General features: G+C 28.7%; 3 protein-coding genes across 4 annotated transcripts; all 3 read right to left on the bottom strand.

The window, feature by feature from the left end:
* Window positions 1-7,786: 7,786 nt before the first annotated feature.
* On the bottom strand, window positions 7,787-9,470 carry LOC111037000. The gene is made up of 2 exons (XM_022319345.1): window positions 8,136-9,470; window positions 7,787-7,831 (listed from the first exon to the last, which is right to left on the bottom strand). Exons 1-2 carry the CDS (start codon window positions 9,468-9,470, stop codon window positions 7,787-7,789), a joined length of 1,380 nt encoding a protein of 459 aa, XP_022175037.1.
* A 5,073-nt stretch (window positions 9,471-14,543) lies between these two features.
* On the bottom strand, window positions 14,544-25,325 carry LOC111036995 (14-3-3 protein epsilon). Its single transcript, XM_022319336.1, has 6 exons — window positions 24,826-25,325; window positions 17,299-17,498; window positions 17,076-17,182; window positions 16,832-16,969; window positions 16,516-16,721; window positions 14,544-16,443 (listed from the first exon to the last, which is right to left on the bottom strand). The coding sequence occupies exons 1-6, from the start codon at window positions 24,887-24,889 to the stop codon at window positions 16,385-16,387; spliced, it is 774 nt and encodes a 257-aa protein (XP_022175028.1). The 5' UTR covers window positions 24,890-25,325; the 3' UTR covers window positions 14,544-16,384.
* Window positions 25,326-45,225: 19,900 nt separating this feature from the next.
* LOC111036996 (phosphatidylinositol transfer protein alpha isoform) lies at window positions 45,226-53,851 on the bottom strand. Of its 2 annotated transcripts, none has more exons than XM_022319338.1 (10): window positions 53,545-53,851; window positions 53,107-53,452; window positions 51,540-51,570; window positions 51,227-51,390; window positions 49,167-49,266; window positions 48,022-48,099; window positions 47,136-47,300; window positions 46,916-47,037; window positions 46,695-46,785; window positions 45,226-46,635 (listed from the first exon to the last, which is right to left on the bottom strand). In XM_022319338.1, exons 2-10 carry the CDS (start codon window positions 53,121-53,123, stop codon window positions 46,588-46,590), a joined length of 816 nt encoding a protein of 271 aa, XP_022175030.1. In that variant the 5' UTR covers window positions 53,124-53,452; window positions 53,545-53,851; the 3' UTR covers window positions 45,226-46,587. The 2 variants fall into 2 exon arrangements, with proteins under 2 accessions (XP_022175030.1, XP_022175029.1); XM_022319337.1 differs by lacking the exon at window positions 48,022-48,099 and adding an exon at window positions 48,371-48,448 and having other exon boundaries at window positions 53,545-53,845.
* Between the last annotated feature and the right edge of the window lie 7,716 nt (window positions 53,852-61,567).

The following is a 61,567-nucleotide window of genomic DNA, read 5'->3' as shown; positions in this document are numbered from 1 at the left end:
TTATACGTATTTAGTTAAATACGTAAATATTACAATTAGTTGCTTCTAACCTTGTAACACCATTTCTATAGGGCCTAACCACAGTTTTTCTCTGATCTCAACAAATTACTATAGGGCTAGTTATTTAATTTAATTTCTTAGAGTAATGTATAAATAGAATGTTATCATTCATCTCAGTTAAACAATGTGCTGTGATTAATTTATTATAAGGTATCTAAAATCTTTTACCTTTTATTAAACATGTTACATGTTTATCGAACATATTTTGATATTATTTGTTATATATCATTATTTTTTATCTCTGACAAACGTTGTTTTAATAAAATATCATTTCAATATACTATTTTTGTCTAATTTCTATTGAAAAGTCAAATTTACAAAAATTATTACAAGGGTAAAAATTGCCTAATTATTATGAATAAAGTGTAACTAGTGTCACAAAATGAAAAAAATTGTTGTTAAAGTTATTTTATATGGCGTGATGAATTGAATGTAAGACAATATCATTGTTACATTATTATTTTTTTTTTATATTCTAAAGCAAAATATTCTTTGGAATACTTATGGAGATTATAGTAATCAAATTTCGGACAAGTAGTTCATCTTTTGTTATACGATGGTATTTAAAATTATATGAACGGAGTAGAGGAAAAACATTTTCCCATTAGCAGTACACCCCCTCATAAAAACTAAAAATGCATATAAGAAATATTTTACTATTACTTTCTATCATACTTCCGTATTTAATACTTCAATCACAGTTCATGTCAACTGTCAAAATTCTACAGATTTTCGACTTGATAACTTTAGACTTTCGACTTGATTTTTAATTTTATATTTTAGAATTATTATAAATTATAATATGTTGTAGTTTATACATTTTTAATATTATTAGTAACAACATACTACATTGGGTTGGTTCTGACGCGAGGGTAAAAGAGATCAAAAAACGATGGTTTGACATAGAAATACGTCTTTTATGACGTCTTTTCTTAATTTTTTGTTCAACTTGATGACACTATTGAGAGGATGTCTACGCACCATTTGTTTGCTTTTTATGTCCCACGCGCAACAAAGCAAATTTATGTTTAGCAGAACCAACCATTATTAAAGTAACAATATATGGTTGGTTCTGATACATTAATTGCTTTGTTGTGCGTGGGATACAGGAAGCAAACAAATAGTGCTCTGACATCCTCTACCAATCTTTTTATTCTATCCCATAAGTCAAGGTTTTCAACCTATCACTAGGTAGTTTTTCAGCTGATTGGTCTAGTCGCCTTTGCAATTCAAGAACCTTTCCTAAGTATTCGACATTGTTAACCTAACTATTCTACCTCCACACTTCCTATTCTCCCTCCCTACAAGTCTCACTCTCTCTCCCTTCTCCTCCCTCCCCATCCACCTTTTCTCCCTCAGTCTTTCTCCTTCACCTTACTCTCTTTCTCTCTCTCTCAACTCTCCCCTTTTTTCCATCTCATTACCTCTCTTTATCTCTCATACACACAGTCTCTATAGTGCCTACAGGTCATCGTACCTGATAATCGGTGAAAATATTTAAATATTACAAAAAAAAAATTTAAAACAAAAAATAAAATAAATTTCATACCTGATCAATTTCATAATTTTTATCATAGTTTTATTGATAGCCGGAATAGCGTTATACCAGTAGTTACAATACAATTAAATTGAAAAGTTGGGGGCAATACAAACTCTGATCATTTAACAATATTAAATAAATCTACTGATAAATAAAAAGTACATACCACATGTTTTCTGCTATACAACTAAGTCTTTGAAACACTCACGTCAACACATTTCACACTGCATAATATGACATTGTATTCAAAATTAGCAAATTTTCACTGACGAATACCATCTCTGAAAAAAACGCAGCCTAAATAGTAAAATGTTCAACAATACGTATGTATGAGCTATTTGTTATTAGAAATTACAGATATTATATAGCTAAAATAATCTCTTTAAGTTGTAGCTTTTATCTTACCTATACGTAGTTATTATATGTTAATTTGTGTTTTAACTATTTTATTCAATAACGTATAACTTTTATACCTTACGAAAGTCATATTTCTTCACTATAGGCACGGCAAGTTAATTATCTACTAGAACTCTGCTATTGGTTCATTTTTATTTTAATAATAGTATAATACACAGGGACTAGTTAACATTACTGATTAGCAAGTGTGTTTATTTTATTTCAATATTTTATAAATATCGTTCAAATCAATTATTTTTATTATTAATTAATTTATAATATATTAATTCCTGAAATATTGTGTTTAAAAAAATAAATAATTATTGCAATAAATTAGAGTTAGATAATATGTTATGTGAGTACCTATATGTAAAAAATAATTTAGTATAATAATAACTGCAAGCCTGGGCTAGTTAATGAAAATTTTTAACTGAGTTAAGTTAAGTCGATATGAAACATTTCAAAAAGTTTTAAGTTAATATATAGTTCTCCTAATTTTATTTTTAATTCAGTTAAGTTAAAATTGATTTGGAAACTTACAACTAACTTATTTTTTTTTTTTATGTACATTAATAGCCAGTTTTCTGGTTTTAAAATAATAAAATGTAAATTTTGATGTAATACATTATACATATATGTAGCATCATCAATAATAATAATTTTTACTATATTTATTATTTTATATTTTATAAACAAACTACGCAACTAGGACTTGATTAAAAGTATCTCATTATTTAATAAATGTTGAGCAATAAAAATCAGTTAAGTTAAAAATGTTAGGGTATTGAAAATTATATTTAAAAAAAGCTGGTATGTGGAGGTCGCTCTGCTGTACATTAGGTTACAATTGGGTCACTGAAATGGATGGTGTTAAGTTTGAATTCAACGGTAAAAGATCATTGTATACGAAAAATGATTCTGGGCGAAGACGGTCTGTCAGTCTATAATATTACTTAATAATTTAGTATATTCCATGATATTATTGTGATTAAAGTAATTTATTTTACTAGTAAGTATTAGTACGCTACACGCAGTAAATTAAATTCATTAACAAAAAAGTACATTTAAAAAGTCATTGTGGGTATAAAATATAATAATATACTTTAAAAGTTTCAAGTACCCACGAATAATATTTTTAATTTATATTTTAATTTATAACCAAATAACATAAATCATTATTCTTGGCAATTGAATCTTTAATTTAGTTCACATTTGAACATAAAAAATCTGTGATAATATTTTTTTGATTTTTTAACAACAGAATAACTTACTTGCTTATAGAACTTTGTTTTGAATACCAACCCTAACCTACAAAAATTGAATATTTCAAAAATCTTAAATTATAAAATTATTTGTACATTTTAAATGAAGTGAATTTTGTTAAAATTTAAACTTTAAATTAGTTTAAATGCTCGTTACAAAAATCGTACCTATATGTATTTTAAATATTTTTAAATTAATATTGTAAATATATATCAGGAGAATTTAATTGAATTTTCAAGCTTTTTTTCCCAACAAATGAAATTTTATGAACAATTAATATTTTATTAACATTTTATTAACATCCTGAAAAAAAACAAAACAAACTGAAAAAATTCAAAATTCAAATTGTTTGTAAACAGCAAAATTGTATTAAGTATATGAATTAAAAATATAAACAAATTATGTGAATTTAAAATATCTGCAATTATTGGTTTTTTATTATAAAAAAATAAGTGAAAATCACTACATAAGAAATGGAGTGAATATCCAATGTTGTCAAAATTTAAATATCAAATGCATATACAATTTTAATTCGACTTTCCGGTAGAATTCTTTTTGTTTTTTGGTAAAGGCAGACAAACTTATAAGGAATCTTGTATTAAGTTTTAAAAACTTAGATATAAAAGGAAACATTTTAATGAATTTCTAACTCAAAATATTGTGCACATTTTCGTGACTTTTACTTATTTTGTCAAAATTCAATAATTCAAAGTTCAAACTCTAAAAAAAATGTGTTGTCAAAATTGTATGGTTTATAGAAATCGCCGTTATAAATATTCAGAAAAAATTTCATGTATACCTACGGGTTTTTTTTTCTTTAGAAAGTTACATCAAAAACCAAAATCGATTTTGTCGAAAACCGGGTTTCCGTAAAAATTCGCTTTTTTCCTTAATTTCTTTGTTTGTTTTTCCTGCCACTTTTGAAAACTATTGAGAATTTTTTACTTTTGACCCCTCGAAGTACCGATACTATTCACATTTCTACCAGAAAAGATTCTTGTTTTAGAATATCTAAGCACTTTTACTCTCCCAAATTAACGTGATGACAGAAACAAAATTAATAAATTGTAAAATCAATACATTCATCGCTCCGCTCGGAATCTAAAAGAAGTTAAAAAGTTAAAATTTACATAACTTTAATTTTTAACTCGTATACACCCAGGTTTGAATAACTACAAAATTTTAGAATATATGAACGCCTGTGTCCATTTATTTCATTACTATTTATTATATTATATCAAGATCCCTGTACTAGTATAAAAGTATATTTTTCATAATCACTCGTACGGGGTGATTACTTTTTACTTTTTAGGATAGTGAGTTTACCACTCTGTGAACATTTTTTTTTTTGGATACAACTATAATATAATGTAATATTAATATATTATAATAGAACAATGAAATATATATAATACTAAATTAATAGTGTCCTGTAACAGCTAACTTTGAATTTAAAAAAAATTATAGGTTATAAATTAAAATTGTGTCTTATTATGAGTAATTACTTATAATGGGTATTTCTAAATTAAACCGTATAATGGATGTCTATTTCAAGTACTTAAAAATAGGTTAAAATTATAAAATTACCCTACGATCAGGGAGCCGAAAAACGACGACGACGAGCGGCGTTTGTGTATTAAGTATTTGATCTCTCGTATTTTATGCATTTGCTCTCAGAAATAAAATAATATGTGTGTACATAGGGGTAGTATATTTTTCATGAAATTAAATTCTTCTTTAAAAAATAAATTTAAGCACCAAAAAAGTATGAAACCAAAATTAATTACTTTAAACATCGACGCTTTCGGCCGGCTTTGGCAGAATTCCTGGAATTGTGTGTGCACTGCGGAATAAATCAGATATACGACTGAACTTAAGTCTGAAGATATTGAGATTTATTATGAAAAAAAAAACCGTACGGATCGCTTCATGTTTCTTGTTCATGTCTGCAGCTTTGCTAACTGAAATTTTAGATCGATTGCGTCTTTGCAACTACTTCCACAATCGCCACGGATTGCATTATAATTTATACTACGTCAATATGATAAAACCATAGATATATAGTATATTACAAAATTGTACATCAAGGAGGTCCGTGCTTGAGATTTGAACATTAAGATAATGAAATGGGGTATAACAATAACCAAAATAGTTTATAATTTTAAAATTTAAATTACAACAATGTATAAAGTACCTATTATTTTAATTTTTAATTTAATAATTAATTAAGGTGGTGTTTAAATATTTGAATCACAAGCATATTTTTTTATGAGTTATTAAATAAAAATCTTATTGTAAATAAATGTGGTTACTACTTTTTAGATTTGACATAAAGTTATTCAGTGCCCAATGCATCACATTTACCGTACATCGACTATAGCAACTAATTCCAAGTTAAATCTTTTCTCTGAATGCTGTCGAGCACGAAATTAATAATTAATATTTTATGTATTAATTTTGAATGCATTGGTTAGGTACATTTTAAGCTATTCGAGAATATTTAAAAATTAAAATTTCCTTATTTAATTTCCGATGGATATTCAATAATCAGCAGAGCGACTTTCCAGCTTTATAAAATAATTTGATGTTTGATGTACGACGGCGTCACTTTGATTCGCGGTTCGACCACAAGCAGGCGGCATAGTAACATTCATATATTTCTCAACATTTATGTAAACTAAAAATAAAAATTGTTGAATTTTGCGGGACATAAGAAAATGTACTGTACTACTGTAGTATGACTAGTATTGTACACTATTTATATCTATTTAATTGTATAAATATGTTATTATTCTGCGACCTGGATATGCCGTCGTCGTTTGTGCTATAAGCGTATTTTGATGCGCGCTCGGGAACAAAAAATATGCCCCTACTTTACCCGGGTAGCAAATTGTCTGCAGACAATAAATTTTAATTTTGAGACCAAAAAGTAAAATATGTAAGCCCCAAAAGAATAGGTAATCAAACTTACGTATGCTCTTCGTATATCGACTGTTCGGAGAATATATAGCTGCAAGGACATATCTGGAGTCCAGACGCCATATCGAGGAACTTCTTTCTTCATCTAAATCCGAACTAAAAAAATCGAGATTTTTTATAAAAATTACTTGAGTAGAATGAAATATGTGAGCAAATGTTTATTGTTGCCTTTCACATTTCTCTTTTGTTCAATGAAATTATTAGAATTGTGAATCGTCTCCGACGAGTGACGACGATCGGCTTTTGTCATAGATGCGATTGATGATGGATATTGTAATATAATATGTTGTTATCAGTTTTCGAGTTTTTTAATTCTTTGGATGACACGATACATTTTTTATTTCAGATCCCGAAACATAATATTATTCGGAGTGTTTAAATCTAAACAATTCAGGACAAGGAACTCTGCGTTTAGATACACTACTGTCGCGAGTCCATTTTTTTGTCCGGCATCTCACAATATTGTTTTTAGTCTTAACGGTTAAACTATAACTTAATATAAAACTCTAGAAGTGTCGAGACATGAAAAAAATTCAAAATTAAGCTTTGAAATTTACAGAAGTAATAAAAAAATAGATTCTTTAATCGGAAATATTTATCGGCATTAATATGTTATCAAACAATATTATTCTATAATAGTGTACAGTATTTGCTAAAAAATTGTGTGATTATATTATACTACTACACTATAGTGTAATAAATAATGTAATATATATACAGCCGTGTAGGTATCTAACTAAAACTCTCACATAAAGGTAAGTGACGGGAGAAAAAACTTCATAACCAAGGTTCGGGACTTGTAGCATTTGCATACTTTTTTTATTTATTGTAAAATGTCGCAGAGTGCGAAAAAAATTCATACCAAATCTAAAATTTGAATATGCATATTTTGCATAGTTCATACATTTTGCCGGAAACCACATATTTTTACGTTATTGTGCTTAATTTGTATATTTTGGAAAAATTTTCGACATTTCAACTTCACAAATTTCCCCCGATCTAAAAAAAAAATAGTAATGCAGCTTACTCGCAGTCTTATGTATCTACTTGCTATATACAACTCACAACTCCTTATAATTTTCGTGGTTTGAAAGTGTGCCATCCGCTGTTGATACTTTTTCTGAAATTAGTATCAGGTTTTCCAATTTCATCGTTAAGTATTTCTAGAATATAATCAAACTTGTCGGTACTCATTCGTGTACAATTTCTAAATTTACATTCATCATTTCGAAGTTCATGAATAAAACATTTAATTGTATTATTTTCAGTTCGTTTCAAGTTCAAAGGATAAACCGAAAGTTTTTTTTTATTTTCTTCCAGTTCAATTTCTCTTAAAAGAAACCATAAAATAGGAATAGCAATATCCTCCTCGTCGGACGACATTTTGATGACTACTTGATATATTTTTATTTGACTAACTATGTTTTATCTAGTGAGCGACAACAATGCTTTATTATGACTAAAGCAAAATGACTAAATATGACTTACATTTCTTCAGTCAATTTTGCTTTACCAGTGTGCGGTCACCCTAACTATTACCTGCCGACTTTAGACATTTGGCATTTTTTTTTGAGATAAAAGATTGGACACATACTAGTTGCGGACAAATTATTTTAGGTCAATATTATAACATAACAATTGCGGACACGCGTTTCGTTGTCATAATACTAATTGCGTACAGAGATTATTTTTAATAAAAACCACGTGAGTTGCGGACACAAATATTTCCCTTCACTACTTTTCAGGACTTAGGACAAGCTACCAAAAAATTGGTAGGTGAGGTTAAAAATATGTGTGTCTTGCAAAAATGCAATCGTTATTTTTAAAATTATTTAAAGTTACTATATTATATTATTATTTAAAGATTTAAATTTTGTAGCAAAAATTTTTTTGATACATCCTGTATAAATGCTATTCTATTTATTTCACCACTTGAATATTGCAACATTTTCTTGCTAATAAATTCCTCCTTGTCTACAGTTTGTTTTGCTCGTTTTAAATTTCGTACAGCAGTACAATTCATTTTAGTATAACTACTAGTCTGTACTTCATTTAAGGCCTCGATCAATTGGTATATATTAGGGTGACTACGATAAAACATACCATTAAGTTTAGCATGAAAACTTTCACATGCGTTTGTGGTTCGTGAAATAGAAGAAGAAAATTCTGCCCATATTTCTGGAGGAAACATTGCAGAATCAGTATTTATATAGTTCAAAAAAACATAATCTACAAAATCGTTTATAGCAGTACAGTCAGCCGGCATCGTAGACATTAAGTCATCTGTAAAGCAGTCATCCACTTCGTTTGGTGACAAAAACAGTAGACCAAAAAATGTTTTTAAAAAGTTCCCCTTTTCACCTTCAGTACTATATACTTTAGCTAGACCTAATGACTGCATTTTTCGGTACCAAGCTTGTCCGAGATGGAACCGACACCCTTTTATTTTGCTCATTGGCCATACTAGACGAACAGCTGAGTGGATAGATTGTTCAAAATCAATATGAAAAGTGGTTGGTAGTAGTGGTGAACGCTGTTTCAAAAACTCGAGTGCTGTACAATAATCAGTAACTGATTTTCCCATCAATAAACAAAAAAATAATGGTACGTAAATATTATTTTTTACGCCATGAACCACGAACAATTGATTAAACAGAGATGGACAGCTTGAAAAAGTACCATCCATCAAAACAGCATCACACTTTTTAAAAAAATTTAAATTTTTAATTGTAGAGAAGCACACAACACCTTTATTATTGTCAATGTCAATAATCCATTTTTCACCTCCATTGGTGTGTAATTTATCTACTACGTCGGGAACCATCGCATAAAATTCCAAAAGTGTTTTAGGTAATATTGGATACTTACTCATACGAGCAGTGTGAATATTTTTTCGGATTAAATTTATATCCTTTGAGTCTAATATATTTAAATCATCTGATGTAATCTCAGAATGTATAATTTTGCTGGGACGTTCACATAGCTGCTCTACCGCTTTACGTTTGACACTGTTACTTAATTTCTGCCGCACAAGTGATCGTTTCTCATCGGCCGCGTGATTATTATGTTCAAGATTATTGTCTATTTCAACACCATGTGTATCAAATTTTAAAAATGCATTACACCTTTTATTTGTACACGCCCACCGTTGAATTTCATTTTTCATTATGCGATGAAAACGGAACTTAAAACCGTCAACCACACGTAACTCTTTAAGTTTTTCACTATACATTTTTATACAAAAAAATTGGAAATAAACGAACAGAAAGACGACACTACGACAGATAAGCAAGCGAGTAAGGTTGTCGATAAATTGATTAAACATATTTTTTGACAGTCGTTTCAAAAGCGCCTGCACAATCTTATATGCTGATAAATAATATATATATATATATATACATCGTTAATATTGAACAGTAATTTCCCAACGTCCACAATCGTTAATATCAAAAATAAAAATTGGACATTTGTCCGCAATTCGTATCTTATATTTGTGTCCGCAATTCGTATGTTACCTACCTTTTTAGATTTTGTCCGCAACTCACATGGTTTTTGTCACTTTGTCCGCAATTCGGAAACACCGAAAAGATTAAAAATTTTTTTCGTTTTTTTTTCTTAATAAATTTAAAATGGCCATTTTTTTTTTGTTCAAAAATGACCAAATTGTGTCGAAAATTATTATGCTAAATTATATAAAAAAAATTTTTTTTCAAAATGTACACTTTGTGTCATGTTACATATTTTCGGCTATAAAATAAAAATATTGTTACTAAACAAGATATTGTTTTTTTTTTCGTACTAAGAGGGAAGCATTTGTATTTGTATTTATTTTAACAAAATAATGGGCTTCGATGAATACTTATATGCTTGTCAGAATGTCAGCTCGTGTGAAGATGTAGGAAAATTATAATTTATATACTTGCAAGTACCCACTGATAATATTTTTAAATTACATCAAAATAACTAAAATTAATATTTTTCATTCAAATACATCAAATTTCGTTCAAATGCCTATGAACTTGAAATATCTATCAAAATAAAAACTGCAGGGTTCGGGAATTTTTTAGTTACACCATGAATTACTTATGAAAAACCTAGTTTTTTAAATTGAACATTGCTACATTTTGAACCACAAAATGTTTTTCAAATTTTCGTGATTTTCATAAATATTGTCAAAATTTTAGTTTTTTATATGCTTCAAAGAAAAAAAAACCTTGTAGCGTAAGTACAGTTCTCCCACTCTCGACATTCTAAATTTCTTCGCCAAATTGTATTTCAGAAACCACAATGTATGTTGAAGATTAAAGTATAATTTCATTTTTTAACATCATTGTAAAACCAATATTATGTATTCCTTGATCTGCGAATGTACATCTCAACAATGTAGCCGAGCCTAATCCAACCAACCTATTTTAGTTTTGCGGAAATGAGTAGAGGAAGTATTATGTAGGTACTTGATACAGAATGTTTATGTTTGCGTTTTTGTGGATTGTATTATGATTATTATGAATAGTTGTTTGCATCATACTAATGTCTGTTGGACCGGTCGCTTTTTATTTATAATAAATAACGATCATTTGAATGTTGACGCACAGCCAAGGGCGACTTTTGTTATAAAAATATTTTATCGTATATACTTTGTGTGACTGGATAAAATTTAATGATTTAGTTACCTTAGTGTTTTGCTTATTTTGTGGTAGAAAACTTAAAACCATAAATCATAATCCTTGTAACCTTAAGACATGTGGTAGTGTTAGTGTAACATAACACAAATAGCAATATGTATACTTTATTCCAAAAACTGTATAATACAGCCGGTGGAGCACATGAGGCCCGCTTTGAAAAATATTGGGCCACTATACTCGTTCACGGTCCACTCAACTAAAGTTTTAAATAGGTACATAATGTCATAATTATAAATTATGATAAAAATATATTTTTTTTAAATGCATACTTTTGGAGATGAGGAGTCATGACTCATGAGTGATATTCAAATACTTATGCTCGAATGAATTGCCGATTTCCCATTGCCCAGTGGCCAGTATGAACCTATATATTATAGGCATTATAATAAATTATGAATGTGTCAAAAACACAAAACCGATAAAATTTAAGTTACGAAGTGTCGCCAACGGGAGACTTCTTTCTATATCATGTCTCACCAATCTCCACGTCTATAATATGAATGGTACCTAATAATATTATTTACCACTTAAAATTCAAACGTTTTTATTGCAAAACAAAAACAATAGATAAAATAATTAAACAAACGGAAAATAACGTATGTAACATGCACCAGACAATTGCTTAGTGCATAAAGATCCTACTCCATACGATATGTTGACATGTTGTATGTAAGTCCATATGTGGCATGAGTATTTACATATTGTGTACATACTACATCGACGATTTGTCACACTTATATTACACGTGTACAGTCGTTTCGCGTCTATAGGAAACACGTGATGAAGATACCGTATACAAGATGATTTGTAGGTCATGTTCACTTCCATTTTTTTTCGTCTAGTTTACTCACAAATTATGATTGAATTTTGCAAAATTGATAAGAGGATAATTTTTTTGAACATTCTAACGCACGTACATCGAAATTCTAGAGTAGTTTTTGAGTTGTTACATTTTATGTACTTACAGAACATAATAAGCCCAAACGCACGATCAAAAATAATTATAATATTAAAAGTTTTGAGTACCTACTATATATAGTTATAAAATAGATTTATAGACTTATAGTATCTAATATCTACACACAAAAGACACCGACTTAGGAATTAGGATACCTGCATGTGTTTAATAAATAGTAACTTGGAAAGTAGGTAAGTAGGCGATTCAAAGTTCCTTTTCAAAAAAAAAATCAACTCCTTATTATATTAGTTATCTAATAATAAAAAATATTGGTCTAGTATAAGAAGTTTTTATCACCCAAGACAGTTCTAAGGGTACATAATATGTAGGTATTTTTTCCAAAAAATATATGTACCTAATTATACCTATTTAAAAAAATTAATTAAAATACATACATTTATTGAGCAAACAACTTCCATTTGTTACCTATCTTCATCATCAGTTATTATATTTGTGACAAAGTAATTAATATTAATTAATAAATGTATTAATTACCCATTTGGTACTTAAAGGTACCCACTAATAGTTTTATTTTTTTAATTCAAGACTCAAGTATTCTGCATCGAAAATGTAGGTCATTAATTTAAATATGATAAGGTTTAATTTTTAATTTTTCAAACAGGCATTACTGCATTAAGAATGTACTTATAGAAATGTATCAAAAATTACCATTTAAAATTTTACGTATATATATTTTAAGTACAATAGGTACATGCTATAGGCACGCGTGGCTAAATGCGAGAACACCTACAAATGTACCCATAATAATAGTGATGAAGTGGTCTATATTAAGTGCAAATGTGCAATTAACTGCAACTGTGAAATATATTTGTATTGTTGTACATTATACATATATGTATGTATAATAAATTATAAGCAGCCGACGTCTTTTTACATATTTTATGTGCGTGGAGCGTAGGTACTTAAAAAGTGTAGGTAGACAGAAGCGGAAAAGCACACTCACGCATCATACACATTTTTATAATTTATTGCTGTTGTGCTTGAAGAATATAAATGAACAAAAATTGTGAGCACTAAACAGCGATCGTCTGTCGCTATACCACTCACTTAAAACAATTTTTTCATGAAATAAAACCTAATGATATATAGTGTGACTTACTATATTCTAAAAATATACATTTAGTACGAACAGGTAAGTAGTATTCATAAGCCAAGATGGGTCGGTCCTTCATCTGGAAAAGAATCGATTTACCATCTAAATGCTTCGATATAACACCTAACCGTCGACAGAATTACGAGTTAAGGTAAATGTAGCTGCCTTATTTTAATAACTGACGAGTAGGTGCCTATCAATGCCACTGCCTAAGTGGCCAAGTACCATGTACGACTACGTATGCACGTCTACGATTTTTAGCTGATCAATACATTTTTCGGGCAGTTCCTTATATGAAATCATTTTCCTCCCTCCCACAGAAAGTGCTGAATTCAATTTTAATTTACAAATCAACCCAAAATCAGTTGACAATCAACTGCCTCAAAGAGTATAATTATACCGTCTAGATGAAACATCAAATGTCTTAAGCCCTATCGCTAAATCCCCGTGCAACCTTCGTTATTTAATAATTACGTCGTCTCCCTGATTCTCTCCTGATGCAAATAAAAATATCATCGTCTACATAATCAATTGTAGTTAAACAATACACAAACTAGGTACACATAGGTATCTGCAACAAAGCCTGGGTTTGAATGAATCTCAGTGTGCGCTTGGTAAATATTTTAGGGAATAATATGTGGTCGACCTTCCACTCCACACCGATCATAATATATAATACATATACCACAATCTGATGTTTTATATTTTTAATAGGTACCTAACATTATGTTGTTGAGTCGTCTACAAACAGTCACTCATCCAGTGTAGATGCGCGTCATAATCTCAATGATCTAAGAACGCATATTATGAGTCTTTAAAATATAAACATTAGGTAGAATCGATGAGACGACCTCGTGTCCAAACCGCACACAACAAAAATATTTTTCATATAGGTAATACATATTAGGTACTTACAAGTTATAACTTGTAATAATATGCATATTATCTACAAGTAGGTAACCACTTTTTTTTACAAAACGAATAATTCATAATTATCTCTGCTTAAACGGTAACAAACACCCGTAGACAGACTATAGATTTTGTGGCTGTTTGCTGTCTGTGAACGATTGGCAGCTATTTACCCACGGCTACGTTTCCCGTGAAAAATAAACATAATAAAAATAACAAAAATTTGAAAGATGTAAAAATTTAATGCAATGGCGCATATATTATAATAGTTTTAATGTTATTAATTATATTAATATTATTATCGTTTAAAGAGACAAATAAATAATAATATACATCTTAAAATTGTACGTAAAAAAGTTACTGACATGTCTACTAAAAGTTACGTTAGGCGGGTCATCGTCTTCGTATGCAGAAGGGGGTGGTGGGACATAGGAGTATAAAGTACAGAGGTTCCCTGACCGACATACACACGAGCGAGATCACACACGCACACACACACACGCACACACACACACACACACTAGTTAAACTATAGTCGTATTGTTGTTCAAGTGTTGAATACATATAATTAAAAGATTATTTAAATTCCTGTTAGCTGGCGGGGCGGTAGAGGAAACGCGCTCCGGTAACACTGTCAAATAAGTTTCTTCAAATATTTATTATAATTTTTCAATAATCACGTATACTGAGAAGTAGAAAAAAAATCTACACAATAAATAAGACTAAATAATCGATAGGTGGCTAAGAACTACGTAAGTTTTTCATTTTTTTTTCAAGTGTTTAACTGTAAACATTTTGGTCCGTATTCGTTGTGATCGACACACACGATAAAAAAAATACACACAAGTATTGTCAGTACATGTAGTTAAATGATTACAGCGCAAGAAAAAAATATCACAAAAAAAAAAAAGTCGAAATGCTATCAATAAAGACTCGTGCGATACGATAAATAAACAGAATAGAGCGTAATAAACGGATATAATATAGTTATTATCGTTTAAATGTTATTATTATTCGCACAGTATACGCTATCGACCTTGGTTTTTTTTTTATTTAATAGTTATAATATCTAGTTTATGAAACAAAAAAAAAATCAAACTTTTTGGGAAAAACTTGATGAGAAAGCATTACGATTTTTTTTTCTTCGTTTAACAAAATTTGTATATAGTTAATTATCATATATTATAATAAACCCTATAATAATTCTATAATAAACACATAACCTACAATTTTTTTTTTTTAATCTAAGAAAACGGAATGACGAAAACATTCAAAATGTTGCACTTGTTTTCTTTGCGTTACAGGTGTTAAAAAATCATTAAAGATAGTACTACAATTAATTATTGCTGAAATTATATTCGAGGCGTCGAGACTATTGTTTCGTTATGAATTAGTTGATTAAATAATGGTATCATAAGAGGCAGGGGTTAAATTTTAAAAAATGTATGATGAAATTAATTATATATAACGATCCTGAAATACTTCATGCTCTACGTTAAATACTTGTTATAAAAGTAAAAACTAATTGACACAAAAGCATACATATTTATATATATTACATGTATATATAAATGTGTATGGTATTTTAATTTAGTATGTTAAGGTGAGAATTTGGCAAAAATCAAAATAATAGTAAATAAATGTATAAAATAAAAATGTATACTAAATAAGAATACTACGGTACACTTTGATTCCATTTTTCTTTGTACAATTTTCATAAATTATATTATATGTAAATGTTTTTTTTTTAACTTTATTTTGTTTCCATTGAAAATTTAAGTGCAACAATAACCAAAAAGTAATAAAATATAATAATTGGTCATGCTAGGTTTTGTATCGACTACTAATATTAAAGTTAACAAAAGTAATAAACGAATAACAAAAAAAACACTGGTTTAATTACAGGAACTGACTTTGGTGGCAGCACACCCAATGTGCCAATTAATTCTGAATTCTAAATGAGATTTTTGAGGGATAGTTTTGTATAAATATATATTCTTTAGTATAAAATAGAAAGAAAATGTTACTCTCTTTAGTAATCAACACAAATAATTGAGGTAAACTACGATTTGCTTAATCGTTTTTTCTTTCTAGAAAAAAAAACAAAAAAATAATTAAAAAAATAATAAAAAGCCTTATAATTTAAATACAAAAATAAAACTTTTAACACATAATACTGAACAGAAAGACACAAAATTTGATTTTTTTATTGAATTATTAATTTTTGGGAATTGAATAAGATTAAACCAAAATTGCTGTCGCATGTTCCCCTGCCAATGAGATGATAAAAGTAAAATCAAAGTGTACGAAAAAAAAAAATTTGACAGTCTTGGAGTGAGTCGCTTTACTTTACTTTTAGGGCTGTAACTATTGAATGCATATTTTTATGTTTTCATATTTGATATTATTTGTACACAGACACTGTTTTTTTTTCGATGACAATTATAGTTATTTTATTATAGAGCAGTCACAGAAGGCATTTATGAGACATCTTGATCTTCAACATCTTGAAGCTGCTCTTTAGGTTCAGCTTCTGTACCTAAAAAAAATTAATTAATTTTGATTGAGTAAAACAGAACCAAAGGTTTATTTATTTTGTATTTGTTCATACCATCTCCTTGCATATCTGAAGTCCACAAGGTTAGGTTGTCCCTTAACAACTGCATTATAAGTGTGGAATCTTTATAGCTCTCTTCGGATAACGTGTCCAATTCAGCAATTGCTTCATCAAAAGCTTTTTTAGCTAAATGACAAGCTCTATCAGGGGTGTTGAGAATCTCATAGTAGAATACAGAAAAATTCAATGCCAAACCCAACCTGTTAGGAATAATGTTATTTATTATAATTATTTACAGATATATAATTGTAAATATTAATAGTATCAACATTATTTATATATATATATTTCATATGATAAATGATAATACCTTATTGGGTGAGTAGGAGGTAAGTCTTGATTAGCGATATCGCTAGCGGCTTTATAGGCAACCAGAGAATGTTCAGCGGCTTCTTTTCTGTCATCTCCAGTAGCGAATTCGGCCAGGTATCTGTGGTAGTCACCTTTCCTGTGAAACAATTTATAAAACATTAATAACTATATCAGGATAGCATATTATAAGCCTTTTAAATTTTATAATTTTAGTTTTTACATAGATCAATTAGATAACTTACATCTTATAATAGAAAACTTTAGATTCTCCAGAAGCAGCACATGCTATTAAATGTTTATCAAGTACATTTAGAATGTCTGAACAAATATCCCGTAATTCTTTCTCAACCTATAAATCAATTTAAATTATTTTTTATAGGTACATTTTAATTAAAACTGATAAATATGAACTAATTCTGAATAAATTTCATAGAACTATTTGTTATATGTCTGAGTAGTACATACCTGCGATCTATATTGGCGGATCATCTCTAGCTTTTCTTCAGCACCTTTATTCTCTTCTTTCTGTTCAATACTTGAAATTATGCGCCAACTTGCACGCCGAGCTCCAATCACATTTTTATATGCTACAGATAACAGGTTTCGTTCTTCTACAGATAATTCAACATCTAACGATGCTACTTTTTTCATGGACTCTACCATTTCTATAAATCAAAAATAATATTCAATTAGTAACAATATAAGTAAATATAGACTCAACTAATATAATATTTTATATTTTCCAGCACTCAATTAGTATATGTAGGTAGAACAACCCAGAACTTAATTAGTACGTAAGTTCTATGTAGTAAGCTAGCCAGTTTCACTATATAGTAAAACAACCCAGGACTTATTTGTTCTAAAAGGTTTGTATGTGGTCATTTTTTAAGGAGTCATCAAATTTAAAGGTAAGGATATATTATTATCACGGAAACTATGGAAATTGTTTTGATATTTTAATTTAGAAGCAATTTATTGGTATTTTAAAACTGTACATTTTTGTCTAAGTAAATATGCTCAAAACTTACCTACATTAAAATATCAAAAAGACTACTGGATAATATCTTAACTGTTAAATTTCATAATTCGTCAATTCGCTCTAATATTATTCATATAAGTTATTTTTTAAAAAAAAACAGAGTAAGATGGATTTATCCTGAATTCGTCTTAGTATAATATATGTTTATTATTTTATGCATTAGGACGGTGGAGAATACGTTACTTCAAGTGAATACAACTATACTCTTAAAGGTAGATGGTAATACAACAAAAATAATACCTGAGTATAATGTGCAGTAATATTTAATTTAATTAAACGAAAAATATAACATTCAAAAATCGGGAGATAAAACTTTAAACCAGATGCAAAGGTTTTATTCGTACAAAATATAAGAAGGTTTAATTGAATGGCTCATAAAAAATAGGACTAATTTTTAAATAAATCTAAAGTATTAGGTTTAAAACCAATAGTATCAGGTAAAACTACACTATTTTTGGGGACTAAATAATATACCATTGTACACAGGGATAAAACGAAAATTACATTCGCATTTATGTGTCGTGTGTAAGTATTACGTACTGCAGGATTTAGCAAAATGTTTTCACTTCAATACACATACACGACACACTCGTCGCATACTAATATTGTTATCTAGTAATCTGCACTCAGCGGAGTATTTTAGAGACAAAGGTCAAAAACACGTAGGTATAGGCTTGTAATTAGGGTTTTCGCTTTTTTTTTTACCTAACCTTGAGGATTTCGAGTTTAAAATAAATTTTATTTTACGACATCGGGACACGAAACACATACACATCGTGTAATTGCGTAAACGAAATAAAGAAATGCACACCACGAATGGCAAGATAGTCGTTTTTCAACAAGCCTAAACGAACTGTAGGCAAGGTTTATCATGTTTCAACCCTAAATATTCAGTCACTCACGCCCACCGTAGTTATCGCGGTTAAACGATGGCGCAACAATCGATTTGTTATATATTCATTATATATTGTGTAACACACATGATTTCGTAGGTGGTTGCGACAATTTTTTTATCAGCGACAATGTCTGGGCTAAAAGTTTAACTTGCAGATCAATAGACCATCGGGACGTACATGAGGTGTACACGACGAAGCCTGGGTATGGAACATTGGAACGTTAGTAAAGTTGACATGAAGGGGAGACCGCCATCGCCATAGCAACGTTATACGTTGTAGACTGGTACGGACCCCGCCACACCCCACCACAATCCATCCAATCTACCACGCCCGCGCTAGCTAAATTAAATACATTGGCTTAGTGACAGAAAAATTACTCTTCAAAAGACGATGGTATGTATTTACATAGAGTACCCACATATATAATATTATTATGTTGACCGATGGCCATAACGATTTGCGAAAATCGAACATCACAAGAAAATATTAACGATTTAAAAATGGTCTAATCAAGTTGGAGTACAATTACTTTTAAGTAAACTTAACTAATACATTACATGAATTTATCATTTGGGTAGTGAACTTGGGCAAACACGGAGTAAGTACTTCCCCATAACACGAATGGGGAGGAGGGAAGTCGATTAAATTTATATGAATAAAAAGATACATTACAAATATGGGTAATAATTTGTTGTTGTATTATATTTATGTATATACTACAATAAGATTGATATTGAATACCTATTATTTAGGAATTCCATAATTTGATCACCTATATAAGATATTTTTTAAACGGAGATACCTGTATGATGACGATGAGTCCTCCTCTAAAAGTTAGATAAATTAAAAAACTTTAAATAGCGAAGTAAATACTGAACAGTGAAGCATGTAAAATTAGATTTTATTTAAGGCAAAATATTGATTTTTTACTTCCAGGTCACTGAAATATGTATTTATATTTTATGACTAACACATTATAATACGATTATAGTCTTTAACAGTTTAGAAATAATATTTTTATTTTAAGATCACAAATCTATATTTTGTACATAATTGTAATGGTTGAATAAATTAGAGTTTAGAAAGTGTTTTTCATCCTACAATTATCAATTAAAAATCCTGTATTTTTTTTTAATGAAAAATATTCTAATTGCTGCGCTGATCGTTAATAATTCATGAAATTATAATCAAAAAGACTAGATGCACTTAAAATAGAACAAGATTAAGAACTATTATTCAACTGTCTTAAACATCATTAATTATTGGGTTTTTGTGTTTAAAGTATAAGAGATCAGGTACTTTAGACTATAACTGAAATATATTTTATCAGGGATTGGAAAAATGTTTTTTCCATCTTAAACAAAAAAACTGTTTTTTATTAATTGATTTTGTTATTATAGTTTAACAAAATATTTTTAAAGTATGTTTAAAACAACAAAAAAAAATTTGTTTTTATCATATTTTAGATGAATAAGTACTAAAAAGTCAATACTAAGAATTCAACAATATGATTTACTCGAGGATTTACTTAAAAATATATCCCATATTCAAATCCTATCATTTAATCATTCATTATGGTTTTGTTTTAAAATTAATTACCTAAGCAGAAATATTTTATGTATAAAGTAAAATTAGAATATCAGATATGCAATTCATTTAGCTATTATCAGCTATTCGTAAGTGTCCATTTTTAATATTTTAAAAATATATGAGTACTAATTACTAATTGGTTAATTTTCATTAAGTATTTAAATTATTACGATGATTTATTATCCGAGTTATCAGTTAGGTACTACTATCATCAAAAAATTAAAATAATTAGTTGATATTACTGAAAAATGTTTTTAAACAAAAATTATTATAGGTGGGGATTGATTGAACTTATCCACAATACCCTCAACAATAATATGACTAAATAGTAAATAGCATAGAGTTTCTGGTCGGGATCTTATGGCAATTTGATTAATTAGTATAGTAATGATAGGTAATTATGTAAATTAAATTCATCAATCTTAAGTGAAGCAAGATTTAAAACAGAGAAAACAAATGTATAATAACTAAGTACACTCAAATTTCTATGCACCCATCATCTCATAATTTATATTGTATTGATGTTATTTAACTCATGTAAATCCACAAACACAAGGAGTAAAAAATATATTTTTTTTTTAACAGAATATAGGTACCTAACTATTTTGTATTACATTATTTTGCACTAAAATATAAATTAGAAATAGAAATATTCTACATTTGTCATTTATTAAATGAACAGGTAACATAACTAATAACATAACTCAATCATAATATAAAAACACCTATTTTAAAATTATGAAAATAATAACTTTTTTATTGGTAAATAAAAATAAGTAAACAATATTGTTATAGTGATTAATAATTACCTATGTAATCCTGTAAATAACAAAATTCAATAGGTACCTACTACCTATGTACTAATAGAATGCATTATAAATACTTGTTTTTTTCTGTAACACCAACTGTATGTTAGTATAGTACTACTAATAATATTTTGATTTTTGATAGTTTGCTTTAGTAATTTTTTCATTAACTTGTTGATTAAACTTTGAAGAAGTATGACACTACCTATGATATTTTTTAAAAAGTCTTGATTATAATATTTTGTTATACCTACCAATGCAATGTATTTTAAAATATAAAACAGTCAACGAGGAAAAGTGGTAAGAATACAGTAAACAAGGAATTAACTAAATATAGTAGTTTCATAAAATTGAAATGCTCTGAGCGTGCAATACAAAAAATCACACTGATTTTTGTGTCTTGTTTTTTTTAAAAACATAAAAATGATAATTAAGTATACCTAGGAAACAATTGTTGTAAGACAAAACGAAAAACTTAACTTAAAGTATAATAGGCAGTATAATAACAGTGTAATTAATATAACTATTAGGTACCTATTATTTTAAAACACAGTAACATAGATATTGTTAATGTGATGCACTTAAAATACAATTTTGTTCAGGTACATAGCTAAGAACTCATACTTATAAACAAGAATTACTAAAAGGTTAATAAGAGTTCTGTAATAAAAGTAAGTGTTATTATTAAAATTATGGATATAGGTACCACCATAAATATGCTTTAAAAGTTTTAAGTAAATATAAAGCAATGAATCGTTAATATTGACTTCAACATAAGTACTGTTATAAATTAAAATTGTAGTTATTACCACCTATCTAAATGAAATAATGATACTAAATAAGTAAATACATACCAATGTTTATATGCATTTATCCGAGTATTTACTTATTAAGTTGTCTATCTTTAACAAAAACTGGACATAACATTAAAAATTAATTGGAAAAATTTTACTACGTCGTTTAAAATTAGTAACTTAAGATACTTCTTACATAATAATATATTTTATACACTAAACACTTGGTGACTTGTATAGTCATATGTATACAAATTTTAAAATTTTAACTATTCTTGTTCTTTTATTTTTATGAATAGGTATTTAAATTCATACAAACGGTAGTTATTTATACTGCTCAGTATAATCTTTTTTTTAAACAATAATTGTATGCTGTCACTGTTTTTAAATTTAACACTACCTACTATTCTTCAGACAATTAAAATAAAATTCTTCATGCAAAATTAAGTAGTAGTAGGTATCTACATTTTGATTATTATTTTCCTGTAGCTATTTAGTTTTAAGTCATATGGATAAAATATAAATTCCCAGTACCACTATTGTAGGTTTTTTTAACAGCACCTATAAGCGTTACATTTTATAAAGAAAACATGATGTTGATATAATTAAAATATACTACTTTGTGAGTACTTGTACATTAACACATACCTATCTACAACTACATAGGTATTCTGATAAGTTTTAAGATATTCAATAATTAGTACTGAGTTTGTAAATTTTAAATGTTTATGGTAAAAAATCTAGCATAGCAATAAATCGAGCAATAAATGTAAAAAGCAGAAAACAAATTTGTTTTTAATTAGGTATCATAAACAATTCAAGCCATTAATAAAACATTATATTTACTGTAAACCTAGCCAAAAACTTTCTAATACAAACTATTGGTAGGTTATCTTAGAAGCCAACCAAATAGTTCAACCTAGGTACCTAAATTTAAAAAAATTATCCCAATTTGTACATGTATCTAAATATGAATGTATCTATATAAAATAAATTGTCAATGGCATTACAATTTAATTTAATATTTTATCATACATAGGTACCTACCTATTTCTACTTATTTCTTATAAATTTTATTTGATTTACTATAGGTAGGTAAAAAAGGGTACTTTTTTTTATATTGGTTGATCTTTTTAAGTTTAAGGAAAATTGGTAACACTAAGTTAAAAATTAAAGCATAAAATAAATTTATAGATTTTTAATATAAAATTTAGTATGGTATCTAATTTACTACTTATCGAACATTGATTTATAATTATACAGATAAGCCGTCCTATTGTTGATATTGGAAGTGGTTGAATGCAATGGTTAGTCTGTATATTATAAAATCAATGCAACCAAGTGACGACTATAGGAAGTAGTACCTATATTAACTTAGAATTTGCAAAAATAGGCAAGTAGGTGTAATTTAACGATTGTATTACATTAATTCAGAAATGTTTAATTAAGAACATGCTCGATTAAAATTCTGAAAATAATTAGGTATAAAAAAAGCATGGTAGATATATTCATTTGCATTCTACATTTGATTAGATATAGTATAATATATATACATATATATATATATATGTATTATATTGATTTAATTCCGTTTAAATAACATGTTCACAAACTTCCATTAGTTCACAGTAAAGAATCACAGAAAAAAAAAGTACTTTGAGATGTTATGATATCAAACTAATAAATATTCTACTTTGAGTCAATTTTATGATTTATTCTGTTAAGGATATTATAATATAGGTAGGTATTAAACTTAATTTTTTTTTTACATAAAAATAAAAAGTACCTTTAACACAGTTTATTAGATCGATACCTATTGCATTTAAACGATATCATCATAGTTCAATAAGTTTGCACACATCAGTTATGTTTATACATCATTAGTCTTTTTCTTATGTATTTTATGAGAACTGCTAAAATATTGTATGTCTAATAGTCATACAGTGAGAGTACAGGACGACAGACAACAAGCCGACCCAATACCAACGGGGACAGAGATACAAAGTAACAATATCGTTGGGGAAAAACACAGACATACTGCTAGCCCAAAAAAAAACCAAAATTCGGGGAGACTGCACACGATTGGAAAAAATTTGTGTACTCGGAAATAACTGGAAACCCATGATAACCAACACCACCGACGGCACCCAACGGTCATAAAAATCTAATAATTTCGGTGATAGACGATGAGGGGTGAGGGGTGGTGGGTGGTGGGGATGCGGGTAGCGGAGGCGTCTGGCCGCGGCGGTCAGAACGGACGAGCGATATACAACGGGTGAAATTCCACCGTGTGGGAAGAAGATTAACGGTCGGCCGAGGTGGCGTCACCACGACGCGCGAAGCGATATCATATCGCATTCGGGCTACGGTGACGACCAATAGGTGGTGCACGATTTTTGCACGCGATAGAAATCTCGGACGTCTAACGGTACAAACCTTCGCCGAGCATTATTTTAATAATAATAAAATATTTTACTACTGTGCCCACACACGCACGTACCGTTATAGGTGCGCGATGCGGCTAACCTAGAAAATAAAAAAATATAATAACAGTAGGAAATAATAGTAATAATAAATATTTTGTATTATTGTATTGTATATAGTGCACCCGATTATTATCCTACGTATTGATTATTTGGGCGCAAGGCGTAGAAGGCGGCGGCGGCGTCGGGCGGTCGTAACGAACGAGTAACGTGGGGCGGCCTTTGGCGGTGGAGGGGGAGGCCGAAAACGGCGAAATTTCGATGAAAAAACTCGCAAACGTCGGCGAGAAATCAATTAGGTCGTCGGTACCGAAATTTAAAAAATATCATTATCATATTATTACATATGACGTTGCACGTTTACACGCGTCCATGTGCACTCACCATCGTATCTTTCCGCCTGTTCGGCGAGTTTCGCCTTGTACACGTTTTCTTCTCTTTCGGACATAGTGAAGGCTGTGAGGTGGTTCCTTCGGCTGCTGCTGATGCGGCGGCGGGCGAAATGAGACGGTTTAACGTCGGACTAAAGCACTTGTGTGGACACGCACCGGAAGACGGAACGAGTCGAGATTCGACGGCGGCCGACGCGCAAGAGATCGTTGGCGGGACGACGACGGCGAACGACAATAACGCGTGTGCGATATCACTCTGCCACTGCGTTGAACACGACTAACGGATAATACGATACAATATTATGACGTGTAACCAACAAAATATAATAGTTGCGAAATTTAATAATAAAATATTATATTAAAAATCCCGGGGATACGGAGGCGACGTATTCGTGGTTCGCGCGGTTGGGTTGCGGCGACGGCAGCGGTGGATGCGGTTTGTGAGCGGACGTTACGTCGTTTCCCGTCGCCGACTCGCGAATGGTCTCTCTGGAAATATGGCCGCACCCGTCAGGCCGCCAACGTGACGCTCATGGAAAAATAACTCGATATAATCGATCTGGCGCGCGCGCGTCTCTCTGGCGGGCGGCGTACGACGACTATAATAATTATACAAGCTTTACACACTGTCTGTGCACCGACTACCACAACTGCGTTTTAACGATTTTTTTTTCATTTTTTCTCCTTTCCTTTTCGAGTTTCGTCCGACCGACGGCGACGGCGAGCGAGTGAGCGACTAGCGCGGCCGTCGTAGTTGTATGCACGCGGCCGGCGGGCACGCAACCGAGGTTTGTTTGTTCGGATTGTTGTAACTTGTTATAATGAAATTATACAGATACCCATACCTCAATACCTGTCCCAATATTATAATACTATATTTAAAATATAATATTATGGGGGGCCACGCACAGTTTGAATATTGAACCGGTCGTATTTTATTTTATTTTATATCCGTGATAATCATAGTATCATAGTATAATATTAAACTCATACGTACAATTTTCCGTCTAACAAGACCTTATATGCACGTGATCGCAAACACAAAGGTCGTACCTACCTATACTTATGTGTACATTGACAGTGTTTATAATATAATATACCTATATATTATATTTTGTATGCATGCGGCATGCCACCTGTACGGCTATACCTTATTAATACTTAAACGAATACAATAATATTATTATTACTAGTTTTTCTTTTCTTTGAAATAATATGCAGTCGGATGTATATAGGTAATTAATTTTATACAAAAAATTATGTTTTGTGTACTCGTAACTACTACAGACTGTTGCAGTAACATTTCGCCTTGCTCTGCAGTTTGCGTTTACTTTTTGAGCGATAATTCTAAATTTATATACCCTGTGAGCCTGTAGCAATTGACCACAAAGCTATAAACGAATATTAAGAATTAAAATAAATATTAAGAAAATTATTTTTAAAAAATGCACAGAGCAAAAACATTCACCAACATATTCACATGTATAACCAAGGTGCAGAAATCCAGATACGGGACCCATAAAATAAAGATCATAGCTGAGTCTCAACCTTAGTTTGTTATAAATAATCCTTGAAGAATAAGATTATAATTGGTTATATTACAAATGTTAAAATGTTTATTACCAAAAATATTGAACCCAATTACCGACCCATCGTTTGACGCATCATTTTATAGTTGTATACATACCTACTAGGTTAGGTTAGTTTACCTATTGTAAACAAATTAAACTATAATGATTATTTCATTACACTATTACAAATGTTGAAATGTATTTGGATATAATCCTGTAGTCTGGATATATAAGCCCAAAGGATGTATCAGGATATATATAGGCGCGTGCTGGAGATTGCAATACAACAACATACATAACCACATGGGTGTTTCATCCGACACTCCTACATAACGTCTTATTTACTCCGTTACAACTTACACGTAAAAATATAAAATAAGTATTCGTAACCAAATACGGTTAACAAATAAAATAGTAACTGATTATATTACAGAATATTTACACAATGGCAGTGTTTTAAAAAAAATAAAATTATAGATATAATCAATTAAAATGCGTCAACTGTTTAAAATTAATAATTTACAACAAATTTTGGATATTTTCTATACATATCCCATTAGGCAGAAAGCCACATTTATGTTGCAATTTGCAAATACTGACTGATGTACCATAAAATTATATTATTATGTATTTAATATTTATTCCGTGCTTGAACTTATGATTTATTAAAATAACAACTCTATAGGTCGTAACTCGTAAGTACGCTTGAGCTCCAATATTGAATTACTTACTAGTTACTGGCAACTACCTACCCGTTTACACAGCTATGTAAGGACATACAAATGCGAAATTTCCAAAAACATGGAATATAGGTAAGTAGGTACCTATATAATAATTTTACCAAAGCAAGCATATTGGTGGAAACGGGAATCGAACTATCAAACTTTTTAAAAATTAGTGAAACGATAATTCTAAAAGTCGGCGAAAACTGTACATGTCTCCAAACTATATCTACTATGCTATATTAGCAATGTTATAAAAAAAAGTTTAATAAATGCAATTATATTAATACAATTATGCTCCCCGGACCCCGGACCAAAGTCAATCCAGCAAATACTTGAAATCACGTGATGTATTACGTATATATAATATATATTTACCTATTATATTATGTTAGATGTAAATCATTTATATATATAACAACGTTAAAACATTTTTCGATATATTTCCGGTAAAAATATTGAGATAAATAAAAACAATAAAATATTTTTAATTCATATATAGTTTTGTGGTCCTTGATATAAAAATAATATACCTAACATAATATAATATGAGTACCTATATGCCATTAATTCAACGCATTGTATTGTTAATTATTATTGTTGGGCACTTTGAAAATGTGTTCCCCCGTTCGCGTGAGTAGGTAGGTATCTATACATAATAATATATTACATGTACTATACCAGCTACAGCAAACACTAAAACAAACAATGTAAGAAAACATTGCAAAACCAATACTACAGTCTACAGATGAAACATTTTGGTAGAAATGACGTACCTATAATATTTTATTATTATGACCCATAAATCGATTTGTTCTGACGAACCGTTCAAATTACACACATATATATTATAGTACAACGCTAAATCCTATAACATGTAGGCGTATTGCGTACAAGCGTACGGCGTACCTATATTGCAACTTATAAGTATATAACTATTGTTGAATCTATATATCTGCAACACTGCAACACTGCTTAGGTATAAATGTATAATATACTTAGTTAGGTATACAAAGTTCCTCTATTTGTCTTTGTATGTAATTATTATCTGATCATATTATGTTAGTATATGTGATTATAATTATTATTTTGATTACAAACAGAAAAAAGTGTGCTTTTTATAATTGTTATAACTTATATGATTATCATTTAAAATATAATTTTAGTGAGGGTAGGAAAATAATATTTTTGTTTGGTAGGTACTTAGCTTATGTTGGTGCTCATTTTAATGTTGTTAGTTAAAATTTGTAAATTAAATTTTCTCAGTGTATAATATAATAATAAATAAATAATGTCTGTATACATATAATACACATCTAAGGGCAAATTAGAGGGAGCTGGAGTGTGCACTGCGCCCTCAACAATTTTAAAATTTTAACCCTTATGATTTATTATGTTTGATGTGTGTTTAGTCATTTAGATATTATTTTATATTAATAAATAATTAACTACAAATTCTAAGCTATTATTAAATATGCGATTATTGGATGGAGAGGTGTGGGAAGTGAAGTTTCTCATCATGTATAATCCTTGACCATACTTTACTAACTGAAAAATGGATTCAACACCTTACACCACCAGATTTGCTTTTAAATTTCTCCCAGCGAATACTATATAGTACCTAGGTATTTGAAGAGTATAGCACTATAGCCTGTTGATATTTTATTACAAATCTATTACTACCTATTGATATGTATTAAACCACACCGGATTATCGTCCCCAGACCCCAGTAATAATATATAATACATAGATATAATTAAACATTCCAAATATTTTTGGTTCACAGTACGCTAAGTATTTTTTATCGTACACAAAACACAGTCAAGACGGAGATAAATACATCCTATATACCGGTCAACACTTATTGGAGTTAAATTCTGCTCAAAACGTGAACATACATCCGTTTATTGTAAAGTACCTTCATCAGATTGACGTCACAGGCTATCACGTGGTAGCTGCACAGTGCACATGGTGCCCATAATAATAATGTAGGTAGCCATATTATAAATACATATATTATATGTTATACCTAAGAGTACACGATGAGTTACAACTTAAGATCAAAATGGAGATTATTGGTTAGGTACCTACTCATTTTAATTTTGATCGTAATTCTCTATACCAAGTAAAAACTAGGTTATCTTTTACCGTTTACAAAATATGTACTTATTTACGAAGTACGTAAAAACATGTAAAATAATAATTAAGGTTTATTTCAATCGGAATGTTCTAAAACACGTACATTTTCTATTAGAACAAAATTATATTTTTACAAAAGAAATCCGTTCCCTAGTCATTACCTCCCTAATACTTTCTGCAGACACAACATTATTATAAAAGTAATACACATAATTACTAAATATAGTATAAATTAATGTAATGTGTATTCATTATGATTTCATTAAATTAACACATAATTTATATAGTAACATACTGACATAGTGTATTAGTATTACTGCATTAGTGTGCATAAGTTTCAAAATGTACCTATGCAGTAATCAGTATTAGTACCTACAACCTACATACGTGGCACATCTTACCTCTATATGTATAATGGTTTTTACAATGTCTCTCTATTCAAAACGTGTTCCTTCCAAAAACCACTATTTTCAGGAATAGTGATTATCTGTTGCAACGATCCAGACAATTGAGAAAGGTTAAGAAATAAGTGTATAACTTTTAAAAATCAAAATTTTATCTATTATAAATAAGCAAAATTTACAAGGCCGTCACCCGTAGTATCGAAAACAATGTTGATGAAATCAATTAATATTGCTATATGGTAGGTTTACTCGATGGAATGCAGTCAACCCCGCCGTAAATATGGCCAATGGCTGTATACATTTTATGTAGAGGGTAAAACAGATTGAACTGACAGGTGTAATTAACCAAACTGAATATTACGAATATGCAATTTATATTATCATATATATATATTTTTTTAATGTTACTGTTAGTTATGTATTAAAATAATAATAATATATAATATCGTATAATAATAAGTACAAAAGTTCTAAATCTAAATAGTTAATTTATTGCATTTGACAGATATTTCTGTTACACCTTGTACCTATACGTACTATACACCAACCTCTAAAACGAGTGCAAATGTGGATGATTTATTTTTGTGTGTCACACAACAGCTGTGCTACAGCCTACAGCAATAATCTATAAACCACATAATCAAAATAATTATCTAACATCATATTTTATATCGGGACTCGCGGGATAGGCTTACAGAATCTTGGAAATGCATCCAAACTTGGATGAGTGAGGTTATTAAATTATCAGTATAATGACGGCCGCTCTAAAGTCTAAACCAAACATATTATCAATAACACTCTGCAGACTCAATGCACTTGGTTATTAATATTTTATAGTATTATTGTACTATTTTGAGAACCGGAAACACTTAGGTTATAAATCACATTATAGGCGTTATCTTCATTAACATTATGTGCGCGAAAGAAAAACAGTGTACACAAAAATACGTAGGTATTGAATACATAACAATATTTGTACAGTTTTAAATTAAAACTCAATGACCTATACCTAACCGAAGTGACGACGGATAATATTGTCAGCACTCAATGGTATAAACACCTCTAGACAATATAAATTTCATAATTACTGCTCGTAATTCACCCATTCCGACAACACATTTAGTGTAACAGTCACACGGGCTGTTATATTGAAAAGTATCTTTAAAACATAAAATTATAAAACGATCTTTCATGCGTACTGTGGTCACCTGGGGGTATATATTTTCCCCGTCTACCCACTACAAACGCGTGTTTTAAATGTTAAATTGTTGTCCAGTAGAATCGATTCAGTGTTTTTAATGTTTTTATCTTTAATCTTTAAGTAAACTGACCTGCTAGTTAGGTTATTATTGATATTTACATTTCCGAACAAACTAAGAACATTTTAAAATTGCAATATTTTATATTCTGTTCTATTTCTATATAGGTACTATAAATTTCACATTCTACTATTATTTTAAATTATTCTTAAATTTAAGTTTGCCAATAAATTCCATGACATTTTCATAAAATCGGTTCTGCTGAACTCAAATTCATTATATTATACGATTGTAAGACAAAACAACACACCTACCTACGTAGGTATACCTAACCTCCAAACGCCAAAATTGTTCGTCCCGTTTTTATACATCATATTATTATAATATTATGATTATCTCCTACCAATATTACCATAAATTTACCTAATAAAATGACTGCAGATATAATATAGCGTTAAAATATTAGCTCTGTATAATGTTTATTATACAACGTTCAACAAGTCGATGTTCAACGTTAACATTATTATTATTATTAGTACAACGTATTCTGTTTATTCAGTGTATAATGCATAATTGTATACTATACGTCTTAAATATACATATTAAATATTATATAGGATGGGAGTGGATAAACAATACAAATAGCTTTAATGTCGTGTATATCATCGTCCGCTCGTCGTATATGTGTTTTATGTAAATAATTATGAACAATATGTTATTATATAGGTACATCAATTATTTATAATAAAGACACTCGATTTCCTGATGCGTATAATACATTTTAAATTGCATTTTTTAGTTTCAACTCGCGATATATATACCAATATACCATAACCAAATTTTTAGAGAACGAATAATTGAACAACTTATTTTTTTTAGAAAATGTTGATGCATCTAAATCAAAATTTGATTTTTGGTTTCTTCGTTATATCACACGATGTACAAATAATAATAATTAATAATCCTCAGTAATGGTTTACATTTACATAAAAATTAGTCTAGTATACAGAAATACTCTTTATATACTCAGATAATTTTTCTAATTATAAACTTTTATTAATGCCAATATTAATTTCTAGGTATAAATGTATAACTATTTAAACATCATCGTATCTGTAAACCTATACATTATTATGGACTGTTATCCTTTCTCCTTAGTTCATAAAACATTAAAACTACTAAGTTTAATAATTCAGAAATCATACTAGTTTGAGTTTCGATTTGTTGGTCAATATTTAAAAAGAAATTATCTGCTTATCAAATTACTTTTTGCTAATTATTTAGAAAAATACATTTGTATCTCCACAGGATAGGTAGTAGGTACTATACTTAAATAGTTAAATTATATACAAAATATAAGAGTATTACCTATTTCAAAATATAGTCATGGAGTAGGTACACTTAAAAATTCCAAAAATTAGAATTTAAACTATTTAATTTTTGAAGAAAACGAAAACACCTCGATTCAATCTTGTTTCGAATATTATGGCTGAGACACTCACAAACCTTGATTTGCACACGTGCGTCCCAAAAATATTTGGCAGTTTTTACTTTTCGCCAATCTTTAAGTACTAAAAGGCCCCCAAAAAATAGTGACAGAGTCTCTGTTTTTTTTTAAATCAGGCTCTAGTGTCCATATATGATAGTAATAATAATATTATGTAGTCGCGTACCTACTCTTTTATTTAGTTATTAGTTATACATAATACAACAAACTTTTATACAGTATTTAAATTATTCTTGAAAAATTATACTTATAATTTATATAATATAGTAACAGTATAGTAATAGTCAATATACCTATAAAGCCTATAGGTAAATAAATAAGACATAACATACACCTCGTTGAAAGGACCTATATATGACTTTAGGTATAATTATTGATTTATGTATATGGCTCGCGAATCGAGGGTGAAGCTTGAAATTATTTGTTCACATACTATTCAGTTAGATGCAGTGTTGTTCCAAGATAACAAAAATAATATCTAGATAAGAAAAAGATAATTTTCAATCCCTTCCCTCGAAATTGTGTATGTCAATATGTCTTGATAATATTATACCCCCAGAATGTNCAAAAAAAAAAAAATTAATTTCCAGTTACGGCCTATACTTTCGACTATTATGCATCACTATTGTTATATTTAAATTTCAAATAGTGCCCGGTACACAAATAGCAACTTTATAGCAGCTTTTGAATTGAATTTTATTTTATTTTTCGTAGCAGGTATTTAAATTAAGATTTTGAATATCAATAACATGAGCTATCATCATAACCTAACCATAAACTTATTTTCAATGTTTGTAATGATATAATTTAATAAATAACTTTTATTAGTAATTTAATTACAATATTGTTATTAATATTTACTTAATATTAAGTATCTTTTTTAGTTTTATTTTAAATTAATAAATTGATTTTATGTCCTTTTAAATTATGTTTTAATTTTTTACGATGAAATTACACTACCTACCTATTATGTTAAAAATATGAGCCTTGTTCGCAGCACAATAAAATACCACCACTGGTATGCATTATTTGTGCAGAAGCCTAGGTACCAAAATTACAGTAATTTTATAATGTAATTTTATATATATATATTATATATATGTGTGTGTACCCACTCGTATAAAATATAAATGAATTATAATTTATACGTATAATGATATGATGCTTAAAACATTGTTTTCCTTGTTATATTTCACATATGTATGCCAACTCATAACGTTATAATAGGAAATAATATATGAGTCATTTAATTCGTAGTGAGTAAAGCGGAATAGCGGTGTTAGCTTATTAGGTATGATTTTGTATGATACATCAGCTGCTATATAATATAATTAATATAATAATATGCATAGAGGTGGTTTGAAAGTATTGTATATTTAATAATGTAAGACACTGCACGAACACTCACCAGCCCCACTCTATCACTCAGTATATAATACCACAGTATTACAGACTACAGTTCAGAGTTCTGTTTGTCTAAAGACTATAGTTTAAGAAAAGTAACTGAATGCATTTAAATCGCAATTTTCATTGAATATAGTTTATTGAAAATTCAATGACATTATGTAGGCGCAATTCGTTCTGCAAATAACTACTTAGTTTTAATCTAAATAGCACAAAAATTAACTAGAAAATCCAAAAAGTCGTTATTTACTCGACACAATTTTGTGGTACCTATATGAACCTCGTGATTAAATTTCAAATCAACGTGTCAATCGATTGAAAATTGAAAATTTTTATTTATTAATTATTACTTATAAATTATAAGTTATAATACTTATTACAGTCACAGGATTACAGGTGAGACAGGACAACAACCATAGTCCATAATCGAAAAAGTTTAAACTAAAAGAACTCGCGATAACGTAAATATGCAGCGATTAAAATAATAGAAATAGAGATTATTTACAAGGGATTGTACATAATAATATTCAAATGCAAATTTAATTATGCATTTTTTTTACCAATAAAATATGATTTTAAATTCTGAGCGTAGCGATGAATGTATTGATTTTACAATGATGTGTGTTTTTATATTTTTTTTTTTTTGTGTGTCTGTCATCATGGTTTCGAGCATTAAAAGTGCTTGGATTTTCTTCAACAGCAACTTTTCTGGTAGAAAAATGAATCTAGTTTGTGCGCTTGGGAGGTCAAAATTTAAAATTCCCAATAGTTTTCAAAAGCGACAGGAAAAACAAACAAATAATTAAAGAAAACCGGGAATTTTTACTCAAAATAAGTTTTCGAAAAATCGATTTTGGTTTTTAGTACCAATTCTAAATTCACTTATTACAAAACACTAAACAGAATATTTTTGGACTACTTCGATACATAAAAATCAAATTTTAGACAAGTAATTTGATCCAGAGTTTAGAGTCTAAACTTTGGACAGAAATAGATTTAGTGAATCAACGTTTTGAGGAATTCAAAATGTTGGTCCATTTGTCAGAAATTTGATTTTTTAAATCAAACAGGTAAGTATTCGAATAATATTTTGGTTTGGAATATATGAAAATATAGATATATTGTTACTCAAAGGAGTGAAATTTAATTAACTTAAACATTTATAGGTTATAAAGGTTATAACGATAAAACATAGAAAAAATACAATATTTTTAAAAAAAATGTTGGTTTGTATAGTATCGATGACTTAAAATTATGTAAAAATGTAGAATAAATATTTTCAAAAACGTTCGTATTTTTCTGAAATAATGAGTGTTCGCCCCATGCAATATATCATCATAATTTTGCATGGAAAATTATTGATTTAAAAAACAAAATGTATTTGTTGCATCGAAAACCATCGCAGTATTTAAAATGATTAAAACAATTTTAATAATTCAATAACTAACTTATGCGGGTATTATAAGTATTTACACGTACCAATATAATATAGTCCTTATATTTATGTCTATTCGTATAGAAATAATACTTTTGTTACCTATTGTACATTTGTACGCCACCAGTGTCGTAAGCTGGTGAAATATATTTTAAAAAAACATTCCAAATATTATGTAGGTAGCAGGAGGTTCATACTCTTAAGAAAAATTATTTCAGATGTTATTCTAAAACTAGTCAGTTTCGAATATATGTATTTGAGTATTTATACAGTTTTTGTATACACCTAATACGTTAATATTTTCAGATAATTTGAAAATAAAAAATATTACTTTATCTAATAAATATCATCAATGTGCGATGTGCCCGTGACTCGCGGTACTAACATTTTCAGTGGAGCATTACCTAGTCTAATAGTCTATAGCCAATAGGGAAATGTACAGATTTTACTTATTTTTTTATAAACGTGACGTGTTTAAAACGTTCGTAATAATCCAACAGTTTCACCACATTGGCATTTGACGACAACGTCACAACGACGGTCTGCAATTTATAGAACGTGATGGTAATATATTATACATACATAATTGCATATTGTTTGTATACATTTATGTACAATAATTTTTGTAAGGAATAAGAACAAATTGGTTTAAATCAGTGTTTCCCAACCTTTTTACCACCACGGACCACTTCCACAATATTTTATAGGTCGCGGACCACCTCAATTTTACACAAACTAGGAAGACCTTTTTTTTTTTTTTGCTCATTAACAAGAATACACAAAATTTATTAAAAATTTTTTATTATTTTACTGTACTATTATACATAATTATTTAATTATTAAACTTTACTAATAATTTACTTAGTGTGATTTTTGTGGCTGCATTTCTTTGACCAGTTTTTCAATTCTAGGATGAATGTTGCTAATGGCTAAACGCATGTCGTCACTTACGTCCAAGCGATTTCTCTGTTTATTTTTGATCACAAGTAGACTGGAAAATCCTTGTTCACACAAATACGTAGTTGAAAATACTACTAAATAACGTAAGGCAATTTCCCGTAGTTGAATATGTAATGTTGCCCTTCTGCACCAAAATTCCTCAAGGTTCATACCAGAATCAAACATATTTTTGCAGTCAGAGTCATTTTGCAGTTTTAATAGAAAACTAAGAAAGGTACCGCGGACCACCTATGACTGGCCCACGGACCACCGGTGGTCCGCGGACCACCGGTTGGGAAACACTGGTTTAAATCAAAATATAGTGTTCAATAATTGATGCCTATGTAGACAGTTGTATTTAAATGATACTTCATTTAATGATTAAGATTAAAAAAATATAAACACTTACCTACTGAGTATGCAATCAAATACCGGAAATCAAATACTTAACAAGTTATATAGGTATTAAATTTATAATTGACGGGGTGCTGGGTGATTCTTGCTCATCTAAATTAAAAGTCCTAACACTCATTATCTCGAAAATTAGAATTATTGTTTTTGGGAATATTTTTTTTTCCCAACTTTAAACTTGTACAAAACGTCTTGAAAAAATGATTTCAATTATATGCACACATTTTTAATTTTATATTCCAAAATAAAATATTCTTCTGAGAGTTCTTTACGGACATAAAAATCCAATTTCCTAACGAGTCATTATTTAATTATAATGTGTATAGTATTTAAAGTTAATATAATATATTAGCCGAATGAAGTGCATTTGAGCTATTGAGGTACGTCACAAAATGTCGGCCCACCATTAATATAATTTTTTCTCAACTATTTCGTTCTGTGAAAATAATATATTTCTAAAGACGTTATGATACTTTTCGATAAAATGGGCAGTGATTACCTTTAAAAGAGTCGATTTTGTACATAGGCAGGTGTACTTTTAAGTAGGTACCTTTATAATGTAATGCATTATTTTTATGCTTTTATAACCGGCGCACAGTATTTGATAATATTTCTTCGTGTGGAAAACCGAGTGGATTATAATATCATATAAACTGTGAACAATTTACTGTACGGTGGTGCGGCGTAATATTGATCTGGATAGTTTTTGTGTCAACACCCAGTACTTCGAGGCTACTACCTATATGTGCAGTATATATAGCAGCCGTGTGCTGTATATCTAGTTAACCGCAAAACATCCTCATTCCGGTTCGTATTATTACATCAACGGAAAATAAAGTGATAGAATTTCCTGCAGGTACCTTTATTACAAAAAAACAAAATGTTATATGACGCGAACGCATACACATTGGTATTATAATAATTTATTTACAGGTAGGCGTATCACTATAGATTTTATATGTACGCCTTTATAAGTAATGCTTTAATAAAAAAGAAAATATATACTGACCACCTGATTAGTATTGATAATAAGTAATAACTAATAACTAATATTATAGGAGTACATATTAGACACACTTATAATAAACCATCACGGACTGAGCTGAGGAATATAGATCTGAGATATAAAATCAATATAATTTTTATCATAACATTAAAATAATTACCTAATAACATTATATGATTATCATAACAATATAAGACACAATGAAGTATGAAATAAGATTCCACAGTAAAAATAACTTAAATTGTAATTATAATGTAGTTGACCAAACACAAAAATATCACATACAACAAATTTAGTACACATTTAAGTTTATCCATATTATAAATACTACTTCTATTATTATTATTAGGATAATTATCATAGTATTTAATATTGTTATTTGTTATTACTTATTAGTGCAGTAAAATAAACACAGCCAAAAATGTACATAGTATTTAAATATTTAACATTTTTATTCATAATTTGATGTCCGGAAATTGATAATAAAAATTAAAAACGTAATTTTCCTGAAGGAACTGAAAATGTTTGCATAGAAATTATAGTATTTCATGAAAAAAATACATATATACATGAACCTAAAATTAATAAATTGAACATTTTTTTTTTTCAAAATGAAATAATGGCTGTCATTCATTCAATTTTGAACTTAGAGCCAAGTATTAAGAGTCAAATTGACATGGAAAAATGAGGTCAATCTAAATAATGTGCTGAAAATAGGTGTTACCTTTAAGAAAAATACATTTTGCACTGTGCATACGCTCGCCGTGAGTATAAAAAATTTGAAAATCTCACCAAATATGTATTTTAGTACCTCTAAGCCCCTCCCCAAATTAATATCAGGCCGAAATATTTAGAGTTACCTTAAATCGTGATCACACTGCGTATCTTGGTGTCCACCTCTCTAGTTACCTCATTTCTCTTTGGTACAAACAATTTACTCTCACAAGTAACAAGTTTACTCTTACAGTCTTGGGTGGTATAGTCGGCGGATATATTTGGAGAAGAAGTGAGGAACCTTTAATAATCGTTTTTCTAGACTTGTTGTTATATATTATTATAAATTGTATTATTAAATAGGTATTTATTAAATCTACTCATGGATATCCATATATCGAGTACAGTTCTTAGGCACTTAGTAGGTACTACCTTATAGACTTATTCATAAACAATTTAATGTGAATGATTTTAAATTGATTTGCATTAATAATTGAACTTTTAGTATAAACGTTTATTGTTTCTTTATAGGCTTTAATAGACCATGAGCATAACACAAGATACAAACAAAATATAAACACACGCATGCCAAATTATAAAAAAGTATTTTATAAAAGGTATAAGTTTATATCAAATATTAAGTATTAAAATTAATAATTTTCATAATTTAAGATCCTTCAAACATTGTTATGTTAGATATTTTTACTTACCTATTTTAGATTCCGAGCAAAGCGATGAATGTATTTTAATTCATATCTGTTATTTGATACCTTATAGACTTATAGTTTATATTCATATGATGTTGAAATTTAGAAAGGATTGCTCCACCTGTATACAAGATTAACTTGTAGGGGGTGCCGCAATATTGATAATCCAAAAATATCATGTTATTAAATGTGCCATCTGTGGCTACTGTTGCAATTAAATTCAAATAATATTATTTAAAAAAATATATAGATGGTAAATCGCATTTTAACTGTTTAATCGTTTGAAAACAATTATAATACAGCATACTTAACATTTGACTCGGATGTGTTTAAATATTTTGAAGTTATTATGTGTTACTAAAATACTTTTCGGTGGTCGCAGCCAAATAAATACTCACGATTCCTTCTTTTAAAAATGTGTCCATCATAACTCTTAAGCTTGAAAGATTTTCTACAAAATAATATTTACATTTGTAGTATGATCGCCAATTATTTTATAGTATAATATGATCGTTAACAATATAATATTTAAATATAAAGTTAAGCGTTTTCCAACTACTATGTGTATAATATAAACTCTACAGTCAGAAACTCAGAAAACAACATACAATAATAAACAGTGGCTTGGTGTAGCTTGGTGTTTAGCTTCAGTCACAAAAGTGTTCTGAGTGCCAACGCCAGCCGGTATCACTAGTTCCCAGATGGGTGACCACCCCGGTTCTAGTGCCAAATCCTTGCCACACATAAACGTCTTCCGAAGTAACTGTGCCCTCCCCCACAGTAAAAACCAGCTAATAACTATGCAGTTGGTGCAGAAAAATTATATGAAATAAAATAAATGATACAACATTCAATCATCTGTTAAGTGCTTAGTAGGATGTACTCTGACTTGCTAAGGAAGAACACATTAAGTTTCCTTCGTGTAATTTTGAGTAAAATTAATTTTTATATTTCGTAATTATTGGTAGTTATTTTTTCATAAATATAATATTTTTCTAAGTAAAATACATAATTTAGTTTTGGAATATATAAGTACCTGATAAATGCCACGGAACTGTTCAATTTTATTTCACCGAGATATTCTGATTTTGAGATCTTATTAAGTATGTATGCTATTGATTATTTACAATTGTTTAGTTAGCAAAAATGCCGTAATAATGAAGTAGGTACCTATCATTATTATGAAGTTTATTTCGTAAGCGAGTAGTGTAGGTACTCATTTTCAAAATTAGCAAAAATTAAAACTAAAACTTCATATTATATTCGCAATAAAATATTATGAAGAACTGAACCAAATATATTATGCATGTAGGGTAGCAGTGTATGACAGCGAATTCCCAAACAGTATCAGTAATTTAAAATTAAATTATGAGATATAGGCGATACGGCATAGGTAATGTCGATCAGTTTCCTAAGCAACAATGTAAATATAGCAAATCATAGCAAATATAGATTATGAGTACCTAACTGCAGAGAACCTAAGTGAAACCGCAGTATATGAATTTTGACATGCGACAATTTTTCTTAGCAAACTGTGACTACGACGTTTTTGCTAGTTTAAGCGATTGCGGCAATATTGCAGTTTTATTACAAGGACAATTAATGTCTGGATAAATAACCACAGAGACGGTATTTTCACTTAAGAAAAATGTGTAAAATATATTGTATAGTATTATTTAATTTTAATTTTTTTTTTAGAATTTAGGCATTTTTTCTTAGCGGGGCAGTACATTTAAAATACGGTATTTACTACTATTTAGTGACTACTAAACCATAATTTTATGACAATTATTATAAGATGGATTTCGTCCAAGAAAAAAACCGATTAATTATAATATGCGTAGTTATAATATATTGTGTCAACGATCCAATATAATATATTGCTATGTAGTGTATTATACAAAGTAGTATTGCATGTGTAACTTTCTGAAAAAAAAAATCGTTCAAATATACCTAATATAATATATTTTTAAAAACATCAACGATTAATATGATACGGTAGGTAGGTAAATTTTGTTAAAATTTTTAAATAGATAATAAAACAAATTTGGGCAAGTGGGCATTTACCGCTTTGGGGTTTCATTGATTTCGCCAGACCTTTTTTTATTAGGGAATAATGTACATCGATTCCGCCACTGAGAAATAATCTTCCCTTACAAAAATTTTGGTTTGGTTTTACTTTCATAGCTATATTATAAATATTATATTAAATGAAAACACTATATAAAAATTATAGTTTTATAGATATCTGAAATATTGACTTGTTATTTGCTAACTGATGATTTAATGTAACGTGTAGATGCGTAATGCCGTGCGTAGACGACTCATAAATCATAATATTGTGATTTGCACAAATTCATTAATCTATTAGGTCTCGACTTGTACTGGTGTCGTTTAAAAAAAACCTCTTTTAAAATCAACTCAAAAGAGAACTTACTGATTTCACCCAAAGCTCTTCAAAAATTATTAACTGAAAATATCATTGAAAATGACTACCTATGTTGACAATTTTAAACAACGTATTTAGACATCGAAAAAGTAAAAACATGTACCCCTTCACTTCCAAAAAATCTAGTCGAAGTGTCTGAAGCTATGAATAATGTTGTTTTTGAATAGTGTGTTTTTCTACAAATAATAATCTGAAGGCTCTAATCTTGTCCAATATGATATTTGTTAATAGTACAATTTCTTCATGTTTTTTTTACCAACTTTTTACAATCCATATAAATATAAGTGAATGAGCATTATGTTCCATTATTTTTTTTTATTAACTAACAAAACAATAAATACATATGTATTAGCATTTACTTTTTTAAAAACAAAGATACATTTAAATTGTGACCGATTTTGAAGAATCTATTCGTTCTGGTGCAAAACTAATTTGGCAATTTATACAAGTAATTCGATTGTATTTTTTTTACATTGATTATTTATTTTATTTAAATTATTTAAATGATCAGTAAAACTGTTGAATTACTTTGTAGATATTTTATTATTATTTTAACATTTACATTTTGAGGTAAAAATTGGTAGTAGGTGGAATCGATAGGTCCCCTGTCACTCTACTGTACAGTTTAGGTGGCGGTAGGGTCACTGTAGTCTGTAATGCACATGTTCAATTTGAATTCAATCCTATGTGGGCATGTGGTTATGTGATACAACATTGTAAGCGAAAAACGATACAGAACCTTGTCTGACGCCAGGGAATTGGGCCACAATTAACCTTTTTTAAAAAATGTCAAGATAATTGGACCACTATTTTCAACGATTTGTTATTATGGTATCCGGTAATTGCGGGCCACTATTAAATTAATATGCCATGTTTAAGTAACTAGAATACCTGCAGTGCATACGAAATCCTACATGAAATGTACAGAGTGCTATATCAAAAGGTAATGAAACGGTATAGAATTAGCAAGGGCTGACCATCAAATGAAATGGATAAAAATATCTAAAAGCGTAATTTACAAATATTATAGAACACTGCGATCGTTGATTGCAAACTATACGATCCACATTTAGTATTATATTATGTGGTTCGGTATTCGGTAATATATATATATTATATATATAACAACTTTATTAGTCAGGTTGCCAAAAGGGACAATATACATATTCAATATTAATACACATAAGATTGTGATAAAATTATACCAGTAAGGCAGTAAATGATATAAATTTTAAAAATAATTAGTTATTATAAAAAGATAAAATATTGAGGTACTAGGTAGGTAAAATTGATGAAGATAAAAAAAAGAATTTATATGTATACCTATTAGAAAAAAATAAGAATAGGTAATTAGTTGATAAACGTTGTATATTTGTACATTTTTGTGTTATACATGTAGGTATGGCCCAATCTCCGGACCCACTTTAAAAATATCGATTTATTTTCTGGCCCAATATCCGGTAGGTTTATTGATTTTACGGCACCTAATGTTAGTTCATTTTTTTTGTATGGAGACACCTATTATTATAGAAAAATGCTTAGATGTTTGATTTCAGAATCTTTTCAGGTACTATAGGGTATTCTTGTTGGTACTTCAGGGTGTAAAAATAAATTCCCAGAACTTAAATTAATAAATGAAAAATCGATTTTCTTATTTTGTTGCATATCAAAAACTAATAATTGAAGATGCTGGATATTTTAATTTAAATGTTTGTAGGTATTATTGGTATTAATAATTTCTGTGAATGGTATACTTTTCAAAATATTTTTAACTATTTATACGAGTAGGCATCATTAATTGTTTTTCTATACCTTAATGTCGGTATAACTTTTTTTGACGCGGTCAAAAACTCAACGCTTACATGAATCATTAAAAGGGTTTATTTCATAATTTAGTTTTTTTTGCAAATTAATGTCAGATATTAATTAGTAACATTTGTTAGATATACATCAAGAATGCCAATATGAAATTAAAATCAGTACATTTTCTGAAAAATATAAATGTTTCATTAAATTAAGAATGGTTAAATGGATAAAAAATTTAGTCATGGAAATTTCAAAACCTATAATCGTTTTTTGAAAAATTGGCCTAGTTCAAATTTCAACCTACCGCGTTCGCGTATTACTATAATATCAATAGGTAAGAATAAATCACAAATTAAGATATACTACCTTAAAAGTTATAATGTATATCTTAATTCGTGGTACAAATATAATGCATAGGTATATCATAAAATATACCTACTTACTACTTAGTCGCATTATAGTCAGTCACACTGTCTACGTTTAGAATCGTTTTTCGTATGGAATCATTAATCATTGAAATAAAATTTAAAAGCTACAAGAACAAGATACAAAAAAATAAATTATTCACACTTACAATGCAAAATGTTTAGTAAAAAACAACGAACTCCCAATAACTATAATGCAAAGGGTTATTTTCTTGAAGCCCGAAACAAAATTCAACAATGTTTGAATTAGGTATGCTACTACAGTTATACAGGTTTATATATAATAATTTTTGATCTTGTATTTAAACTAACACAGCACAGTTTAAATATTTAAATAACCAATTTTTATTGCCTATAACACTGTAACGAGTTATCTAATAATGTCTAACAAATATAACCGTAGAACACACTTTTAAGTTATAATAAACGTTAAGTATATTATCCTAACTTAAAATATTATAATAATTGTAGTTCATTCTTTTTTGATCAAAATATTAGTAATAATAACATTATATTTTATGCAATCAATACAAAATTTATAATAGTTATTAGTTGTTAACAATTTAACTGGTTTTTAAAAATGATCTCTTATATATGCCGTTCATTATTAATCAAGGAACTAAATCAATACACTGCATAAATATATAATATCAACTTTCACACAAGAAAACCTTCAATGTGCCAAATTTACGATTATGTAGTTTTGGTGTCAAAAAATTCAGAAAAAAATTAGCTATAAGTTAATAATACTTTCTATTCACCTATCTTCATTGTACCCATTTAATAAAAAATAATAAACAAAACTTCCTAAGTGTTACCTATTATCACATACATTATACATGTCTGTGCCTATAACTAATTGTTTATGATATACCTTCTATGATTAAACACATTTATAATATGGCATCAATTATCATTCAAAAAGCCTCCTATGTAAGAACCTAAGAAAAACATCTAATGCAGCAAAATATTGACAATTTTATGATTCCAAAAATATTCAATTTTTTTTTCAACATAAGATTTGATATATCCAGCTTTAACATTTGTTTCTGGAGATCATAGACAGTTTTTTTTAATGTGTTTATTGAATTTTCTCATGAGTCCTCAAAAATGGGATTTTAGCACATCGGAGGTTTTTTGTGTCAACGATGACATATTATTATTATATAATAGTTTGTCTGACAAATTAATTTTTAATTTAAAGTTTTAAAAATATAAGCTATTACAATGTATATATAACATGTTATCTATATATGTAATGAAATGTAAAACACTTTAAAAACATATTATAATGTAATAATAAGGTAATCAATGTATAAATTATTAATGTGTGTGTTTCTGTGTGTATATATATTTAAATTGAAAACTTTTGATTTAATATAATATTTGTATGTTTAATATTCATATAATTATTCAAGATATAATATATATTTTACATTTTCACAGATTTCAAATAGAAATTTGAACAAATTTAGACTTTAAAACGATCAACAACAGTGTTTAATAATAATATATTGAATGAACTACACAGTCCTATAGAAAATGGTCATAGAAATAATTTTTTGTTTCCAAATTTACTATCAATAAAATGTGTCATAACTCATAAGCAACTCACATTTTATTAATGGCTATTTACATTTATAATTTATGAGATACGGTTACTTTGCAAGAAAAACAAATTAATATATTATATGCAAACTTCACGTCTATCAAAATTGTGAATACAAAGACATATAAATGCAACTTAAACGGTAATATTACAATATAGAGAAACTATTATGAATAATTATACAATATACAACTGAAATTTACTTGTAATACATTTTGGTAATACTTGGTGAAATAAATAACGTGTCAAAATAATGTATTACGAGTATTCTCAGATAAAAAATTTTAACGATTTTTATTTTACACTAGTTACTAAAGTTAATTTCCAATTGGGGAAAAGACTATTCATTACATACTATTGCCAACGAATAGTAAAATATGTACAAATCCAGTTTGCACTATCAATAAAATCAGTACCTATACACGCTACATCACTGCAATATGTACTTCAATGACATGGAAATTCACTAGTCTAACTAATGTTCAACAATTATTATTTAATACATTTTCAAATTAACGCATTTATGTAATGCTATTATTGTCAACTTTTCTAAACATTTTAGTGAATTAACTATTAATATTGAAAATTTTAAATATCGAAATGGGTATTACAATATTGTTTGTACACAGACATGTGTATTGCTTAAATATATTTTTAAACATGGTAACCATAAAATTAAAACCTAATTTAAATTTAAATCACCGAATTTTGCAACATTTTTTTTAAAAAAACAAATGTACATTTGTTAAGATGATTAATATTCATTTTGATAACTAAAAAACCGATTTTGACTATGATTACTTGTATACAATCACCATGAATACTCATAAACATTGTGAATCCATATACCAATTATTAAGTAAAAACACAAGAGGAAGAACAGATAACAAAATAAATAGAAAGTGGAATGACTTGGCTTTCTATAAATCAATAAATTATCAAATGTAATAATCAATTTTAAAAATAAATGTTGGTAAGTACCTATTACAGCAGTATTTTTAAAACGAACTAATTTCCCTAAGAAATACTGACAATTTTTGAATATATTTATAGTAAGAACGTTGTTTTAGAATAAAATGTATAATATAATTTGTAAAATTTGAGTTAAAATTAGACTAAGTGATAAAAATTCTAGATCTGGTATTATATTGTTTTTATTCAATTTGGTTGGTGTTAGAATAAATATGGCTTCATTTTCAAGACAATTTCAGGCATTTGGATTGGATTATTTAGCTTTCAAAAATGTTTAATCAGCATCTGCTTTCATCCCTCTAACAGTTCCTTCATTCCGTTGCTGCAATTAAAATGTCAAATTAATAATGTTTTTAACTATTTACTTGTAAGTGACCGTACCTTGTCTAATACTTCTCGAGTTTTTTCTTCAATTTCACGAATATCTTGCAACGTTAGTCCATGCCAACGATCCATCCAACAAAATACTTGTCTGTAAAGTAAAATTGTTTAAAGTTTATTAAAACCGTTGATTAAAATTGAATAAGGTACATTACTACATTAGTATAGCAAACATTTATAATATTTGAAAATTATTAAGTAACATATTGTAGTCAACATACCTATGGAAGTTAGTGAACAGACGACGTTCTGACTTTTGAATTAAGTTTTCTACTCGGTTCTGCAGCCCAAACCATTTGAAGTCTGCAGATACCAATTTATAGCAAGTCATAACTGGGCTTGCCTAAAACAGTAAACAACAGAAGTTGAGTAGAGTACATTGTATTTAAGTTTGGTTATAAAAAAAGCTCATAATGCAACAATAACAATAAATAATCATACTGTTTCAATCCAATTTCCTTGGAGAGGACCTCGTCCACATTTTTGACTTTTAAATTTTTTAGGATCTTCATCTTCTTTGTAATCTGAAGATGAAATTGAATCATTACCAATATCAATTATTTGTACCTCTCTCTGTTTTAGTTTTTCAGGAGATAATTCATGAACCTATTTTAATAATAAATTAGTGTTAGAAATAATAATTAATTAAAATGGCAAATGAGAAATGCAATTAACTATCTAATAAGCTGAATAGCATAAAAACTAATAACAACGAACAACATGTATAACGCTATAGTATTATAATGTTAGGATTGAGAATGTCACATCATGCAAATTAGTAATTATTAATTAAATAGTCTCGAAAATTAATTATTATGAAAAACTAGAAGTAATAGTGTTAATGTATTAGTATAATCTAATACACCTTTATGATTAGATAACATTAATACTCAAGCAATTTATAGTCAGGAAATTTTTATTTTATACTAAGTGTTCATATTATTTATTCAAACTAGTGATCAGGTAAAATAGTTTTAAGGTTTATAAAAAGTAAAATGTGCTGTAGTAAAAAATTGTTTGTGTATATTATACATAGTATTAGTGTTTTAAAATTGAGACTTTAACCAAATTTTGTTAAATCAAGCATAATAATAAAATTTAAAACATAAAATAAAAATGTATTATATGTTAAACAGAGCTATAGATAAGTGATATGCATTAGCAGAAATATAAATAATAATTGCTGAATGACAATACAAGATCCAATTTCAAATTAAAATAATAAAACAGTGTTTAAGCATTTTACAACAGTGTAGATTTCTGGGGTCGTAAATATAACAGTATTTTGTATTATGTGTCAATACATTTTAAGGACCACATCACTTACGTTTTCTTGTGTACCTCTATCAGCAATATGATACGACTCAATGACTATACTGAAATTTTCTTTCATATAATTTGGATTCTGAACGTACAAGCAAAACCACCAAACAAAAAGCAATTATAATACATTTTAATTAAACATATATATTACGGCAAATGTTATGTATATTAATTGGATTATTATCAAACATTGGAAAATTATGTAATGGATTATTTTGGTCAGTAATAATGTTTCCAAGCAAGAAGAAAAGAAATCAGCACCCATAAGTTGACATGTAAAACAAAAATCCCTTTGCATATATTATAGCGAGCATTATAGCTATAATCTCAGCAACCTCATTTCTTTCACTTACATTATTTTGGGTTCCTCGATCAGCATAATGAAATGATTCTATAGTTATCATAAATTTTTCTTTCATATAGTTTGGGTTCTATAAAAATAATATTACTTTTAAATTACACATTGGATATTCAACAAATGCTGAAATGGACGGTTGAACGAGAAATATCAAAAAGATCCCATACATACAGAAAACTAACAATTAACTTTTTTACTATAAGTTATTGTGCACATAAAAACAACAACTATAATTTAAAAAATTCTAATAATAAAATGTAAACATTTTATAAGACCATTTTCAATGTGGTATACAGATAACAACTAATTTAGACATAATATAAAATAGTTTACAGTTCACTATAATCAATATTAATTAAGTAATTTGTAGTATAGAAATTGAAATATCCATACATCTAATATGATATATAGACCTAAACTAAATAAATCAATTAATTGATATAAAATATTATTTATTAACTGCCTAACTCTTGAGAATTCTTGAATAAGCACACCATGTTATGTTACAAAGAAGTAGCATAACAAATTAATCTTTGTTAATAACTTAACAAAAGTGTACATAACAATTTATTAATAGTACCTATTGGATATAATATGCTGCCACCAAAATAATCATAGAATTTCATAATTTTTGTCTGACTTTGTTTTTAAGGAAACAGACAATAGTATAAATAATTAAAAATTATAAACGGAAATTAACAGATTTTAACTATCCAATATAATATATTTACTGAACAATTAATAAAGATATTATGCATGTAAGTTAGTTAATAGTTATAACAGTTACTTACTGTAATTACGGTTCGGCAGTAAGGGTAAGCATTCCATGCTTCTTCGTGAACTTCTAATGCTCCTTTAGGGGCCAAAAGTTTTATCATTCCAGGTACTTTGCTGAAACATAATAAAATATTGAGCAAAATTGGAAATATCTTGATATTAATTTAACTTATTTTAAATTTAGAAATTAACAACCATTATTATGTAAAATTATAAAGTAAAATTGGTAATCTTAAAGATTTATAAGACATAAATAATATAAATATGCACTTATTTTTACAAATTTTAAAATCATATACAACTAATTATTCTACTTAAAAATATTGAGCAAAATATGTTTCCTTGTTTATAATTATAATACATACATATAGTATAGGTAGAGTGGTAGACTTATTGTTAATTCAAACTTAATTTACTTTTTAATTTAATTTGATTAACATTTGAAAATTCATAATTTTATGTATTTTAGTTAATCTGGCCTTCTAAAAATTGACAATTTCATAAAATTACATTTTAAGTTACTGAACTTAAAAGTTATAAATATATTCACATAATTCATTTAATGTTTAGTTATATTTTATTAGTTAGGTTTAATGACTAATATTTTATGATTATTTAGTGGTAGAATAGGTATTTTTATGTTAGATATTAAAACTCAAAACGGTATTTAGGAACCAGGAAGAAAAAGTTTTCTATAATAGTCATCAATAAAATATTTGTAGAAAATGACCTTCTTCAAAACCTGTTGGGCATGTTATTAATTGATAGTAAGTAGTACAGCCCCAAAATTGGACAGCCAAGTAAAATTAATATAATTTTACAACAAGATAATAATGCACCAAATTACAACATTTTTATTATTAGTAATAATTAAATATTTAATTGTTATGAAATGTTATTATTAATTAATCGTATATCAAGAACATGAAAAAGATACAACGAACCAGAAATGTTTTGAACATAAGCATTCATTTAAAAAACATCAAAAATAATCTTTAAAAATCTAAATATTCACAACTTATTTACAAATACTAATTTACTGTGATAAGTGTTCATAAATAATTATAGTATTACATAAAAAATTAAATCTGTAAACTTATAATTTGTGCAATGAAATTAATGTAACCCTATCTTATTAATTTAAATCAAAAATTAGCCATCATAAATATATTTAAAACAGAAACAAATTAAATCACATGGTTTCAGAAATTAATTGTAGGCTTTTCATAGAAAGTAAGATAGTTGATAATATAGGTCAAGGTTCAATAATTTTATTAAATCAGCTTTAAAGAAATGTTAGCAAATGAGGTTTTAAGATCTACTGTTGCCTTCATACTTAATATAAAACAACCTGAGTGTTCAAAATTCAATCAATGAATCTTCTCTGACTTTTTAAAAATTAAATTCTCCCATTGTTAAAAAGTTATACCTATTAAAAACTGATAGCATTGTTTATGTTTTTCTTTACAACAATTACATTATGTATTAAGTAAATCAATTTTTTATTATTATTTATTTAGTCTGTATATCACTAATACTAATTTAACTCATTATTTATTGAAATACATTTTAACTATTAGATTTATTTATTAATTCAAATACTATTAACATGAAGTTGAAACAGTGAATACACCAAGGCTGGAATAACACAAAATATTTTAATACATTTTTACTCGATACTAGTTTAATGGCCTTCAAAAACATGTCATCCAATGTCATATTACATCCAATGTTAAACAAAAGCTTGATATGTGAAGCTAATAAACCAGCTTTACAATACTTGTTTCATTTTTGAAAACATTCAAAAACTAGCCTGGTCATATATATAGATTTATAGACAAGGTAATCTGTAAAATCCTGAATCATTTATACAAGTTTTTTGTAAATATTGTAGATACGTGAATACATAAAATAAATGACATTACATAAGAATATAGGTCGGACCATCTAGTTTTACCAACATTTGTGCTTGTCTAGTACAAATATCATGGTATATGATATCAGGAAGATATCATTCATCAGTCCATCGTATATATACATTAGATTAATTATTTTAAGTTAATGTGATAATTACCTGGCCAAGTGATAAATTTTATAAGTATACTGTCCTTCTGAATATTTTCCACCCAAAAGGGGATAATTGGTAAATGGTTCATTTTTCAACACTTCAATACCTTCTCCACCACCAGTTTCGTTTTTACTGGCTTCGGCTACAGAGTACAGTTGGGCAATTTGATACTAGAGACAAAAATATAACATAAAATAATACTGTATAAAGGAGAAATAAAATGGGCAACTGTAATGATAATGTGATACGGTGTATCTTATGATAATTAATAATTTGCTTTAGTAAAAATAATTGTTGGAAAAGAAATATGAGTACAAACCTCTTCAACTGTTAAGGGTAGCACTACACGGCTGCAACAAATAACATTTATATTCATTAGTAATAGTCAATACCTAGGTATAAGTAGATATACCTAATACTTATTGTATCATTAAACATTTAAACTGGTAAACATTAAATAGGCGCTTAAAATACAATTTTGAATTGACGTAATTAGTATAAAAATGGACTAAAATTGATTCAATATGAATTTTATTAAGAAGACTTATTAATTAAAAATAGATACATTCATTTCTAAATTATAACTTCCTATTTCTATTGGAAAAAAAAACTAAAAATATATATTTTTTTAATGATTTTTAAATTATAAATAAATGTAGGTAGTATTGAAATTGAAAAATAATTTACACTAATTAATTCGAATAAAATTACAAAAGATAAATTACTTAAATGATTCGAATGACAATAAAAAAAAAAACCATGCAATATTGTCTAGTCACGATTTTCATAAAGAGATTTTATGAATAATCAATTTATCATGGATCATACAATGATAAATAATAAATCAACGATTGAAACAAAACATATTTGTTTATGATATTTCGCAGATACACAAAATCGAGCATAAAATACAATATATTGAGCATGGACTATTACTCATTTCTGGTTTTGTTTGTTTGGTATCTATATTGAATTAAAAATGAAAAATAATTCATAGTGCAACTGTTTTGATTAATCTAAATTTATTGAATAGGTATGGGTTGACACTTTACTTTATTAACAAGACAATTCAAAAATATGAGATGCATTATTTTTTTGCACATAGCCACATAGGTAGGTAATGTATGTGGGTAATGTTTTAAAATATTCAATTATTTAAAAAACATTTTGAATAGCTTAAATTATTTGCGATGATTTTAAGGAACAGAAAATAATTTAACCAAAACAATCTGCATAATGATGCTGTGAGTACTAGCAGGCATTTTGGAAATAACTTAATACATATTATGGTAAATACTCATAGTATGTACCTATAACTCTAAAAGCAAATATTTTAAAGTTTAGTACCTATCTAGGGACCTAGGTATATGATAATATTTAACGAACGGGTGGTGCTTATCGCTCAATTTGCAGTTGTAAAATACGATAAATCGTGATAACAGTCGATGAAAATTGTTTTTATCAACCTATCTACCTAGCACAAACGGAGTAAAAGTGGCGTGACTAAGAAGGTGTGGAAGGCGGTGGTGTCTGGAACAAGCGTCCAAACGCCCCGTTCGGAAAGGGTCGTCAGATGAGACAAAAATCACGACCTAACCCATTGGGTAAACGAGGTAATCCCATTATAAAAACGATAAAATCATGAATCCTCGTCGCCTTTGAACGTCTACGACACGGGTTCCCGACCGGTTAACCGTGAACCGGAAGAAATCGTGCGCGTGTGCGTTTTGTGACGCGACAATCACGCCAAAATAACGACGAAGATCGTAAGGGGGGAGCCAAACGATTTTGGAAAAATATCGACCGTCGATCCGAAATCGCTCGCGTGTCTCCTACCATTAAAAAAATAAAACATCTCGTCGTGATGACAAATTTTTAATACTCACAACTCTTTGATGAGCATCTTTCGTCCGGCGGCGCGGTCGGCACGATCAGACGTTTGCGAGCGAATACACCGACTGCGGCGGACAGACGGTTGTCGGGCACTCGGGCTGTGTGTGGTGTGGTGTGTCGTGTTGTACTCGTGTGTGTCCGTACTCCGTGCGCTACCGTGTCGCCGTGCGTGCGTGTGTGCGTAGCGGCGCGGTGCGGTGCGGAGTGGTGCGGTGCGGTGTGGTGCGGAGCGGTGCGCGCGTGCGTCGTCCCTCTGGTCCGTCGGAGAAACGTTCTTCAGTGTCGACCGCCGGCCGCCACGGCGTCAGATTTGAGATTTCGCGAAACGAAAACTGAAAACTTAAAAATCATCGTGATACAATTATAAAAATATGATAATATTACTGAATAATTTGGCCCGATATCCGGGGCCGGTGTATGCGTGTACCTACCACGAGCTGCGTTTTGGGTCTTTTGCGTCAAGTCTTGGCAAATCGTTTTTAACAATAATGAAAATGACAAAAAAAGATTTCAGGAAATAATTATCGTCTCTCGACGGGCCGATGCGGGAGAGCAGCAGAGCCTGCTGGACGAAATAATATGATCGCCGCCGACTATGGGCTATTAATTATTACAGCCAAGCAAAGACCAACACCCGAAAACAGATTGTAAAAAATATCGCAGTACGTTGCCAAACTGCCGCCGACGGTGATAAGTAGATTTCCAGGAGTACGTGGAAAATAAAAAAAAATTCGGTAGGTCGGCGCGAGAGGCCTTCGCGAATCGATTGTCAGACCTGTTTTCTCCGGCAGTCCGGCGGCTTGCAGTGCTTGCACGATATCGGCGGGCGTGCCGCGACATCTGCCGGTGCGCCGCACATTTAACACGATGTCAATGATAGTGATAAATAATAATATTATACAGTTGTAGAAATCGTTTGTTCGTTTAAAACGACGTTCAAGGGACCAGGAAAAATAGGTCATAATAACCGATAGGCGTTTAGTCATAACAGTAACACCCGAAGTTGCAAAACAGTATATATTATAGTGTAACGTTACAATAGTATTATTGAGGATTGTCCCTAAGGAGGTGGTGAAAGGGCATTCGCTTCCCCTGCTATAACAATTTTTAATTGCATACAAATTACTCGATATCATCGTGATTCAAGTATAACAGTCATTATAACTATATGCAATATGCCTATCCTATTCCAATTTCCAGCCTATTATTAAAAAGTGAAGTAGGCATAGGCAAGTAGTAGGTACACTTAGTAGTAAACATGGCTACGTGTTAAATCTGTTATTTTTGTTTGTTACATGTTTTTTTTAGAAAAATGTAGTATTTTCGTTTATAATTTTAAAAGTTTTTGATATTTTATAAGTATAAAATGAATAGCTATTTAATGTGACAATGGTTGTTCTAATTTTTCCTTATTTTGAATTTGAAATATAGGTACCCATTATTGTTATAAACCGCCGATAATAGAGAGTAGAGACCTTACCTAAATTGCGTGGTTATTATATAATATAATATATTATGCCAGTACCACACTACCACCGTACCTATGGAGGAGGGGGTGGCGTAAGCCCTTCCCCCCACCGAAAAAAATCCTGTCTACGGCGCTGATATATGCTATTGCCAGCTATTTGTCTAAATTCACAAAAATAAAGTTATTTCATCCATATGATAACAATAAGAATATCATAAGAATTGTTTACAATTATTAGCATATTATAAAAAATATGAGTTGCCGGGACCTTTAATTCTAGGTCGTTATACCTAGTATGTTACTACAAGTTACAACTGGTGTCATTATAAACGGTTTCTACCTTATTAATATTATCATCGCGTGTGTCCTAGGTAATAAGTTTTTTAAATACTTAATAGTGCAACCAAATATGCAATATTTTCAAGAATAAAAACCAACCAACATGATATACACGGTTAACGTATTTATACACCTATACGACGTGTCGCTGGTATATCGATCAAGAAGTTCCATAGTACCCGTTGATGGCCTTTCTTGGACGCTTGATTTGGAACCGATGTTTCATATGAATCTAAAAGTTTTGATTGAATATTTTTAAATACAGCAGAAGCTTCAAGCAACTCAAAGTGACTTCTTGATAGGCGGAAATGTTGAATGCAACCTTACTATTGTCTATAATCAGGGACGAGATTTATTGCACTCGCCAAGGGGAGGTTACCTATATATTGGTACTGTAGATACCTACTAAATACATAATACCTTCATTAATTACCCATACGGACACAATCATACCCAAAATTCAGTACAAACATATTATAAATAGAATATAGTAATTACTGCAGAAACAAATTAATTAAAAAATAACCTCATTGAATTTATTAATAATTGTATTAATGACAAATCACCAAATTCGTAGAATAATAATTATTATTTGATCTCCGGTTATACTATACTATAGAATCCATGGACTTACTAAAATATAGTCGATATAGGTATACGTACTGCGTATTTCACTGTTAAAAGCCTAGTGGATATTAAACTGAAATTTTCTATTTTTTTTTTTGATTTTTGTAATTTTTTTCGAAAGCTGGGATTTTAAAATGTTTATATCCTTCAAAGTAGAATCTGCAGTATAACTGGTATGAAATTTCCAATCGATATAGTCATATAGATAGGTCATGTAGTTCTGTATAATAAGTATGTCAAAGTGGCGCCTAAGGGTTTTCAAATCATTGCAGGCATAAAAATATTTGTAGGTTTTCTTCACCCACCCTTAAAAACGTTTACCATAATAGGTTACAACATTATTATGAAAAAAGAGATATTTCTACTTAACTGTAAATCACGTCGTCCAACTACAGGAGGTAAAATTACGTTTTATACGTAATGGAGGTTGGAAGGCATTGACTGGATAAAAAATTTAAAAGTAAATTTAATTTTAACATTTTAACTTGACTGATTAATTAACTCTGTATTTTATATGAAACCTAACGGTAATTCAACTATCCATTGTATAGTTTAGTTTTTACCAGTTAAATTAAAAATAATATTTAGGTTTTTACAAGCATACAAATCGTGTATGTACACGTATTATTATGAAAAAATGACTTATTAATTAATTATTTTATTGCACAATTTTATAATTTAAAATATTAATTAACAGTTAAAAATTCCTGCATTTAATAATTAAGTTGCAGGGATGATCTTGTGTAACATTTCTGCCCGGGAAAACTATAATAGTATAATATATTATATACATATATGTTGACCGGCCCTTATAATTTCTTTAGCCTAAACATATAAAATCCTAAATATACCAATATGTTGGATGGGTTTTATTCGATTTTCTTTTTTATTAATTTTAATGTTTTCAAATTTTATGGTTATTTTAATACATGATAATTTAATAATCACCTTAAGTATCTACCTTCAGAGGATTAGGTATTATAGGTACTTATTTAGTTGTTTACTATTAAGCAATAATCATGTTAGTATAATTAACATTAGTTAAAGTTGTATAATTGCACAAATTGTAATTGGTAGGTACTGACAACGACGGTGAAATGTGAATTTTACAGTCAGACATAGTTTCGAAGTTATAGCCATTTGAATAAATTGGCATTTTTATGCAGTAGGTACTTACTATAGCCATCTTCGCTTTTATCGTAAACAAATATTGTCGTGGCGCAATGGAAACGATAGCTAATCGATAATATTTATACAGTACACAGTTCAAAAACTAAACAAATTGTCTTTTATTTCGTACATTTCATTTCTATTTGTTGACATTATATTATAGTATATACATACCAGTAATTATTTGTAAAAGAGTTAAGAGTTAAGTTACATGTGAACTGTGAAGTTTATATAGAACTACATAATACATTATTTCTTATAAGTCAGGGTGGTAAAACCCGCGTACCTCCAAGCCTTTTTTTTTACCCTTTTTAGAAGACGTATACCTATTTTATAATTTTAGTATTACAAGTGTGATGAATTTAAGAAAAAAACTAAGGCGGTGGGAGATGGTGCGATGGCAGTTTTAATCAGTGCGTTGTTACGGATCTCCAAGGATGTCCGTGCACAAATAAAATAACGAACACTTCCGAACTAATTATTACTTTCTATATTTAAATATGAAAAGAAAACTTACAATACATTTAATGACTTAATATGATATTTTATAAAATGGTCTGACAATAATAATGCTTTGCCGAGAATAACAATGTTCTGTCTTACTACTCTATAATCCAACTGCCATGGCTTGCCATACGAACCGTGCCTGTCGCAGCAATCCTTCCAGGCAGTCGCAGCTGTACAATATTATTATACACTATTATAATATATCATACTAACTAATACAGCCAGGAGTTCTTAACAACGCATTCTATAATGCGATAACTTGTGTATTGTATTATATTATTATAATATGTTTGTTACACATTAAAATACGAATAAAAATATTTTTTCCTTTTGGCGGGACCCCTAGTGTTTATACATGTGTGAATTTAGACATTGCCAAATATAAACGGTTGAACCACCCTGTTATATGTTATAGTGAATTATAAACATCCTTAATTCCAAATTGTCACTTTGAAGAACTTTATAACATTCAACGTACGTAAGTAACTGCTGTTATCAGCTTGTGAGAAGACGCCACACCCGCATGTGTTCTCTGTCTTGCAAGCGTGCAACATAATATTTTATTTTATAGCATTATGTTTCATTCATAATAATTCATTTTATTCTGTTGTTTTTAAAATCAAAGTGAGTTTACCCATCATATATTAGGTAATTATGTAAAGGTAAGATAATTATATATGAGTCTAGGGCAATTTGATGACTTTTGTTGTTATTTTAATGTTTTAGCAATTTATGATCATTTTAAAATTTACCATATAAATACAGTTTTTAAAATGCTCATAATACTTACTCAGTAATTAAAACAACAATAAAAACCTGAGATATTCTCTGGATAATAATTTAACCTTCAAATGTTGGTATTCAATCCAATAAAAAAATTAAAATAAAAAACAGTGAAATAGATTATTGTGGACGTAAAATTTGCCATGTTATAGGTACCTACCTGGTTTTGAGACAGAAACAACAAATGTGGGTGTGGCGTTCTCATAAAAATAATATTATACTATAACAATTATTATGTAATGACTAATGACATATAACATATGTACATTATATCATTATGTCAATATGTTTTTATTATTATACAATTATAGTAATTTGTTCATGAGTCGTGGAATGAACTTGATTATAACTTATAGTTATAACCGGAACTTATTAATATTTGTATTTATTACATGTCTACTGCCTATTGGTAAATGGTAATTTACACCATTTAAATATAAATATTAAATAGAGAGTTAGTTAGAGAGAGGTTATTTTATTTCTCATTCATAATTGAACGAAAACCTAACATCTATTTTCAAATACCTACTTAATGTTAACAATTTTCTGCACTCACGCCTCATACTATGTTAACACAACATATTATTAAAAATTGTTTTACAAAAATATAAAATATATGTAAATTTAATATAGCTCTTATTATACTCGGAACATTTTTACAAACTATAAAAAGTTAATGTCTAGATTAATATAATTACCATAATTACCATAATCTTCAGAAAATCATAAACCTCAAACCTCATATATTTAAAACCTATTACAGTATTACCTTTGTAATACCTTTGTATCATTTAGTAAGTACACAAAAATAAATAACTCGAAAATTATTAGTTTAAATTTAAATTTAAATTTTATATCAACATTTTCAAATTCATCTATTTAATATTTTCCAAAGAAAGTGTGATACTCATTTGAAAAAAATATAGAGTATAACATTTTTCTTAAATTTCGTTTAAAATACTATTCATTTCTGTATAAATACAATATGTATACATACACATAATACATATCTAAATTGCGTTTTCCATAATAGTTTACTATTAATTACAAAATACTACGGGGGTCATTCCTTGTTTAACTTTTACAGGGGGTTAGTTGATATTTATTTTAATAAATATATTGATATATATTTATTTTTTTCTATACCAAATTAACTTTAAGCATCTAGTGTTCGGAATTTATTGCTTATAGACCCTTAATATACATATGTTTACATATTTTTAGTGTTGACTTAGCTCAACTAACACCCTGCAGTTGATTTTTCATTAACTTGTCCACTTTTGTACTAGTTGGTACATCGTGCATACCAATAACCAATACTATTATTTTATATCGAGTTTGAGTTTTTATTTGAACAGAATTTCACTATAATACAATATGCTTACAATGATTTATGCTAGTTAATCGACAACAATTACCTATGTACTCCGCAACCACTAACATATTATATAGGCCCGACCGATAATTTACTATAAATTTACGCCATCCTATTTATTGTACAACAGTAATATAATAATATAGCATAAATATATAGCAACGGTCTCGCGCGAGTGATTCTTGATACTATTACTGTGCGATTATTATGCGAAACTAGTACCTATTTCATGTGCTCGAACAGTATAAATGTATAACATCATAATATTATAGTATACAACAACATGTTTTGAATTTCGAGTAATTCCCGTAAATTAAACATTGTTTTCGGAAAATATAACAATTACCTATAAAAGTGTAAACTATATATATATTATGCACAGAGTGATCCACCAAACATACTCACCATAATTTTTTTCTTCGGTAATACATTTGTTCAAATTCTAAGTTTCAGAATTTTCATTTATGTTATAAGACCATATTTTAAAATAATTGTGATTTTTTGTACTACTTATGGAATGTCATGTGGCGATACAGACTACTGTTTTTCAAACACGAACTACTCTTTTTTAACAGCAAAATTATTTAGTGGATAATTTTTTAAAAATTATGAAGTAGGCATACCTACTTAATTAAACTAACAGTTTCTTAGTTTTTAAAATGTTTATACGAAGGATTAAGGATAGTAGTCTTTAATGGTTTTACTAAAGTTTAAAATAGGTAGATAGGTACAATATTTGTTATAGTATATTATACTTAGACCATAAATGCTGAAATAGATTAATATCAATAACTAAAATGTTCAAATCGCCATAGCCCTAAAATCTTCTAAACCCATTACTATGAATCTAAATTATCCTTAGTAGGCACACAAAGTTAAAAAGGTCAAACACTACTCGTTCGAATTTTGATTCTGATACGTCAACATTTTCAGAATAGTTATCCTCAAAATGATGTACGTACAGCACAAAAGAGAGAACATTTGGAAAAAAAACAGAAGTTTGTTTCCCGTAGGGCATAGATCATAGGATACTCCTTAGGTAGTACAAAAAAATCTCAAGAATTTGAAAATACGGTATTGAAATATATTTAAAATTCCAAAAATCCAATATTTATAATTGTATTAACTAAGGATAAAAGGGTTGAGTACTGAGTGTGCTTGGTGAAACATCCTGTATATTATTTGCCATCGTCGCCGAGTGACCTTGAGCGGTGGTGATCGGTCGTATATTATAATACATGACGGGCGTGCGCAGATCGGTCTCTTCAAGGCAGGATTTCTGCAGAAGAGACATTATTATAATAATATGTGGTCATAATAATAATATCGTAACCACCGAAACAGAATTAGGTACGCCCTTAAAGAGTAGGGACCGCGACACAGGCACACAGCCCAACAATTAATTCTATTAAGTTTTACTATAATAACATATTGTTGCCATTATACTATTGTTTAGACTGCTAGAGTCTTTTGTTTAGAGTGTAACATTTCTTGGGAAAATAATATTTATATACACGAATACTTAATGTAATAATGTATATGCCTTACAACTGTACAAGCGTGCATCACACATCTTATTATATATGTATAGAATATGTATAATGTATATTTATACACACGTGAAACAGATCACATAATTTAATTGGTATATATTATAATATTAATCTAACAACTAAAATCGCATATTGATTTTGGATTGGATCTACAATTATGTTTTTTGTTTCGTTTATTTCAAAAATAAATAACAGATCAGTTATTATAATTATTTTAAAATTTCTACTTTTTTTAGTTATTTCCTTATTTATGTATCATCGCATTTTTGGCTCCAAGTAAAAAACTATTGACATTTAATACGAGGTTCCACGGAAGTACATTTTGACAATTTTGTTTTTTTATAAATTTTAAATTTTTACAAAAATCAACAGTCATGAAAATTCGCAAATTATTTTGTAGTATAAAATTCTTAAAATAATTTACTTTATTTACCTTTAAAAATGTAATGTAAGGTTCCTCATAAGTTTATTTAAGATACTCTATAGTTTATTGTATTTTCAAATACTTAAATATTTCGTGTGGCCATTCGTGTGGTTAGGTAGGAGGTACCTACTACCTAAACTCAAAGAAGTGTCTAGTTGTGATATGCAAACATACCTATTTTTTTTTTATGAAAAATATCTTTTTTTAT

Source organism: Myzus persicae, unplaced genomic scaffold (assembly GCF_001856785.1).
Source record: "Myzus persicae strain clone G006 unplaced genomic scaffold, MPER_G0061.0, whole genome shotgun sequence".
NCBI lineage: Eukaryota > Metazoa > Arthropoda > Insecta > Hemiptera > Aphididae > Myzus > Myzus persicae.
Note: the sequence above shows the minus strand (reverse complement) of the source record. Positions and strands in the feature narration are given on the sequence as shown.

Coding starts and splice junctions, on each gene's coding strand:
- LOC111037000 (XM_022319345.1), bottom strand. CDS start 9,470: ATGTATAGTGAAAAACTTAAAGAGTTACGTGTGGTTGACGGTTTTAAG. Junction 7,832..8,135: donor GAATAGCATTTATACAGGAT/GTATCAAAAAAA, acceptor GTCCGCAACTAG/TATGTGTCCAATCTTTTATC.
- LOC111036995 (XM_022319336.1), bottom strand. CDS start 24,889: ATGTCCGAAAGAGAAGAAAACGTGTACAAGGCGAAACTCGCCGAACAG. Junction 17,183..17,298: donor TCCGCCAATATAGATCGCAG/GTATGTACTACT, acceptor ATTGATTTATAG/GTTGAGAAAGAATTACGGGA. Junction 16,722..16,831: donor CCTCCTACTCACCCAATAAG/GTATTATCATTT, acceptor TATTCCTAACAG/GTTGGGTTTGGCATTGAATT.
- LOC111036996 (XM_022319338.1), bottom strand. Junction 49,267..51,226: donor AAAATTTATCACTTGGCCAG/GTAATTATCACA, acceptor ATTATGTTTCAG/CAAAGTACCTGGAATGATAA. Junction 46,786..46,915: donor CTGTTCACTAACTTCCATAG/GTATGTTGACTA, acceptor TTTACTTTACAG/ACAAGTATTTTGTTGGATGG.